Source organism: Ylistrum balloti, unplaced genomic scaffold (assembly GCF_031769215.1).
Source record: "Ylistrum balloti isolate Yb309-2 unplaced genomic scaffold, AGI_CSIRO_Ybal_v1 Utg371524, whole genome shotgun sequence".
NCBI classification, from domain to species: domain Eukaryota; kingdom Metazoa; phylum Mollusca; class Bivalvia; order Pectinida; family Pectinidae; genus Ylistrum; species Ylistrum balloti.
The window spans coordinates 56-72,144 of NW_026782786.1; the positions used below are offsets into that span (position 1 = coordinate 56).

General features: G+C 37.4%; 2 protein-coding genes and 1 pseudogene across 4 annotated transcripts; all 3 read left to right on the top strand.

The window, feature by feature from the left end:
* Positions 1-23,700: 23,700 nt before the first annotated feature.
* LOC132562822 (uncharacterized protein K02A2.6-like) lies at positions 23,701-37,532 on the top strand (annotated as a pseudogene).
* Positions 37,533-38,172: 640 nt separating this feature from the next.
* Positions 38,173-53,212, top strand: LOC132562819 (isatin hydrolase-like). 3 transcript variants are annotated; one of them, XM_060227594.1, is made up of 3 exons: positions 38,173-38,230; positions 40,483-40,753; positions 52,206-53,212. In XM_060227594.1, the coding sequence occupies exons 2-3, from the start codon at positions 40,572-40,574 to the stop codon at positions 52,909-52,911; spliced, it is 888 nt and encodes a 295-aa protein (XP_060083577.1). In that variant the 5' UTR covers positions 38,173-38,230; positions 40,483-40,571; the 3' UTR covers positions 52,912-53,212. The 3 variants fall into 3 exon arrangements, with proteins under 3 accessions (XP_060083577.1, XP_060083575.1, XP_060083576.1); XM_060227592.1 differs by lacking the exon at positions 38,173-38,230 and adding an exon at positions 38,487-38,577; XM_060227593.1 differs by lacking the exon at positions 38,173-38,230 and adding an exon at positions 38,692-38,765.
* Positions 53,213-60,606: 7,394 nt separating this feature from the next.
* Positions 60,607-65,310, top strand: LOC132562820 (zinc finger protein 862-like). Its single transcript, XM_060227595.1, has 8 exons — positions 60,607-60,797; positions 61,317-61,780; positions 62,025-62,143; positions 63,362-63,491; positions 63,710-63,983; positions 64,288-64,387; positions 64,663-64,743; positions 64,994-65,310. Exons 1-4 carry the CDS (start codon positions 60,620-60,622, stop codon positions 63,417-63,419), a joined length of 819 nt encoding a protein of 272 aa, XP_060083578.1. The 5' UTR covers positions 60,607-60,619; the 3' UTR covers positions 63,420-63,491; positions 63,710-63,983; positions 64,288-64,387; positions 64,663-64,743; positions 64,994-65,310.
* Positions 65,311-72,089: the final 6,779 nt, after the last annotated feature.

The window sequence follows — 72,089 nt, forward strand, 5'->3', positions numbered from 1 at the left end:
AGTGGGCTAGGTCTATAGGACAAGTTACTACATCAGTGGGGAAGGCCTACTGGACAAGATACTACATCAGTGGGGTAGGTCTATAGGACAAGTTACTACATCAGTGGGGTAGGTCTATAGGACAAGTTACTACATCAGTGGGGTACGTCTAGAAGACAAGTTACTACATCAGTGGGGTAGGTCTATAGTACAAGTAACTACATCAGTGGGGTAGGTCTATAGGACAAGTTACTACATCAGTGGGGTAGGTCTATAGGACAAGTTACTACATCAGTGGGGTAGGTCTATAGGACAATTTACTACATCAGTTGGCTAGGTCTATTGGACAAGTTACTACATCAGTGGGGTAGGCCTACTGGACAAGTAACTACATCAGTGGGGTAGGTCTATAGGACAAGTTACTTCATCAGTGGGTTAGGTCTAGAGGACAAGTTACTACATCAGTGGGGTAGGTCTATAGGACTTGTCACTACATCAGTGGGTTAGGTCTATTGGACATGTTACTACATCAGTGGGGTAGGTCTATAGGACAAGTTACTGCATCAGTGGGCTAGGTCTATAGGACAAGTTACTACATCAGTGGGGAAGGCCTACTGGACAAGATACTACATCAGTGGGGTAGGTCTATAGGACAAGTTACTACATCAGTGGGGTAGGTCTATAGGACAAGTTACTACATCAGTGGGGTACGTCTAGAAGACAAGTTACTACATCAGTGGGGTAGGTCTATAGTACAAGTAACTACATCAGTGGGGTAGGTCTATAGGACAAGTTACTACATCAGTGGGGTAGGTCTATAGGACAAGTTACTACATCAGTGGGGTAGGTCTATAGGACAAGTTACTACATCAGTGGGGTAGGTCTATAAGACAAGTTACTACATCAGTGGGGTAGGTCTATAGTACAAGTAACTACATCAGTGGGGTAGGTCTATAGGACAAGTTACTACATCAGTGGGGTAGGCCTACTGGACAAGTTACTACATCAGTGGGGTAGGTCTATAGGACAAGTTACTACATCAGTTGGCTAGGTCTATTGGACAAGTTACTACATCAGTGGGGTAGGCCTACTGGACAAGTTACTACATCAGTGGGGTAGGTCTAGAGGACAAGTTACTACATCAGTGGGGTAGGTCTATAGGACTTGTCACTACATCAGTGGGGTAGGTCTATAGGACAAGTTACTACATCAGTGGGTAGGTCTATAGGACAAGTTACTTCATCAGTGGGGTAGGTCTATAGGACAAGTTACTACATCAGTGGGGTAGGTCTATTGGACAAGTTACTACATCAGTGGGGTAGGTCTAGAGGACAAATTACTACATCAGTGGGGTAGGTCTAGAGGACAAGTTACTACATCAGTGGGGTAGGTCTATAGTACAGGTAACTACATCAGTGGGGTAGGTCTAGAGGACAAGTTACTACATCAGTGGGGTAGGTCTATAGGACAAGTTACTGCATCAGTGGGCTAGGTCTATAGGACAAGTTACTACATCAGTGGGGTAGGTCTAGAGGACAAGTTACTACATCAGTGGGGTAGGTCTAGAGGACAAGTTACTACATCAGTGGGGTAGGTCTATAGGACAAGTTACTACATCAGTGGGGGTAGGTTTATAGGACAAGTTACTACATCAGTGGGGTAGGTCTATAGGACAAGTTACTACATCAGTGGGGTAGGTCTATAGGACAAGTTACTACATCAGTGGGGGTAGGTTTATAGGACAAGTTACTACATCAGTGGGTTAGGTCTAGAGGACAAGTTACTACATCAGTGGGGTAGGTCTATAGTACAAGTTACTACATCAGTGGGGTAGGTCTATAGGACAAGTTACTACATCAGTGGGGTAGGTCTATAGGACAAGTTACTACATCAGTGGGGTAGGTCTATAGGACAATTTACTACATCAGTTGGCTAGGTCTATTGGACAAGTTACTACATCAGTGGGGTAGGCCTACTGGACAAGTAACTACATCAGTGGGGTAGGTCTATAGGACAAGTTACTACATCAGTGGGGTAGGTCTATAGGACAAGTTACTACATCAGTGGGGTAGGTCTATAGGACTTGTCACTACATCAGTGGGTTAGGTCTATTGGACATGTTACTACATCAGTGGGGAAGGCCTACTGGACAAGATACTACATCAGTGGGGTAGGTCTATAGGACAAGTTACTACATCAGTGGGGTAGGTCTATAGGACAAGTTACTACATCAGTGGGGTAGGTCTATAGAAGACAAGTTACTACATCAGTGGGGTAGGTCTATAGTACAAGTAACTACATCAGTGGGGTAGGTCTATAGGACAAGTTACTACATCAGTGGGGTAGGCCTACTGGACAAGTTACTACATCAGTGGGGTAGGTCTATAGGACAAGTTACTACATCAGTGGGCTAGGTCTATTGGACAAGTTACTACATCAGTGGGGTAGGCCTACTGGACAAGTTACTACATCAGTGGGGTAGGTCTAGAGGACAAGTTACTACATCAGTGGGGTAGGTCTATAGGACTTGTCACTACATCAGTGGGGTAGGTCTATAGGACAAGTTACTACATCAGTGGGTAGGTCTATAGGACAAGTTACTTCATCAGTGGGGTAGGTCTATAGGACAAGTTACTTCATCAGTGGGGTAGGTCTATAGGACAAGTTACTACATCAGTGGGGTAGGTCTATAGGACAAGTTACTACATCAGTGGGGTAGGTCTAGAGGACAAGTTACTACATCAGTGGGGTAGGTCTATAGGACAAGTTACTGCATCAGTGGGCTAGGTCTATAGGACAAGTTACTACATCAGTGGGGTTACTACATCAGTGGGGTAGGTCTATAGGACAAGTTACTACATCAGTGGGGTAGGTCTATAGGACAAGTTACTACATCAGTGGGGGTAGGTTTATAGGACAAGTTACTACATCAGTGGGGTAGGTCTATAGGACAAGTTACTACATCAGTGGGGTAGGTCTATAGGACAAGTTACTACATCAGTGGGGGTAGGTTTATAGGACAAGTTACTACATCAGTGGGGTAGGTCTAGAGGACAAGTTACTACATCAGTTACTGGACAAGTTACTACATCAGTGGGGTAGGCCTACTGGACAAGTTACTACATCAGTGGGGTAGGTCTATAGGACAAGTTACTACATCAGTGGGGTAGGTCTATAGGACAAGTTACTACATCAGTTGGCTAGGTCTATTGGACAAGTTACTACATTAGTGGGGTAGGCCTACTGGACAAGTAACTACATCAGTGGGTAGGTCTATAGGACAAGTTACTTCATCAGTGGGGTAGGTCTAGAGGACAAGTTACTTCATCAGTGGGGTAGGTCTATAGGACATATCACTACCTCAGTGGGGTAGGTCTATAGGACAAGTTACTACATCAGTGGGGTAGGTCTAGAGGACAAGTTACTACATCAGTTGGGTAGGTCTAGATGACAAGTTACTACATCAGTGGGGTAGGTCTATAGGACAAGTTACTACATCAGTGGGGTAGGTCTATAGGGCAAGTTACTACATCAGTGGGGTAGGTCTATAGGATAAGTTACTACATCAGTGGGGTAGGTCTATAGGACAAGTTACTACATCAGTGGGGGTAGGTTTATAGGACAAGTTACTACATCAGTGGGTTAGGTCTAGAGGACAAGTTACTACATCAGTGGGGTAGGTTTATAGGACATGTTACTACATCAGTGGGGTAGGTCTAGAGGACAAGTTACTACATCAGTGGGGTAGGTCTATAGGACAAGTTACTACATCAGTTAGGAAGGCCTACTGGACAAGATACTACATCAGTGGGGTAGGTCTATAGGACAAGTTACTACATCAGTGGGGTAGGTCTATAGGACAAGTTACTACATCAGTTGGCTAGGTCTATAGGACAAGTTACTACATCAGTGGGGTAGGCCTACTGGACAAGTTACTACATCAGTGGGGTAGGTCTATAGGACAAGTTACTACATCAGTGGGGTAGGTCTATAGGACAAGTTACTACATCAGTGGGGTAGGTCTATAGGACAAGTTACTGCATCGGTGGGGTAGGTCTATAGGACAAGTTACTACATCAGTGGGGTAGGTCTATAGGACAAGTTACTACATCAGTGGGGTAGGTCTATAGGACAAGTTACTGCATCCGTGGGGTAGGTCTATAGGACAAGTTACTACATCAGTGGGGTAGGTCTATAGGACAAGTTACTGCATCGTTGGGGTAGGTCTATAGGACAAGTTACTGCATCGGTGGGGTAGGCCTACTGGACAAGTAACTACATCAATGCAATAGGTCTTGTTATAGGTATTCACAACTGTTATTGTTCGTACTTTGAACCTTTTCCTGTGGTGTTGTATAATTTTGCTGAAAGTATTTGATGATGTTGGATGTATTTTAGAAATGATACTCATTTAGCGATATAGTAGAATGATAAGGAAGGCCATGTTGTATTAGATTTTTGGAACTGAAAGAGAAATCTTGAAAAATTGTCCATAGGGAGTGGTTGATGTATTAAGGTTTGGTTGTTATGTTTACCCAATGGTTAAATGTCCATAACCTTTTACCATTCATGATATATATTGATGTAAATGGGAAAACCTCTAAATATTATTTGGGGAATACTGTTTTAAACTTGGGTCTGAATTATGACATCATGAAGCAAAATGAAATTAAGATAAAAAAGAATTAATTCAGAAAATGTTTTAATAATCTAAAGGTCACTGTTTACAAGGTCAATGTCAAATATTTTAATAATCTAAAGGTCACTGTTTACAAGGTCAATGTCAAATGTTTTAATAATCTAAAGGTTCACTGTTTACAAGGTCAATGTCAAATGTTTTAATAATCTAAAGGTCACTGTTTACAAGGTCAATGTCAAATGTTTTAATAATCTAAAGGTCAGTGTTTACAAGGTCAATGTCAGATGTTCTGTCACTTCACTAATAATCTAAAGGTCATTGTTTACAAGGTCAATGTCAAATGTTCTGTCACTTCACAAATAATCTAAAGGTCATTGTTTACAAGGTCAATGTCAGATGTTCTGTCACTTCACTTATAATCTAAAGGTCACTGTTTACAAGGTCAATGTCAAATGTTCTGTCACTTCACTAATAAAGAGGAAGAACTTGACTAAAAGTCAGAATTATATGTTAAGTCTAGATTTACTGTCAGTGTTGGAAATCTTTTGTTACATTAGGTGACAAACAAATTTTCAGGCCCATCATGTTAGAAATATTAATGATATCTTGACAAGTATGAATGCATTAACTACAAACAGCATACAGTAAGTACACTGTTATCAATTTACTGTTAAAAGTCAAATTAGAGTATATGCATTTATCTCTATAAGAAATAATTGTGTGTTTACAGCGAACAAGTGGAAACATTGCATCTGTGTTTGCACTGTAGATATTGCAGCTCTGAAAACTAGTGTGAATGATATGGCTTATGACTAGTATAATAAACATTCTTTATCCCTTTTTACCATTGAGATTTCACATTCTGTTAGTGTATTAAATTACAGACAAGGGAGACAACCTAAATATCCACTATTTACTTACTTACACAACAGGTACGAGTTTCTTTCATAAAGAATGGCGTAGAAGCTGCATATGCTGTGTTTGACGCACATGCATCAGGGGTCACCGGTTGGATGTCATGTAGCAATAGGCTGCTTTACTCAAGTTTTAGTGACCTCAACAGATACACAACAACCCAATACTGTAGCGTGGCAGGGTAAGAATGTTTTCTTTTTAAATCATAAATACAGTTGTGTCATCAGATATACTTATCTCATAGATACAGACATGTCATCAGATGTACTTATCCCATAAATACATTCGTGTCATCAGATGTACCTATCCCATAGATACAGACGTGTCATCAGATGTACTTATCCCATAGATACAGACATGTCCTCAGATGTACTTATCCCATAGATACAGACATGTCATCAGATGTACTTATCCCATAGATACAGACATGTCATCAGATGTACTTATCCCATAGATACAGACATGTCATCAGATGTACTTATCCCATAGATACAGACATGTCATCAGATGTACTTATCTCATAGATACAGACATGTCATCAGATGTACTTATCTCATAGATACAGACATGTCATCAGATGTACTTATCCCATAGATACAGACATGTCATCAGATGTACTTATCCCATAGATACAGACATGTCATCAGATGTACTTATCCCATAGATACAGACATATCATCAGATGTACTTATCCCATAGATACAGACATATCATCAGATGTACTTATCCCATAGATACAGACATATCATCAGATGTACTTATCCCATAGATACAGACATGTCATCAGATGTACTTATCTCATAGATACAGACATGTCATCAGATGAACTTATCTCATAGATACAGACATGTAGTCTGATGTACTTATCCCATAGATAAAGACATGTCATCATATGTACTTATCCCATAGATACAGACTTGTAGTCTGATGTACTTATCCCATAGATACAGACATGTCATCAGATGTACTTATCCAATAGATACAGACATGCCATCATGTGTACTTATACCATAGATACAGACATGTCATCAGATGTACTTATCTCATAGATACAGTAATGTTAGCACCTGTTAACTGTGATTTCATTTAACAATCTCAAGGTCTGATGTTAGCACCTGCTAAAAGTGATTTCATTTAACAATCTCAAGGTCTGATGTTAGCACCTGCTAAAAGTGATTTCATTTAACAATCTCAAGGTCTGATGTTAGCACCTGCTAAAAGTGATTTCATTTAACAATCTCAAGGTGTGATGTTAGCACCTGCTAAATGTAATTTCATTTAATGATCTAGTTTAAGGCTAGATGTTAGCACCTGCTAACTTTGTTTTTATTATGCACTTTTAAAACTCACAATGGTGATATACATTGATTAAAATTCCTATAACTTCAATCTTTCAATTTAACACTTTTCTGATTTCTGCTTTAAGGTTTTAAACTACAATATTTGTAAGGAGTTGTGACAGATAATGGAGATTTCTGTTACAGAGAAAGCAGCAATAATCGTCGGTTTTTTGCTGAAAAAGAATATGCAGGCTGTAATTCAGATCAGGGTTGGTTTGTGGTTTCTGATACAAATGGTGGTGGTTGTAGCTGGGAATCAGCTTATACCAATCCCTTCGTCCTCTACAGTGACACTGGAGTCTCCAAGACCAACGTCAGTAAGTCAGTTCTTCATCCTGGTCATAACATGAGAGAGTGATGTGGTAAATGATAATTAATTACAACCTCATCAAACAGGATCATTTTAATGGTCAGTTTTTAATTATGTAACTCTTGAATGTAATACAGATAGTTTACCATCCACAAATGTGTCATCATAATGATTTCTCACAGACAACATGGTATGGATTACACAAATATGCAGTAGATACAATATCCCTACAGACAATAAAAGATGTACACATACTTGAAAAATATGCTTACATAATCTAAAATTTGGTATGTTTGTTTGAACAATGGCACAATTTGGTATTTTTCCTTGATCAATGGCACAATCTGGTATGTTTTTTTTATTGATGACACAATTTGGTATGATTGTTTGATCAATGACACAATTTGGTATGTTTGTATGATCAATGGCACAATTTGGTATGAATGTTTGATCAATGACACAATTTGGTATGATTGTTTGATCAATGGCACAATTTGGTATGATTGTTTGATCAATAGCACAATTTGGTATGTTTGTAGATCAATGGCACAATTTGGTATGATTGTTTGATCAATAGCACAATTTGGTATGTTTGTAGATCAATGGCACAATTTGGTATGATTGTTTGATCAATGGCACAATTTGGTATGATTGTTTGATCAATGGCACAATTTGGTATGATTGTTTGATCAATGACACAATTTGGTATGTTTGTTTGATCAATGGCACAATTTGGTATGATTGTTTGATCAATGACACAATTTGGTATGTTTGTTTGATCAATGGCACAATTTGGTATGATTGTTTGATCAATGGCACAATTTGGTATGATTGTTTGATCAATGGCACAATTTGGTATGATTGTTTGATCAATGACACAATTTGGTATGATTGTTTGATCAATGGCACAATTTGGTATGTTTGTATGATCAATGACACAATTTGGTATGATTGTTTGATCAATGACACAATTTGGTATGTTTGTTTGATCAATGACACAATTTGGTATGATTGTTTGATCAATGACACAATTTGGTATGATTGTTTGATCAATGGCACAATTTGGTATGATTGTTTGATCAATGGCACAATTTGGTATGATTGTTTGATCAATGACACAATTTGGTATGATTGTTTGATCAATGACACAATTTGGTATGATTGTTTGATCAATGATACAGAATAAGAAATGAACAATTGGGACACCTGCTATTTAATCAGCGAAGATTGCGAAAAGTTTAGAATATTAGAACTGTTCTATGGTAGTATTTTGATGTTATATCCTATTTAGATTGTAAGTCTTTGATGACTTGATATAAATAAATGCGGCATATACAGTTTCAAATTATGATCATGAAGGAAGTAATCTCTATGACTAATGTGAATGAATGATACTATATGGTTTTATAGGAATTTTTAGCCCACCATTTATTTAAATCTCTTTACATCTGTCCATCCATAAACAGTTTTTGTAATCATTATATCTTGAGAAGGACTGGATGGATCTTTCAAAAATTGCATATTTTGGTTCACCTTGTTCATAGTTGTGCCCATTTTTTTTGGGACTGATAAAAGAAAAGAAAATGGCCAACAGGCAGTGATCTTGGATTTTTTCAATGAAGTTTGTTATCTCTATTTCTTTAAAAATAAGAGATGGATCTCTCTCAAATTCCATATGTAGTTTTCCCTTGGTCTCTTGTTATGCCGATCTTATTCTGGGATTGATCAGAAAAACAAAATGGCCAAAAGGCAGTCATCTTGGATTTTTATTTGGAAATTTTTTTATCCCTATTTTTTGAGAAGTACTGGATGGATCTTTCTTAAATTTCATATATAGGTTCCTCTTGGTCCTTAGTTGTTCCAATTTGATTGTGGGACTGAACAGAAAAACGAAATGGCTGACAGACGGACATCTTAGATTTTGACTTTGAGAGTTTGAAATCGCTATTTCTTGAGAACTACAGCATAGATCTTTCTCAGATAGCATGTGTATGATTTTCTTGATCCCTAGTTATGTCTGTTTCATTTTGATACTGATCACATGCGACCATCTTGGATTTTGATTTTGAAAGTTTGTTAAAACTATTTCTTGAGAACAACTCTAGATTAGATTGGTAGCGATTTACTTTAAAATTGCTGTATTACAGGGTTAGTCAGAACTTTTGCTTCTCGAGAAAAATAAAAACTCATGAATTTTTTTTTCCATTTAAAATAATATCAGTTGAGGAGTGGGTCTGGCTCTTTAAGTTGATCAAAACAACTGGCAAGTCACTTGATTAAAAGAAGTGATTGAAATTTAGATAATATTTGAGATAAGGCAATTTTTAGATTTAAATGAACATTGTTGCTCTGCTTTGATCATGCCGTCTTGTAGGACAAGTGCTGTTTTCAGGGTTGAATTGTCGACTCATTGCTGAGTTGGCACATCTACACCTGAAGTTTTCACTTCATGAAATGGTTAAATCAGACACAGACAGTTACACCTTTCGTTCATCCTTCTTGAAATTGCAGTTACAATATGAAACATTTCTACATTTATAAACTGATGGTTCAAAAGATAATGATAATGTTGCTGCGGCCATGGTTACACAAGATGAAACCTTTGGATGCTGGCTACCGAACAACGCCTCAATATTCTCGGCAGAAGTGCGAGCTATCTACCTCGCCCTTGAATATATTCAAAGAAGCAAAGTAATGAGAGCTGTTATCCATTCAGACTCTCTTTCTGTTCTACAAAGTCTTAGCAATAGAAATATTGAAAACATTTTCATTGGTAATACCTTAATACTATATCATGAACTTGCCTTTAACTCTCGTATTGCTATTTGCTGGGTTGCTGGGCACATCAGAATACTAGGCAACAAAAAAGTAGATCATGCAGCAAAGGAAGCTTTATCGCTACCACCTGTTGTTTTTAAACTTTATTTTACCGATTTTACACCATTTATTAAACAAATTTTAAAAGCTCAGTGGAAGGAGGATTGGAATACCTATACCAATAACAAATTGCACTCCATTAAACCTGTTATCGGTGAATGGTCTCCAGGCTATAGAGACAACCACTGAGATAAAGTTGTCCTTGCCCATCTTCGGATTGGTCATACTTACCTTACACATTCATATATGTTGGAAGGCGAAGATAATCATCTGTACATAGGATGTGGTTAGCCATTCACTGTTAAACATTTTTTATTGGACTGCATCGACCTTCTGTCTACTTGAGAACCATTTTAATATTTTGTGCTAACATACCCATTTAAGATTTTTAGCATTTGTCTTTTACCTTTTGGTTTGTTTTAATGGTATTCCCTTTTCAATCCGTGTTTTACCCGTTGATGGCCCTAATGACCTTTTATATGTTGACCGGCCGTTAAGAATGTCATAATGATAATAACATCAGACATTTATCACAATCTTTTCCTTCTACAAAACCACCAGGAATAGATTTTCCACCAAGCTGCATGACTGATATCACAGTTTCCTGAAAGATGTCGGTGAGAGGCTCATCGGGAAATATTCTATATATTTATGTGACATAAACTGGACCTGTTTGATGTTCATTAGTAGTTTCGTTGCTGTTTACGTTGTCCTCATTTTGGAAATGACACAACTTAATTGGATTGAACAAGATTTACATGACAGGAGTCGTCGATAAACCAGAAGACACTGATATTCCTCTGCAACACTTTGTCTTTTTTTTCATTATAATTTTTCAGTAATTTCCATGTAAATCTTTCTTTTAACTATATTTTGACCTAGTCTCATTGAATTTGTGTTTGAATTATGATCCTGTTAAAATTTCAGCATTTAGGGCTAGGTAGAGTCCTGTGGTTTACGAGCAAGATAGGCTATCTCATGACTGATCCTTACACAACAATCCAAAGAATATCCGTTAAGATAAAAACCTATGTACTTACTTTTTAAAAAATTGAATCCCTCGTCTGATCGTTCAGTTGTTTAGAGTAACAAACAGGAAAATGAGTGAGAGTGAAAATTATTAGAAATGTGCATTTATAGTAAGATATTAGTATTACAATGAAATATCATGCCAAATTATACCCTGCATACAACTATTTTGTCTAAAATCTTGCAAAACTGCATTTGGGTGAGGTAATCCCTTTCAGTTATAATGTTGATTGGCCGGGTTGCACAGTGCAAATCCGGGTTATAGTATGGTGAATCAACTCCTCCTAGAGTTTTTGACGTAGAAACTTGAAACTTTGTAGGATGTTTATTTATATGTTGAAAATGTGCACTTCCTATTATGGATTCATTCTGGACATTTTTCTGGGCTTTGGAACTTAGTCATTTTCCGCTGTTTGGCAGGGAAAAGGGGTACCAGTTTTGTAGAATCAACTCCTCTTAGAGTTTTTAGCATAAAAGCTTGAAACTTTGTAGGATATATATGTTGAAGATGTGCACCTCATATTATGGATTTATTTTGGATATTTTTCAGGATTTTCCGGGCTTTGGAACTTAGTTATTTTCCGCATATAAATCACCTTTCTGTTCCTAGATGTCCATTGTCTCTTTTTTGAACATCTCCGAATAAAAAATGGCTGCTACTTCTTTCTTCAAATGCCTTTCTTCTGCACCAATTCATAAAATACAACCAAACTTTCTCTCTTATAACAAATATTCTATATACTCAACAAATTAAACACCCTTAACTGTCTTATAAATACCATATAACATTGCACTCATCCTGCAACCCAACCAGTTGTGGCTTTGCCCCATTTTGTGTGTGACAGAGTAACATATTGCAACATCACTTCCATTCATTCAGTATTTATCTCAATTATATTCACATAAAGGGTTTAATACATTTAACATCATAAAACAGTTAAATTGTGTCATCTTGACTCAATGTCGACCCTACTTTCATTAACGTAGAGCTGGTTGCCTGAGACTTCACATACCATACCTACCCATCTGTTAATCATTTAGATGATTATGGTTCCCAGAAAATACTTGTTTAAAAATAGCCACACAAAAAACACACTTCCCTAACTTGATAAAATAGACACAAAACTATTTTTTATTATATATAATATCTTAAGTGTTCAGTGGTTAATGAACTGTCATTTAATTGTAAACTTATGTTTAATGTCACTGTCTATATTTTACTTGTTTCTTTCTTTCACTCTAGATCAACAGCTGGCCGACGTGTTTCTTATTTCAGTCAGTAAGTATTCATTATTATCTTACTAATGTTATAATGATATTGTAATTAGTAGGTATTCATCATGTCTGTTGGTCTGTAGTTAATATTTACCAATGTGCTGAACCAATGCAACATCAAACAGATCTTATATATGAATAAAGATAGCATTGTATTGACTTCACTCTATCAATATGACTCAGATCGATATAATAGAGATAGCAGTGTATTGACTTCACTCTATCAATATGACTCGGATCGATATAATAGAGATAGCATTGTATTGACTTCACTCTATCAATATGACTCAGATCGATATAATAGAGATAGCATTGTATTGACTTCACTCTATCAATATGACTCAGATCGATATAATAGAGATAGGATTGTATTGACTTCACTCTATCAATATGACTCGGATCGATATAATAATGACAAAACTTCTAATGAATATTGAAACAGTAAACTGTTAAGTACAGGCTGGAATATTGTTAAATCATCTTGTTACCGTGATCCTATCCACATTTATAAGGAAATTCAAAGGACAGCTTTTTCAGGTATGAAGTTTTCAAATGATTTAGAAAATTTTATTCTAAACATTTCAGCCTTTGATGATTTCTGCAGCTTAGTCACATGTCAAAATGGAGGAACATGCTACAACAGAGGAGTTCGATTTGAATGTATATGTGATGGAGATTACTATAACATCGATTGCAGTGACTGTGAGTGCACCAATGTCATCCACATATGTATTCATGTTTCTCACTACCTCAGATAGATAAATATACAAATTGTATAACATGTAAAATATTTTCAGAAATATATATCAGGTAATTATTTCCATTAAATGAGATGCATATCCATAACGTCACGTCCGGTAAAAGTTTCCAAACAATCTGGTCCTGATTTCCAGACCCAGAACTAGACATTTTGGTGTCTACTTCCTGGTCCTGGTCTCCAGTTTCAGGACCATTACATTACAGTCAGTGCGTCCAGTTTTCACAGTTGTACTTATCCTTAGGATGACGTTTCTAGTTACATCTGGTCATGGGTCTAGACATGATGGTCCTTATTTCCAGGCCCTGGTCTGAGACAATATCGTCCTTTTGTGCAGTTAGAGGATCTATACCATGTTGTCATTCCACTCAGTCGCCGGACCCTGGCAATGCGGTCCTTTTTCTTGGCCCAGAACTCAGACATTATGGTCCTTATATACGATTCCAGGTCCTAGATCATTTGGTCCTTATTTCTATGTCCACGTCCTAGACAATGTGTCATTTTGTACAGGCCCATCCCAGCCAGTTTGGTCCTTTTATATATATGGTGCCAGGTTGAAGACAATGTGGCCATATTTTCAAATCAAGATCCCACAAAATATGGTCCTCTATTGTATGTCAAGGTCCTAATTAATGTTGGCCTTATGTGTGGTCCCTACAAAACATGTCTATCATGTACTGTTCAATATCAGTGGCCTTATGTGTGGTCCCAGGTCCTAGAAAAATGTCTATCATGTACTGTTCAATATCAGTGGCCTTATGTGTGGTCCCAGGTCCTAGAAAAATGTCTATCATGTACTGTTCAATATCAGTGGCCTTATGTGTGGTCCCAGGTCCTAGAAAAATGTCTATCATGTACTGTTCAATATCAGTGGCCTTATGTGTGGTCCCAGGTCCTAGAAAAATGTCTATCATGTACTGTTCAATATCAGTGGCCTTATGTGTGGTCCCTACAAAACATGTCTATCATGTACTGTTCAATATCAGTGGCCTTATGTGTGGTCCCAGGTCCTAGAAAAATGTCTATCATGTACTGTTCAATATCAGTGGCCTTATGTGTGGTCCCAGGTCCTAGAAAAATGTCTATCATGTACTGTTCAATGTCAGTGGCCTTATGTGTGGTCCCAGGTCACAGAAAAATGTCTATCATGTACTGTTCAATATCAGTGGCCTTATGTGTGGTCCCAGGTCCTAGAAAAATGTCTATCATGTACTGTTCAATATCAGTGGCCTTATGTGTGGTCCCAGGTCCTAGAAAAATGTCTATCATGTACTGTTCAATATCAGTGGCCTTATGTGTGGTCACAGGTCCTAGAAAAATGTCTATCATCTACTGTTCAATATCAGTGGCCTTATGGGTTTCAGTCCCCAGCGCCTGAGTGCTGGGGCTCGAAAGGGAAAGTTCTTTTAAGATCCTATTTCTCATGTAGGAATAAGTGGATTTTGGCCAAGTTTGGTCTGATGCATTCTGTAGTGATGGGGAATCATTTTTTTGTATAAATGATGGGTCTAGGCTTCCTTGGGCAGGAGGAGCTAGGAGAAGTAGAGCATATAATTGGATATCCTGCTCTTTCTGTAGGTATGATTGAATTTTGTCCAAATTTAGTCTGAAGCATTGTTAGGTGAAGAGTAATCAATTTTTTTATTTTCATGCTCCCTGAAGAGAGATCATAAAGTCGCCATTTTGTCCGTCCGTCTGTCATAATTTTGTCCGCAGCACAACAAAATCTATAAACGATATCACCACAAAAGTTCATAGGTAGATAGATCGCAACTAGGAGAAGTGCGTAGCACAAAAACCATCACTGTATTGCATAATTTAGGAGTTATTACCCTTTGTTATTTTTTCATACTTAAATTTTGTCCCAATCGCATAACCTGTCTCTGATGGCCCTTGTTTATAAACAGTGAGTCTTGGCCCAGGGGCAGGAGGTTTGAGGCCCACATTGAAAATGGGACAAATTCTATAAAATCTTACTTCTAGTTAGGAATGATGTGATCTGAAGTATGAATGGTTTGGCAGACGTCCTAAGGATAGAGGGATTGGGTCCAATAGGAAAATAGATATGTTTTGTGTTGTGTTCTTGGATAATTAATATACCTTTAGTTTTTATGAAGCAATTTCAGCTGAGCAAAGTCAGGTGAGCGACATAGGCCGTAATGGCCTCTTCTTTCCTAGCTGCCTTCTTTATGTCTCCCAGTTACTGTCTTTCCTTTATTTCAATACTCATTTCCCCATAAGATGTGAATAGTGATTACAGAGAGGGTGGCTATTGATATACATGGACGTTCTATCATCGCAACTTTCATCTGATGTTTTAGTGGATGGAGGTTGGTCAGACTGGGGTTCCTGGTCATCTTGTAGCTCAACATGTCACTTCCAAGGCACATACACCAGGACTCGATCATGTAACAATCCTTCTACGGCCGGATCAGGAATTGACTGCTCTGGATCTGCATCTGAAAGTGCCACTTGTGATCCAGCAGATGAAGCTTGTCCATGTGAGATTTCCAGAAATGTGCTTCTTATTTCTATTTCTGAATTTGATTATATATTTCTACATTAATAAAGCATGCCTTTGAAATCAGTTTAACATTAAAATCATTGATGAAAATAATTTTTATCTGCTCTTTAAAAATGTGATGTCAATCGTATCATTGTTCATGAAGATTGTTCACTCCCCAGTGTACCAAAGTGGCACCTTATCCCACGGCTCTAGTTACACCATGGCATGTCCATCAGGATTCACGATCTACAGTCAGTCAGGGTATTATGGACGTTCAAGCAGCTATTCTGATTGCCATGACTCCAGTTCTCTAACCCGCGTTAAAAACCATTGTGATGGACACGAATCTTGTGTTGTCACCTTCACTGAAAGTCTGTTTACCGGGTATAACAGTATTGACTGTGACGACTGTCATTATTCCACTGGATGTAATACTGGGTACATCAGCGGATATGCTACTTTCAAATGTGGACGTAAGTAAATACATGTATGTCTATTTTATCACTGTATATACTGGAAGTGAACAACATCGTATTTTAATCAAATTCTGTAAAACTTGTCAAATGTTAACTATAGTTTACTATATGTAATCCACATACGGTCGTAGTTTTCCAATAATTTTGATACAGAGTTTGGAAATGCCTCACGACATGATAGATTTTCAATCTAGATATTCCAAGCTAGGAGAAATGTTTGTAAAAGCAGGAACAATTATCATTGATAATGTTTTGAGAGATGTAGATTGAGGAAAATGATGAGGCAGGTCATCATAATGATGTTATAGTTTTCTGTATGAAGTTTAACATGGTTGATTATCATTAGTATACCTGTTGGTTTTTTGTTGTTGTTTACCTCATCAAGGAATGTGATGTTATTTACATGAATTGACCAAATATAGTTTTTGGGCATCATCAATGAAGCAGAGGATGCTTACTCTTCTGGAATGCCTGGTCTTATTCCTTTTGTACTTATTTAAGATTCTCCGTGCAGATCATTCTTGTTATCATATTTTGTCCTAGTTAGCTCACTTGGTCCGTGCCATTTGGCTTGTGGGTTGCTGGGATGAAGCCCAACAAAGGTTGTGCAAAGAGATGATGTTGGCCCATATTCAACTTCTTCTGACTAACCAAAAGGCGAAAAAAACATTGTATTTGGCTGACAAGTTCCTTGGATAGAGCCCAACACAGTCTGCGAAAAAATGACCTTGACCCTTATTCAAGGTCACATGAGTTGAATTTGTTAAAAACATATATAAACGACTTCTTCTGACTAACCAGAAGTTGCAGAAACATGTAATTTGGCTGATAAATTTCTAGGATGACACCTGACAAAGATTTTCAAAAGTCTGGGAAGCAGGACATTTAGTTGAAAGGTGTTAATGCATCAAAACCTGACAAATTTAAAAAAAAAAATAAGAAATGGCATTTACCTATTATCCAGGTCTTAGTTAACTGTCACTATTTTGAGTTGAGTATTGAAAGCTGTTTGTTTTGGTCAGATCCACTCACCATTAGCCCAAATTCCCATCATTTGTACATTGTGTTTTTTTTGGCTTTTGTTTGTTTTTTTTGTTTTTTTAAGTAAAATATTTAAGGGAACTTTCAAGGATTTGATAGTTGGGTTAAGTGTTTGGAGATTGCCTCACTTAACATATTGTAATAAGTTCATATTGATTCACGGTACAGGAGATGGAGGAGTAAGCACATGGACACAATGGTCGATGTGTACAGCGACGTGTGATGGTGGAACCCGCAGTAGAAGTCGCACCTGTGATAACCCTCTACCTATCTCGCCAGGAACTGGGTGTTCAGACACACTGACTGACTCTAAAGATTGTTTTACTGAGGCTTGTCCAGGTACCATATATAAAACTTATACTATTATTTATACAAAAACACTCAAGCATGACTGAAGTTAACGATTTATTGATGATTGTAAACATGTTGTTATATGTACATGGAAAACACAATTTTTTTGGCGCAAACAGGGGCAACTCACTCATAAGCACCTAATAAAATAAGATAACAAGCTTGACTCTGTGACATCAGAGAAGCACAGTGACATCAAAGAGAAGTGACACTCTGTGACTTGCTATGTATAGAAGCTGCCTTCAAAAACAATCTGTGACATCAGAGAAGCACAGTGAAGAAGGCTAGACCATAAGAGAAGTACTTGACTCTGAAGAGACTCGGCTCAAAGAGAAGTGACTTGACTCTGTGACATACTGTGTATACGGAGTAGCTGCCATCAAACACGAGACAAACTTGACTCCTAAGGTAACCAATGAGAAGACCCTTGACTCTGTAATGGTTCAGAGAAGTGACTTGACTCACATAGGGTCCTTGGAGAAGCTTGACTAAACTTCTAAAGATACTAAGTATATGAAGTGATTGGGGGAAAAAATTCCCCAAGAATTTATAAGCCTTATAAGCCAACTAAGCAAAATTTATGACCAAATTCTATATCTTAGATTGTAAAAAAAAAAGAGTGAGTTGCCCATCTAAAACCAAATGAGGAAACACAAATAAAAGTACATTAGACGTATCAGGGAGAGACAGAGAGAGAAAAAAAAAAACAAAAAAACAAACAAATATTACAACAAAATAATTAAACAAGAGGGTCATGGACAAAATACATCGCAAATATATAAACAAAAGCATCAGAAAACACAGGGTGTAGCAGGGGATGGTGGGTGGGTACAACGTAATAAAAAGCAAAAAACATCCTCTTTCTCACCAACCGCTGAAACTGAATGCCTAGCAATACGGACACCCCTCTAGGGCACAATGCTGATTGGTCAAAACAAGTAAGACACACTAATTAGCATACTGACAACATACTCCAAGAACAACACATAACTTCCTTTCCTCATATACACAATACAAGTAAGCTAGCTGATTAGAGAGAATCAGTTTTTGTATAAACAAAAATTTAATTAAAATCAAATTGACATTTGGACAGGATAAGTAAATTCTATGGCTAATTCCAGGTCAACAAAATACTTATATTCAGCATGTTAATTATTTCAATTTCTTGTAAAAACTTATAAAGGCACCAGTACTTGAACCACTATATTTGTATTTAAACAAAAAAAAAAAAATAAAATTAGTGATCTCTACTGTAATATCACATATTTATACTTTGAGGGAAAATATGTCCTTTTTATAAAGCACATGACTTAAAATAAGTTAGATTTTTTTTAACTCCATATTAAGCTTCAGATAACATTATTTATGATGTTTATTTTTTATCTAAATGAACTCTGTCCTGTTTACACCTGACATTGGTGGATCCTTCTCCCATTTTTAGGTCATCTGACCCGAAGGGTCCGATGACCTATAGTCATCATGCTTCGTCCGTCGTCGTGCGCCGTCCGCCGTCCGTAAACTTTTCATTCAAACGACTTCTTCTCAATAATTGGAAGGCCCAGGCAACTAATATTTGGCCTGTAGCTTGCTTTGATGAAGCCCTACCAAGTTTGTAAAAAAGAATGACCTTGACCTTCATTCAAGGTCACAGGGGTCAAATGTCTTAAAATCTTCAAACGACTTCTTCTCAATAACTGGAGGGCCCAGGCAACTAATATTTAGCCTGTAGCTTGCTTTGATGACACCCTACCAAGTTTGTTCAAATGAATGACCTTGACCTTCATTCAAGGTCACAGGGGTCAAATGTCTTTAAATCTTCAAAGGACTTCTTCTCAGTAATCAAAAGGCCCAGGCAACTAAAATAAGGCCTGTAGCATGCTGGGATGAAGGACTACCAAGTTTGTTCAAATGAATGACCTTGACCCACTTTAAAGGTCACAGGGGTCAAATATGTTAAAATCTTTAAACAACTTCTTCTCAATAACCAAAAGGCTCAGATTGCTGATATTGTGCCTGTGGCATGCTGGGATGAAGGGCTATCAAGTTTGTTTAAATGAATGACCTTGAACAACTTTCAAGGTCACAGGGGTCAAATATGTCAAAATCTTTAAATAACTTCTCAAATACTAGAAGGCCTAGGGGGCTAATACTTGGCCCATAGCATGCTGGCATGGAGCGCTACAAAGTTTGTTCAAATGAATGACCTTGGCCCACTTTCAAGGTCACAGGGGTCAAATATGTTAAAATATACAAAGGACTTCATCTCAATAAGCAAAAGTCTATGAGTGCCGATATTGGGTCTGTAGCATGCTGGGAGGAAAGGCTACCAAGTTTATTTAAATGAATGACCTTGAACAACTTTCAAGGTCGCAGGGGTCAAATATGTCAAAATCTTTAAATAACTTCTTCTCAAATACTAGAAGGCCTAGGGGGCTAATACTTGGCCCATAGCATGCTGGCATGGAGCCCTACAAAGTTTGTTCAAATGAATGACCTTGGCCCACTTTCAAGGTCACAGGGGTCAAATATGTTAAAATATACAAAGGACTTCATCTCAATAAGCGGAAGTCTATGAGTGCCGATATTGGGTCTGTAGCATGCTTGGAGGAGAGGCTACCAAGTTTGTTCAAATGAATGACCTCAACCCACTTTCTAGGTTTGGCTTGCTTTTTGTCAGATGACCGTTAAGGCCCATGGGCCTCTTGTTATTTTGTAACAAGTGCGAATAGTTTATGAAAATTTTTTATGTTGACCTGGACTGTTCAAGTACCAATAGAATGTTGTTGTGGGAGGAAACCAGAATACCTAGGGAAAACCCACCTGGTCTCACAAATGGCCCTTGACCTTAAGTATTTTTTTAATCTAATCAGGGAACCAAACCCTGGCTAAAATGGTAAAAGGCAAGTACATCACCACTGATCATTCATGGTCAGATACGCATGTACTTTCCCTATCCTTTACAGATCTACCATACAATTAAACATAATCTTTCCTGTCAATGTCCATGTATTTATATGTTTGTAATTTATCTAATCGTAACAATGGTCGTCTCCAGTTTGTGGTGAGCATGTCTCGGGATTTCTGAGGATGGAACCTTGGAATATGACAGCCTACAATGACTCGGAATCCGGTAAGTTTCTGTCCTAGGGAGGGTCTCACATTGATTTAGACTATGACCAGCATATTTAATAGATAAAGGCCAACTGATACCAAAAATTTGTCAGGTTTATATAAAACTTAAACAATATTTCATCATTTTTTTCAAACAATTTTTCTGATATCTCACACCAAAATGATTAAATTATTCAATGAATTACTCATTCAACAAAAAGTGCATGGTGTATTTGTTGAATATTATTCAATATTGAGTTGAATATCACAATTTTTATCTTGATAATTTTGTTAAAATCTTCAAAATTACACTCAATTTGACTGTAAAAATTTTTTGTTTTCAGGGGTAGCGTATCTCTTAACAAACACACACTATGAAATCATTTGTTGTGAGTCGATAGCAGCGATAGAATTCCACACCACCCACGAGGGTTCAATCACTTTCAGTATGTGGCGCTCATCTGGAGCCTCGTACGAGGTAGTGGCCTCTGTGGCATACACAGTTACAGGTAGGTCATAGGTCAATTGTACGTAAATTTGACAAATATATTAAAGTAAATATAGCTATACATGTTGTATAAATCAACAATATATTGTTTACAAGATATATCAATGATATACACTATTTCAGCCGAAGAAGTAAACACCACAATCAACTATACATTTGCACTTGGACAGCGAATGATAGCCAAAGAAAGAGATATGCTTGGCTGGTAAGTGGAATTTTTATCAGAAGCATTTGTTTCAAATTTGGCAGCCAATTACCTGATAGTTCCCTACCACTATTTCAAGAATTAGTGTGTCGTCCTGGTTGGTTTACCAAATGATGCAGTGATTGTGTATGATATTGATATCTGAATTTTTTTACCCTTTAAGAACCAGTAGAATAATTTAATCCTGATTGTTCCTGTAACTACGTCTATCCCTTCAAATGTTGTAAAATTTTTGTTTTGTTTCTTCAACAATAAAACCAAAAGATCCCCCCACCTCCCATAACATGGCTTAAATCTTTCGTCTGTTGAAATGTGTTACGTATATGTTGTTGCTACTCAAAAGGAATATATACTCTGTACAAGTTCATTATGAAATTGAATATGTAGAAAAACAGGCATCTATATATTGCACGTTTTGAAAATCTTGTGCGGCCCCCAACTCAATATCACAATACATTTTTTCAAGGAGATAGCAGAACCTGTAATTGTATTTCAAAAAGTCATGGAGTACCAAATACATGTTTCTAATGTATCTTAGATATATCAAACTGTGTAGCACATCCATCATCTTTAATTTGTCGCACTGCACTGAGTCCAAGCATAAAACCGTCATTTCTCTCCTCATTAAATAAATTATATTGCTGACTTGAAGGCTTTCTACAATATTTAAACACAGAAAAGATTATTAAAAGTTATTTTTCCCCTTTTTTCTTTTTTTCTTTCACTCAGAATATTACCAGTTTGAGATACAATTTATTATTTGTGAATATTCAGACAAAATATTCCCTTTCTTTTGATCAAGGTACTCTGCGGGTGATAACATGATACCATATATTCTGTGCACTGGAGAGGAAAATTGTCCCAATGCTACTAAGAAGGCTGCCTTTGGGTCTGAACCTATAGCAGCGAGCACCTTTGCCTGGGGCACTGATGGAAGTGTGACCACTTTCCCAGATCGTGCCTACGCCATCAAATTTTACACCAGTCCTAGTAAGTTCCTATAATCATGATTTTTTATAATTCCATATCTCGGTCTTAAATAATACAACAACTTAGATGGTCCATATTTGTGATGGTAGTGATATTAATCTTTGTATATGTTTTTCTCTCAACTATAAATGTTGCTTGCATGTCTTTGATGGAACTTTAAATAGGCAGAAGTAGGGTGATCAGATCCTTCGAACAGATGACAATGCCAAACCACACAGAGACCTAGAATGTGTCAATAAGTTAATCCTCTGTATCACGTGACATGTTTTGGTGATTTGAAGACTCATCTGTTGATAAGAGACAGTTAAAGTCAAACTTTTTTCTCGACTTTGGGAAAACGTTTATTATCATGTGTTTTAAAAACTAATACAGCGCTTTCAGATCTGTAAATTTATTTTCCCATCAGCCGCATATAGTTTTGTTAGATGTCTAATATCATCACATCCTGTTAAGTTGTCCGATCGAAGATACTGATGGTTCCTGAACTATGGCCCACTGTATATATCAAAAAGTTAAAATAATATCATAACAGTAACTCCACATTTTATAATTGAACATTGCCATCTTTCGATTTTTTGACGAGGATTTTCCACTAATTTGGTAACCAGTTCATTTTAGTAAGTTTGTATATAAAGAAATATAGTACATACTTGAATAGTTCGCTGTCAGTATTGAGTATTGCCAAAAAAGGGATAATATGAAAAGTGTCACCACATTAAGTTTCTCACTCATTCGTAATGAGAGCTTTTAACTGCCGAAAAAAACGTTTTGTGTCCTATATGACTGGTGCCATATCGATCATACTACCAGTTGACTAAAAAACCTGTAGCCATGGTGAATGTCTATCAGCTTCAGCGCGTGTCCTCTTGAGTTTGTAAAGACATGGCCATCAATGTAAAAAACAGGTGTAATGTGTGCATAAATAAAACAAAAGCTGGAATCAGAACAGACAGAGTCAGGCCCTCTGCATTTCATCAAAACTCACCCATTGTTCTAAAACTATTAACACTTCTCTATACGAATTTAGTATTACATACAGTTTAAGCTAAACAATGCAACAGAATTTAGTCGCTTGAATTTTTGAACACGAAATACATAATGGCAAACAACATGAGAGATACACTCAGCTGATGATAGTTTTTGCAACGTAATTTGCATACAGTCCTTTACAGAGTTTTATTATATTAAGCAAGTTTCTTCTCCTTGTTTTCATATATATTACTTCATCACTTGTGTGTTATCTGTTCTGTATTTCACATCCTGTAGATACTGCGCCCTACGTTAATCAGACGGAATTTGATACCTTTGTGAAAGATCACGAGCCCCCAGGCACCTGGGCTATTGATTACTCCATATTCACAGATGAGCTTGGCGACCCTCTCACTCACAGTATGTCTCATCCAGAGAACTACTTTGAGTTGAATTCCACGTTCGACCCAGGTAATCAGCAGTTGTGTACCTTAAGCAAGATATCTAAACGACAAACGCTTACTTAACTCAAGTTGTAACATTGTCAGTCGAAAAGGCTGTAAAAAATTTGAATGATCAAAAGTGTATCACGAAGGCAGTATATATTCGACATCATTTCATCTTTGAATACTACTATATGACGTGAAGAAGACTATGTTATCTGCCATGCATGAATGACCATATTTAACGAAGATACTACTATATGTATGATGTGAAGAAGACTATGTTATCTTCCACTCATGAACATGGTAAATCTAACTTAACATTGATAAATCTGGTTAAAATTTTTAAAGAATGACTTACACAGATAACCTTGTACAGTTTAACCGTTGTCTGAGAGAGCTGGAATCTCCTTCTTAATTAACCTTACCTGTCACATGGTACAGCACACTCAGCTGACAAGTCCCCCAGTGGGAACTGGAGAGGACACAAGTTTTATCTTGTGTTGTTTGTCCTCCCTCCTGTCCTTCCACCACACTACTTACCACAGGAATTCTATACTTGGGATATGGGTTCAACTTTTTGAGATAGTGCTTTGTATATCATAAGCAGGCTTCATTTTGTCCTCAGCCTACATTAAAGAAAAAGCTTGGATTGTCCCTATCTGCTACACTTCATCTTACAAGAGAATCATACTTAAAGAGAAGGTCAATGTGACCTACATTTTGACCTTTCATTGAGTATCTTCCATAAAGAAGAATATGCTTACCCTTCTTGAACACAGGGTTTATTTTCATTGTACCTCTTTCAAAGAATTTGTGTCAAATCCATTCATATGTTGCTCTCAAAGCAGAGTTTGGTATATACTGACATTCATGATAGGTCCTATGTGATTCTCTATGTTGTATCTTCTTTTGTTTAATATAAATTATGACCATATGTCACTGACTTTCTATCTGTTACAGTTCAGCTTTCCCTAACTACCTCTATAATGTCACTGACTTTCTATCTGTTACAGTTCAGCTTTCCCTAACTACCTCTATAATGTCACTGATATTCTATCTGTTACAGTCCGGCTTTTCCTAACTACCTCTATAATGTCACTGATATTCTATCTGTTACAGTCCGGCTTTTCCTAACTACCTCTATAATGTCACTGATATTCTATCTGTTACAGTCCGGCTTTTCCTAACTACCTCTATAATGTCACTGACTATCTATCTGTTACAGTCCGGCTTTTCCTAACTACCTCTATAATGTCACTGATATTCTATCTGTTACAGTCCGGCTTTTCCTAACTACCTCTATAATGTCACTGATATTCTATCTGTTACAGTCCGGCTTTTCCTAACTACCTCTATAATGTCACTGACTTTCTATCTGTTACAGTCCGGCTTTTCCTAACTACCTCTATAATGTCACTGACTTTCTATCTGTTACAGTTCAGCTTTCCCTAACTACCTCTATAATGTCACTGATATTCTATCTGTTACAGTCCGGCTTTTCCTAACTACCTCTATAATGTCACTGATATTCTATCTGTTACAGTTCGGCTTTTCCTAACTACCTCTATAATGTCACTGACATTCTATCTGTTACAGTCCGGCTTTTCCTAACTACCTCTATAATGTCACTGACATTCTATCTGTTACAGTCCGGCTTTTCCTAACTACCTCTATAATGTCACTGATATTCTATCTGTTACAGTCCGGCTTTTCCTAACTACCTCTATAATGTCACTGACTTTCTATCTGTTACAGTCCGGCTTTTCCTAACTACCTCTATAATGTCACTGATATTCTATCTGTTACAGTCCGGCTTTTCCTAACTACCTCTATAATGTCACTGATATTCTATCTGTTACAGTCCGGCTTTTCCTAACTACCTCTATAATGTCACTGATATTCTATCTGTTACAGTCCGGCTTTTCCTACAAGTAAAACGGATACTTCCTAAGCAGTATAACGTCTACTCCATAGTGATGACCTCTACTGACACATGTGGTGAATCAGTATCAACCACGTATTCCATCACTACCTACAACGCGGTAAATATTGTGTTTAAGTCACCATTGTATGACATTGTTGTAACCTTTACCAATGTCAGTGTTGTATTATGACTACATGTGCCAATCGGATGAGGTAAATTCAGCTTACCAGGTGGTGTGTTAGGTTTGTTCTATCTGTATACCCTTCGCTTTGAGGGATTGATAGTGAATATGTGCACTGTTTCTGTAAAAAGCTGTCATAACCTTAATTCTCAGCTGTGATGAATGCTGCAAAGATGTAGATTCATGTTCTGAAAAGTGTTTTATATATAATCAAAAGTCTGTTGAAAGTCAGCATCATATTTGAATTTTTGCAACAGCTGTAAAGATATAAATGTACCCAGTTTGTTGATTTAGTGCTCTGAGTTCTTTCATTGTTGACAGCCTCCGGTGTACCTCAACCTACCCACTAGTATGGAGTTGATGGAGGACATGACTGGAGCACAATTATTGTGGCAAATTGATGTTATGGATCCGTCAAACAATGACTCCATTTGTTGTACGCTAGCACAAGTCTCACCAGCTTCTTCCAATTTTGAAATGATATTTACGAATAATTGTAAGTTTACGCTACGCATTTGCTTCACCGAAAAATTTTAATTCTTAAAAGATGTTTCCTTCAAACCCCAATAAAGAAAGACATGCTGTGTAGAGGTAATTATTATAGAATGATAAGTTAAAATATAAATACATTATCACGGTGTTTGCTAAGTTCTATAATTTCAATTTTCCTTTTGTGAATTTTCCATTTCTGGATAGCATTATTCCTGTGTTCCCAATGACTTGTTCACATTATGATGAGTTTTGTACAAGATGTAATGATATTACAGTTTCTTCTTTTGAAAGGAATCAGTAAATCAATGTCAATGTTTTTAAAATTTATTTTTATATGCCCGTCGAAAGACAGACGTATTATGGTATGGCGCTGTCCGTCCGTCCATCCGGCGTTCGTTGTAAACTTTTATTTGTCCAGAGATCTCCTCCTACATTTTTCAGCCGAAATTTATGAAACTTGGTAGGCTTAATCACCATGATTTGAAATTGTGTTTTCCTGAATAAGGTTTTGATTAGATGATTTGAATAAGAGTTGTGCCCCTTTGTGTATTTCACTATAGAAATTTTGTCCGGAGATCTCCTCCTACATTTTTCAGCCGATCTTTATGAAAGTTTGTATGCTTAATCACCACGATATGAAATATAAAAATCTTGTCTGAATATTTCCTTTAACCGATGTTTATGAACCCTTGCAGGTTTAATCTCTATAACATGATTTTATTTTTCTGAATGGAGTAGATGATATATACAGAACCATTCCAAAAGTATTCAATCACTCGATATTTTTACAATAAATTTGAGTGAATATGTGATCATGTGATGAATAGGATCTTATATTCGTTTCTATCTGATGTGAGATTTATGAAATTTGTGTCAAATTTTTCATTTTACCTCGTCAAAGGCTCTGTAAAATAAAAACGTCTTAGGATCGTTTCATAAATTCCTCCTACTTTTTTGATTTTGGTGGTGGACACCAAGATCCATTCATAGTTCTCTATTACCAAATTTTAACCAACATTTTGCTAGTCACATGTACACTTACAATGAGACTCATTAAATGGGCCTCTAATTAGTCCCCCACCACTTCTATCAAAGTACACCAGGTGGAGGACTGTAATTCTTGAATTATCTTCTTTGTTTTGGATATTCACGGGCATATTTTGTTCCGCTTTGCGGTACTCTTGTTGAAGTTGTTGATATGGCTTTTGCTGCATATTCTGTTAGTTTTTTCCACACAACTGTGATACGTGATTTGTGTGTTTTTTGTGTGTTTTTTTTAGTTTCTTTTCTTTCCATATTTTTTCCCTGTAAGAACAAACAATATCAGATTTTGAATTCTATTTCTTTTCCAAAACTAATGATATGATGAGGCTATCTCCTGAAAAGGGAGAGATTTTTTCAATATTTGATCATCACTATGAATATTTTTTTACTTCTATTTGACACTGCAAAAAGAAACATACAACTTTGATGCCAGATCTTAAGGTTTATTATAATATCTAAATAGATTGATAATTATAGATATCATTGTATTAATTAGGTCATTGCTACCTATTTATACCAAATGATATTTCATCCCAATACTTTAACAGTTCACTGATAATGTATTCTTGAGTATTTGAACATTTTGGTGTTTCATGCTATTGTAATATGGCATTTTGGAGAACTTTCGGCAACAGGTGACCAATTTAAAGAGTTTCTATTTTATATCAATTTTTCACAATTCTGTTTCCAAGAATTAACATTATTCACAAATAGTTTGGTAAAGGTGAGACGTTTGTTTCCAGCTTACAACATATATACGACAAGCAGTCTAGTGTTTAATTACAAAGAGATCAGTGACTTTTACAAGCTACGAGTGTGTTGTTCTGACGATACAGGAACCTCGATGAGTTTTATCGACATTGACATCATAGATGTGGTAATTGAGGAAGCCTACATCCCACCAGGTATGTGTATAGGAACTTTTGAATGAGTTAACAAACAAATGATTACAAACTTGTGGTCAATGTATATCTCGTATTGCCCTTACACAATTGTGATTACATCTACCTCAAGAAATATTTCAGACCACAACTCGTGCATTTTCATCAAGTTTTAAACAATTTACTTTTCTAAGTAATGATCATTTCTTATACAACAGGTAGTATTAATTACAGCTGTTCTTTAAACAAAGCAGTTTATAATCCACACTGAATGGTGATTCTTGCACCCGTGGAACTTATAACGCTCAAAACGTAGCTTTTAGTAGTTGTTTTAAAAAAAATTTTGATAATTTATTTTTACTTTATTTCTATCAATTTATTGCTATGAACCTGTCAGTTACCTTTTATGGTTTGTAATAAATTAAAACCTTTCCCTGTATTTCTTAAAAGGTTAGTTTTATGTATTAGACTGTTATCATATGTAATGTTTCACTACTTGCTGCATCATGACAGCCCAATTCATATCGTAAACCAAACACACATAGGTACAAATCAGCTCAATTGACTTGGCTATCTTTCCACAGTTATGAAGAAAACAAGCTAAACTTAAGGCTGGTGATTTTTGTAATATTTGAAAATAACTAACCCTATGACAGGAAATGCCATATACAACAACCGCTTTTCATAGCAAATATAAAGAGATAAATATTTGAAAATTATGAGAAAACTGAGAAAGGAGAAGAAAAAATGTTTTTTATTTCACTTAACCTGGCGAAGCAATAGTTAGATGTTACATTAAAATCTGTGTAAAGAAAAGATTGCATAAGGCTCCTCACATACGAAAAATGACAATGTGATATTAAATTATTTTATTAAAGTCAGTTTTATTCACTTGAGTCATTTTTTGGACAAATCCTCTCATTTATATGGAAGTTTGATATATAGCTCTTCGCTTACATAATCAGCATTATGTTCTCGTCTTTCAGGTTGGTTTTTCAATGCAGTTGTGTGTAGCGTCATTCCCATGGCTATCACACTATTTATCGCGTGTGGGATTCTGTTTGCTACAATGTTCCTGAATCCAGAACTACATTATGTAATTATCTATGATGACTAAGAGGTGGTGATATCAGTAGATAATTACGGTAGGAACCTTGATATTGTCTACACGTTCTAATGTCTAGTTAGGTAAACAAAGCTGAAACAGCACATGCGGAAACCTGAGGACTCCATAATTGATTGTTTACACAATCCACCTGTAAACTTGACTTCGTTAGAATGAAGGCAGCAAATTCATTTTTCAAAATGTTCCACAAGTAATGATATTACCGCAATAAAATGATACCGGGGTTAATTCTGTTAGACATGATTGAGTACAATGTGTTAACGATCAGGTGAAAGTCTTTCTACGTTGGATCATGATAATTTATTCGGAACCACAAACATTGAATTAATTGTTGATAAAAACAAATGTACATGTGTCAAAAGTGTTCTGAGGACTTGTTGCTGTAAACATAACATTGAGAGATGTCATTATCTGACTGATATTCCATGCTTTGCAAAATTTGAAATATGCCAAAATTGCTATGTATGTGTACAACGTCTTGTTTAACTATTTCAATGGAGTGTTGCAATGAAAGGATGTCAATCATAGTACCAACCAATACATTTTTAGTACATGTGATGCATCCCGTTTAAATACTGGTGATTCTACGGCTTGTCTGATAGGAAGTTTATTGGGAAAAAGATTACTTTTTCTGCTATTGGTGTCTCCATAGATACCTATCATCATATTACCTAACCTGTTGGTGTCTCCATAGATACCCATCATCATATTGCCTTACCTGTTGGTGTCTCCATAGATACCCATCATCATATTGCCTTACCTGTTGGTGTCTCCATAGATACCCATCATCATATTGCCTTACCTGTTGGTGTCTCCATAGATACCCATCATCATATTGCCTTACCTGTTGGTGTCTCCATAGATACCCATCATCATATTGCCTTACCTGTTGGTGTCTCCATAGATACCCATCATCATATTACCTTACCTGTTGGTGTCTTCCCTGATACCCATCATCATATTACCTTACCTGTTGGTGTCTCCATAGATACCCATCATCATATTGCCTTACCTGTTGGTGTCTCCATATATACCAATCATCATATTACCTTACCTGTTGGTGTGTCCATAGATTACCATCATAATATTACCTTACCTGTTGGTGTCTCCATAGATACCTGTCATCATATTGCCTTACCTGTTGGTGTCGTTACTGATACCTATCATCATATGACCTTACCTGTTGGTGTCTTCCCTGATACCCATCATCATATTACCTTACCTGTTGGTGTCTCCATAGATACCCACATCATATTACCTTACCTGTTGGTGTCTCTATAGATACCCATCATTATATTACCTAACCAGTTGGTGTCTCCATAGATACCCATCATCATATTACCTAACCAGTTGGTGTCTTCCCTGATACCCATCATCATATTACCTTACCTGTTGGTGTCTCCATAGATACCCATCATTGTATTACCTTACCTGTTGGTGTCTTCATACATACCCATCATCATATAACCTAACCTGTTGATGTCTTCCCTGATACCCGTCCTCATATGATCCTATCTGTTGGTGTCTCCCTAGATACCTGTCCTCAATTTACCCAATCTGTTGGTGTCTCCCTTGTTCTCTGTCCTTATATGGCCCCGGAAGTTGGAGAAATCCATCCTCCTATCACCAACACCTCCAACATACCCTCCTTATATAACCCTGACTGTTGGTATCCCCCCAATATACCCTCCGTATATACCCCTGACTGTAGGTATCCCCCCAATATACCCTCCTTATATAACCCTGACTGTAGGTATCCCCCCAATATACCCTCCTTATATAACCCTGATTGTAGGTATCCCCCAATATACCCTCCTTATATAACCCTGACTGTTGGTATCCCCCCAATATACCCTCCTTATATAACCCTGACTGTTGGTATCCCCCCAATATACCCTCCGTATATAACCCTGACTGTAGGTATCCCCCCAATATACCCTCCTTATATAACCCTGACTGTAGGTATCCCCCCAACATACCCTCCTTATATAACCCTGACTGTTGGTATCCCCCCCCAATATACCCTCCTTATATAACCCTGACTGTAAGTATCCCCCAATATACCCTCCTTATATAACCCTGACTGTTGGTATCCCCCCAACATACCCTCCTTATATAACCCTGACTGTAGGTATCCCCCCAATATACCCTCCTTATATAACTCTGACTGTTGGAGTCCCCCAATATACCCTCCTTATATAACCCTGACTGTAGGTATCCCCCCAATATACCCTCCTTATATAACCCTGACTGTAGGTATCCCCCCAATATACCCTCCTTATATAACCCTGACTGTAGGTATCCCCCAACATACCCTCCTTATATAACCCTGGCTGTTGGTATCCCCCAATATAACCTCCTTATATAACCCTGACTGTTGGTATCCCCCCAATATACCCTCCTTATATAACCCTGACTGTTGGTATCCCGCCAATATACCCTCCTTATATAACCCTGGCTGTTGGTATCCCCCCAATATACCCTCCTTATATAACCCTGACTGTTGGTATCCCCCTAATATACCCTCCTTATATAACCCTGACTGTAAGTATCCCCCCAATATACCCTCCTTATATAATCCTGACTGTTGATATCCCCCCAATATACCCTCCTTATATAACCCTGACTGTTGGTATCCCCCCAATATACCCTTCTTATATAACCTTGACTGTTGGTATCCCCCCCAATATACACTCCTTATATAACCCTGACTGTTGGTATCCCCCCAATATACCCTCCTTATATAACCCTGACTGTTGGTATCCCCCCAATATACCCTCCTTATATAACCCTGACTGTTGGTATCCCCCCAATATATCCTCCTTATATAACCCTGACTGTTGGTATCCCCCCCAATATACCCTCCTTATATAACCCTGACTGTTGGAGTCCCCCAATATACCTCCTTATATAACCCTGACTGTTGGTATCCCCCCAATATACCCTCCTTATATAACCCTGACTGTTGGTATCCCCCCCAATATACACTCCTTATATAACCCTGACTGTTGGTATCCCCCCAATATACCCTCCTTATATAACCCTGACTGTTGGTATCCCCCCAATATATCCTTCTTATATAACCCTGACTGTTGGTATCCCCCCAATATATCCTTCTTATATAACCCTGACTGTTGGTATCCCCCCCAATATACCCTCCTTATATAACCCTGACTGTTGGAGTCCCCCAATATACCTCCTTATATAACCCTGACTGTTGGTATCCCCCCAATATACCCTCCTTATATAACCCTGACTGTTGGTATCCCCCCCAATATACACTCCTTATATAAACCTGGCTGTTGGTATCCCCCCAATATACCCTCCTTATATAACCCTGACTGTTGGTATCCCCCCAATATACCCTCCTTATATAACCCTGACTGTTGGTATACCCCCAATATACCCTCCTTATATAACCCTGACTGTTGGTATCCCCCAATATACCCTCCTTATATAACCCTGGCTGTAGGTATCCCCCCAATATACCCTCCTTATATAACCCTGACTGTTGGAGTCCCCCAATATACCCTCCTTATATAACCCTGGCTGCTGGTATCCCCCCAATATACCCTCCTTATATAACCCTGACTGTTGGTATCCCCCCAATATACCCTCCTTATATAACCCTGGCTGTTGGTATCCCCCCAATATATCCTTCTTATATAACACTGACTGTTGGAGTCCCCCTCCCTATGGTTTGATGTCCATGTTGTTTTCACCTGTTACCTGATATGCCATTTCAACCTTAACGCCATTCTTATTATCCCATATTACATCAAAAGCACGTCGCTGTTATTACCATGTTTTTTACTTCACAAATAAAAGCGGTATTTTCGTTTCTGTTTGGTTTGCAATCAAAGAAACACGTGGAATTATTTCCTCTTTAGTTTATCGGCAAAGCCGCAATCTTTATAGAAATGATTAATATTCATGTCGAAATCCAAATTGTTTTGCTATGTCATTTTTTATGTTTGTAATTTGTTGATTAAAACTTGAATTAATTTTGTGTGTGATTGTTTCATCGTATATTTGAAATTTGTTAACAGTACATAAAGGGTTCACAAAAAATCCCGATTACATTCACACAGCATTCCATGTTTTCACGTCATTGGACCTCTCTATCTGTTCTCTTTTATATCTATTTCGACCAATTAAGATTTTTCTCAGTCGCCACCAAGGTTGCAGACATCAAGCCCATAGTATCACTGACGAGTCTTAGAAGGACGAATCAGCTATATCACACAGTTTAAAGTATCATTTGTGTATCTTACTAAAACATTTTGTGTTTATTTTTTATAGAATTTTCTTAAGTTGACATCCCGAAAACGACGTTTTCTCTCCATAAAATCGCACATTGTATAAAGATATATTGTGGGTTAAGTACCATAGGTTGTATTATTCATATATTTCCACTTTAAAGACAAAACGAGGGCGTTTTAGCCCAAATGAACCATTTGGATTCAACATCAACCGTCTTCAACAAAATCTACTTACGTAATATACTCGGAACAAATCCTCCATACTATAGGTAACCAAACACGACAAATGCCGTAGAAGAAGAGAGTATTTTTCAATTGTGACGATCGTAAAACTTTCCTCTTCGTAAACCTGTGTGTGTATCGGACTATGAAGTGTAAATTTTCTTCGTCGCTATCCGTCATGCAAATTCTGATATTGGGCTAAAGCTCTTGTCGAATCGTGACCAAATTGAAGGAGGCGTTTACATACATAAGATAAGCGTAACTGGGATATAGCTATGACGGCTGTCGTCAATGAAGCAGAAGACGCTAACCCTTGCGGAACAACTTGTCTTTTTACCTGTTGGTTGAAATCTTTCTTTGTTCTTAATTTGCCCTCGCTTGAATTCCTAACCTATAACTTGTCGTTATATCTAGGTGATTTAATGAGACTGTTGGATAGCTTTGGAATCTAATTCCTACAAATAGTTTATCCCTTGGTTTTTACATACCTCTGTCTTTGTCCTTCATTTCAAATTATTTTACAAGGCAACATCATGCGATTTAGCATATATGCAAAAGCCATTAACAAGAACAAGTTTGAAGACGGTGCAAATCCCGATTCCATGTTAGCTCGATTTCATTTAAATTGGCAGACGATTTTTAAGAGAGAAATCGTCAGCAAATAGTCTGACAAAGGTTTGAATGGGAAAAGCTAAGTCATCGATATAAAACAGGAACAAAATTCAACGTCGGTTGTTGTCTGAGAGTGAATTAACATTCAAAAGAGCATTTGACATCGCATATTCGATGGAATTAGCGAAGAAAAAGGTAATAGATCTTCAACAATCTACTAGTTCAAAGGAACAAGTCAACGAGTTGCAGTCTTCGCGAAACTCAAACACAATAAACAGTTCAACAAGGGACATCAAAGTTGTGGAAGTACTGACAGACATGACAAACCATGTTGGCGGTGTGGAGGGAAGCATAAATCTCACACATGCAGGTTAAAGGACTATGAATGTTACAAGTGTGGTCTAAAGGGACACATTAGGGATAAGTGCCCCGACAAGGAGGGGGATAAGTCCGGCAAGCTGAATAAAAGGCAAAGTGGTCAGTACAGCAAACAGCCTTCCAAGGTCCACATGATGGAGGATTCTGAGGACGAGATGTACATGATGTATCACATCAATCATTTTGGGGGATGAAGAAAACCCTACCATGTCAAACTTCAAATACAGGGTAAGAATGTTGACATGGAAATCGATACAGGCGCTGGAATTTCAGTGTTGAGTGAAACAACATTTCGCGAGTTATCTGAGGATACTGGACTCGCACTCAAACCCACCCACAAGTTACGCACATACACAGGGGCAAGTGTGCCTACTTTAGGCTACTGCATACTCACATTGTCTTATCGTAACTTTACGAGAGAAATGTCGATTGTAGTAGCCAAGGGTAACGGTCCGAATATATGGGACGCGACTGGCTCGGGAAAATAAAGTTGAACTGGGATGAGATATTCAAGGTCGGTGAGGATCATGAACTCAGTGCTTGATAAGCATAAGGCAGTCTTTGCAGAAGGACTGGGTAAAGTGAAAAACTTTAAAGCAAAGATCTATGTGGATCAGAACGAGAAACCGCGTTATTTCAAGGCAAGACCATTTTCCTACGGGTTGCGGGAAAAGATTGAAACGGAACTGGATAGACTGGTGCAGGAAGGCACCATTGAGCCTGTTGAAATGTCAGAGTGGGCGACGCCTATCGTACCCATTGTCAAGTCGGATTCTACCATTCGTATCTGTGGTGATTACAAAGTTACGGTCAATCAAGTGAGTAAGTTGGACAACTACCCAATCTCTAAGACTGAGGATTTGTATGCTAGTCTTGGAGGTGGAGCTTTTTACTCGAAACTGGATTTAAGCCAGGCTTCTCAGCAGTTAGAGTTGGACGCTGAGTCGAAACCCTACACAACAATCAATACCCATAAAGGTCTGTTTTGCTGTAATCGTCTACCGTATGGGATTTCGTCAGCTCCCGGAATTTTCCAGAGGACGATGGAAAATATCCTCCAAGGTGTGCAGCAAGTGGAGAATGTTGGTATACACTTGAAAAAGAGTAAATGCTTTTTCATGAAGGAAGAAGTTGAGTATTTGGGATCACTGGATCACTGGAGAGGGCATGCAACCGATTGAGGTCAAGGTTAGAGCCATCAAGGACGCTCCTGCACCCAGGAACGTGAAAGAACTTCAAGCTTTCCTTGGTATGCTTAACTATTATGCGTGCTATTTACCCAACATAAGCACAGTGCCTGCACCACTTCACACATTGTTAGCCAAGGAGACTGACTGGAAGTGGGGAACACGCGAAGAAAATGAGTTCGTCAAGGACAAGAAACTTTTACAGTCTGATACGGTGTTCATGCTGAAGAAGAAGCTAGTGTTGTCGTGTGATGCTTCTCCTTAGGACTATGGCATCTGCGCGTATCCAGAGGTGGGCGCTTCTACTCGCGGCATACGAGTATGACTTAATCTACCGTCCGGGAACATTGAATGCAAACGCCGATGGGCTTAGTCGATTACCTCTGAGTGAAACTGTGGATGAGGTGCCAGTTTAACTCTTAACGCTTAACTCTACGCCCGTAACCGTTGAGCAAGTGCAAACCTGGACAAAAGAGGACCCTACGTTACAGGAAGTTATCGGCTGGGTGTACAGCGGTTGGGGAGAGAAGTGTCCGAATGAACGGATGAAACCCTATCACAACCGGAGACATGAACTGAATCTGTATGAGGATGTTCTACTGTGGAGAAATCGCGTAGTAATCCCTACATTTGGACGAGAATCTTTGCTCGAAGCCCTTCATGAAGGTCCCGCAGGCATCGTCAAGATGAAAAGTTTAGCTCGAGGGTACGTCTGGTGGCCAGGCATTGACGCTGAAATTGAGGAACGAGTGAAGTGTTGTAAGTCGTGTCAACTACAGGCTTCCATTACGGCCATGGTCACGCGTACATGTGGACTACGCAGGTCCATTTCTGGGTCACATGTACCTGGTCGTCATTTACGCATACAGTAAGTGGGTGGAGATTTTGGTTACAAACTCATCCACATCGGCAATCACTATCGAAAGACTGGGGTACGTGTTCGCGCAACATGGATTGCCAGAAATGTTAGTGTCGGACAAAGGTCCGTGCTTCGTGAGTGAGGAATTCAGTGTTTTTATGTCAGAGAATGGCATAAAACATGTAGGGACATCACCACACCACCCGCTTCAAATGGACTGGCAGAACAACAGAACACAGAGGGTAGTCTGGATAAAAAAAAACTTTGTCGTTATCTCCAAGCCTACCGGTCAACCCCTCAAACAACAACTGGATTGTCTCTTGTTCAACCGTAGAGTCAGGACAAAACTTGGGACTTAGTTCGTCCTAAAATTCGCGAGCGTGTACAGCAACAACAGCTGTTGCAGAAGAAACAACATGATCAACACGCGAAGGAACGTCAGTTCGCTGAGGGAGATTCCATATTCGCGAAGAACGTCTATGCTGGACCTAAGTGGAAATCGGGTGAAATCGTGTCGCGAAATGGACCCGTGTCCTATATCATAAAGGGGGGAAATGGAACAGTGGCTAGACGCCATGTAGACCACTTAAGGCAGAGACATTGCCTCCCTGTGAAAGACGTCGACCCTGACATTTTATGACACCATACCTATCTCTGTACCTGTATCTGTACCGGTTACTGAGCCCAACGACTCAGTTGGTAAACCAAAGCCTGCAGGTAACACATCGACACCTGTACCATTTACAAAATCGTCGGTTAGTCCAGGAGAACCTTCAAGGAGACCCCAAAGACCATGTAAACCACCATCGTACTTGAAGGAGTATGTTCGTGATTAGCTAGCATTGAACACATTATTTTGAGTTCCTGATAAGCTTTGAGTAAGAATGAACTGTGTTCTATAAACTTTATAAACTTAAGTGTTAAGTGTTGGTATCGCGCATTATTGACTGTGTTTATTGATGCACTCTATCTGTGCAAGAGTTTTTGGTTCAAGAGTTAATAGTTCACTTCATTTCTAGTTATGGGAAACTTTAATTTCAAGAGAACAGCATCTCACAATCGGTGAATGTCTTCGCTGTAGGTGGAGGGATGTAGTTTTTCTGTAAATTGTATGTACCATCGGCTGTTAACGCTCCGTAGCGGATCGGTTACAGATGCTGACGGACGCTATGTCGGTAATTGGTAGTACGTGATGTTATATTGCACGATGGGTAATAAAACCACATGTTTTGAGTAGCCATCTTGACCTGGTGTTGTGTTAGTTGTGTCTCGGTGAAGAACATAACAGTTAGATTTCCTGATCTTGGCTGGCGCTGACTGGGACCGTCTCCGCGGAGGGTGTGTTTATTAGGATATACAACTAGAGATAGTTATTAATTTTATAATGAATTGATTTGAGATAGTCAAAGAGTTAAGGTTATTTTAATTAATGGGTAGACATGTCATAAAATATATAACGCTACACCAGAGACGTATATAACACACACATATATATATACGTCTCCGGCTGCACTAACACGTGTTTGTGTAGGGTATAAACTTTTCCACGAGCAGCATAGTGTATGAAATCTGGCCAAGTCGGTACGAGTTACCTATCGGTCCCTGTCAGGACAGGTCTCAGTCAGGGGCAGTGCTGCTGTCTGATGCGAGAGGATCCGTCTCCGAATGTACTACCGTTGTTGCCGGTAATATGTCAACGTTCACGTCACCTTTGTGACCTAATTTTTTTCTGTGTACATGTGTGTGGCTATATATATACACAAGATTTATGCTGTAGCAAGATGTTAGCTGAGTGTAAAACATTTTTTTAAACAATAGGATGGTATAGTGGTGCCTGTCGTCATCGAGGGTTTGCTGTGTTGATTCAGATAAGGTTTGTCATTATTGTAACCTTCTTTCAAAACTCTTTACGAAGTCGGTACTTGTATGAAGATGTTCCATCGTTTGTCTCGCGTTCGTACAGATATAAGCATCTAATAAACACGGTTGGTCAATATGTCCGTACACGTTCCCATTTCTATAAAGAGAGAGAGTTGTCAACACAGCGAGGAATTTACAACGCTTGTAAATATCACACACGTGACACTCGCGTGACGTGGTCTGTTTTGTTTTCCTTACATCGTTAATCGTACCTACACATTGGCCTTCGACTAGAACAAGTTATGTATTGAGAAAATTGTGAAATGCGCCGCTTTACCATAATGGTAAAGTGATTCTCCCTGCCCCTACCCTGCATGTTCTTATCCCAGACATATTTTTGATTGTTTATGTGTTTAAAAGAATTAATTAAGATGATTTGGCGGAAAGTGACGCCTCTGTCCCACCTTGTATTTCCCCACTCAGACATAGTTTTGGTTTTAAATGCGTTAAGGTAGCAGGAAACAGTTGATTTGCATTTTTTCTGGAATGATTTGTCATGTTTGAGATATACAGGTATAGCAGATTGGTTATGAAAAATACATCATTACATGTATATATATTTATAAACTACATAACAATTACATTAACAGTAGAGAGATGAAATTTGTGTAAAAAAAAATTCCTCTGCTTTCTGACATTTGATTGTCAAGGTTACCTACTGAAAAAATGCTAAAAATGCAAAAATACCGCTAATTCCAACCTAACACTACAACTTTCTAAAAGAAATTTAATTCTAAACACCTGTCTTACAATCAACAACACTGTCATGGTAACAAAGTACTTACATTTTAGCAAATTCCAACTCGGAAATTCTTCATAACATGACCACATGTGAACACTTCCTGTAAAGCTAGTTTTTGGTGCGTAGACACAGATTGGAGACTGCCCAAATAAAATATCATCCTGAAAAAAAACAACAACTCCACATTGTCCACTTAAACATGACAGGACCAATTTTAGCAAGGATTTTTATTTAATTAAAACCTTTATAATGGGGTAATCTAATGAGCAAAAACATCACCCATGGCCACACCGAGAAACTGTGTACTGCTACCTAAAAGGGTTTGATACAAACAATCTTAAAGAATTTGATGGGAAAAAAGTAATTAATAGATAATGCCCCATCCTAAATTTCCCCGTTACTGACAAATATGATATATATTTGTGTTTGAGTAAGAAAACGTTGTAGGCGTCACTTGTACTGTTATGTAATCGTGTACATATGTTCTGAATGGTTTGGAACTCTTCAATTTGGAAGTAAGAAAGAGAATAACATCCTTCACCAAGGAGGCCCCCTGCTCCATCGTGTCATTTCCCGACCCTTGGTGTTTTTATTGTTATTATTATTTTCATGAATAAAGTAATTAAGCGAAGAAACACCAGTTGAAAATTAAGTGTAAAGCGGGTCACTTAATCATACTATACTGAGTGATTCTAATTTGTGGTTTGTTCAGGTCGTCTGGAGCTTTATCATTAATCGATGTATTATTGTATTTATTTAGAAACGTTAAGATTTTAAGACATTACAATTGCTTATAGGATTTCATGTGATTGGTGATACATTATAATCTTCAAATCATGGAAGTCTTTAGTTATTGAATACAAACAGCACACTTGTGTCGTGGTCACGGCTGAAACGTTTTAAATATTACCCAAGCTTTTTGTTACAGGTGAGTGGCGCCACATACGATCAGCGGTACATGAGCTGCCTGGGTAATTTTTTTTGCACACGGCGGAACAAGATCAGTTTTTGCCAAACATGGCATCCATGATCACGCCGACAATGCTCGTCGTTATTTTACTGCTTTGTGGTCTTGACTACGCTTCCATGTTCCAAGTGTTGGACTTGACTCACGATCTGAGTGCTAAAACGTTGTACTGGCCTGGAAATCCGTCATACAACTTCACGGAACTAGCGAGAGGACAAATGGACAATTTCTGGTACGTCATGTACGACAGTAACGACAATAGTCAGTTGTAGTATATCTGTTTACTGCGTTTTTGGCCTTGTGGTATAAACAACTATTGAATTGATGAAAAACTGTATCATGAATTGGTGATACAGGAAATATTTACCAGTTAAAACTTTTTTAATATTGACTAATTAGTATATTTGTCCACTGGTTGAAATTCCGGGCGATGTTTATGCCCTGTGACAAATAAAACCAAGGTTAAATAAACGTTTTCTTCAAATCTTGATCAATTAGCTGTGTCACGGACTTCGAGTAGTTCACTGAGCCAGTAGATATGAATGAGAGAGTTTTCAAATGTACGTCCGTGATATAGCTAACAGTTAATATATATAGTCAGTCTCTCATTTACAAATGTACGTCCGTGGTATAGCTAACAGTTAATATATCTAGTCAATCTCAGTTTTTTGTCGCTGCGTATAACTGGGATTTTATGCGACACACAGTACTCGAAATTAATATTTAAGATAAAGTTCAGTAAGGTATTTTGATTTGATTTGGTTGAGTATGATTTGAATGGGTTAAATAAGGATGTGGGGCATTTAGTGTGTATAATGTCGGTCCTGTATATGAATGCAATGACTTCATTAAACAGAGATGCTTATATATCTTGTGTAAGGACCTCATGATTCGTTGATATTTTTTTCTGAAAATTATGAATACGGAAATATTTTATATAAGTCCGTGATATAAATCAGTGTTTCATATTTAAGTACTGTAAATAAAATCAAATATTTTGATTGTCGACCTCACATAAGTAAAACACACGAATGTTAATTTGTCATTGTGATATAAAACACATTGTCATTGATAAAAAAAGAGTAGTGTTATGTATCACGAGAAAACACCACCTACTTGTTTAATTTAATCCCAGAACACGAGAAAACACCCACCGTACTTGTCTTATTTAATCCCAAATAAAGTATCTTATATTTATAGTCATTTTACAGGAAACGAAAAATATTTTACTTTCAATTAATTGTATAACTCGGTAATATAGATATTCATTTTTAAATTCCTCATTACAATTATGGAACGCTTTACCTGAAGACGTCTTTCGTGAAAAACCCGTCTGTCAGTAAATTCAAAAGGTTTTTTTTTAACAAAATGATAAGGTAATGGCCCTCAGTACTTAAACATTGGTAGCAGACTCCTTCAAATATTACATGATTACGACTTCAATGTAGTAATTTAAAAGAGCAGTTTTATATAAGAAATCTAGAGAAGATCACTATGTAAATGTGGTTTGGATGGAAGTAGTGTCCCTTTCTTATTATCATGTAGTGATTATACCACAATGAGACAAAATACAAAACTACAACCCGACATAAACCTTTCTGAAGGAAATCTTCTATGGGGAAATGAAAGTTACTCTAGACAAAAAAAAAAAAAAAAACGAATTCACTATTAAAAGTAAATATGTAAGTTAATTAAATTACTCAAAATTGTGTTCAGTTAAGACATATGTCATATATTTTAGTGTAGTAATGAATTGCTTTTTCCTTTTTACCCGTACAACCATTGAAGCTACGTCATATATACATACGCGATTTCTTATTATCGTAACATTTTTTTCTAATACATAATGGCAGATAGATTACGATTTAAAATCCGACATATATCTAACTGAACACAATTTTCAATAATCTGATTAACTTACAAATTAACTTTTAATAGTACAACATTTAAAAAAAATCATATCAATTAAGTAAGCGTTTTGATTAACATAGTCTTATAGTTTTTAATGGGTATTTGTGTGGAATCTATTGTAAAACCAGCCATTTTTTATAGATGTTACATGATGCCATCGCAGACTGTAGCTTGTCCTTTACCACAACTATCAATTACGGCATCATATACATTGTATATGAGCCCAAGTAACCTTGCAGTGTTTTTAGACGATATGACATGTACCCGTTTTTTGCATATGTACTCTGCACGTATATGATGACGTTATCGCGTGACGTATTGTGTACAGGACTGTAGGTTGAACTCAGTCATCGACCTCGGCGCAACTCAGCACTTTTATACTCGCATTGAATGCTTATTTCGTTCCCATACCTGTTTACGGCTGTATCCCTGAACGCATACATTTTAAAAACATGTCTTGGGTGATATGTTTACACAGTGATTATAGTCTGTTTCCTTGTGTAGGTAGTTATATTTACCTGTACAAGTTACCTGTATTTACCTGTGAGTGTACAGGCATCCTGATTTTAGGGTGGGAAATTACAGATGAGGACATATAGTGTATAATAGACTTATTTAAAGTGAAAAAAAAGAAGAAATTACAATTGTATGGATTATATATATAAACTTTAAACAAATTATTTAAGAAATGTTCAATTTACAAGATGAAGGATATAAATTGTGTACAATTTTGTGTTAATATTTTTTAATTTATGCACAATTATGCATGCATTCAATTTCATTTATTCAAATCACAATAACTGCTTGATATGATTATTTTGATTATTTTCTTTAAAAAGTGTTTGTATAGTAAATTTTATATTCAAATGATGTTTGCTAAATAAATTAATTGATCTAAAACTGTTCACCTCTCAAAGATCAATTAAAAAACTGATGAACTCAGTTAATAGGACCAAAGCTACAGATGACATGACACTTTGAGGTGAGTATCCAAGCTATTCATGCAGTTTATCTATATAAGCTCCCACATTTTTCACATTGGTATAATTTACTTTGCTATCATTCAACAAATCTTCTAGTGTTTCAATTCCCAATCATGGCTAACGCTCAGTTAAATTTTAAGTTCACTAGAAATAGACTTGGGGGTAACAACTTATCATATAATGGTTACTTGTACAGAATTAGATCATCTCGAGGAGAAAGGTAAATACTGATGTAAAAGTTGTTTTGTAAAAAGAAATATTTTGTTAATTCTATCCTTGAAACAAAAACTCATAAATTGTATCAATGGACTTTTTTGCTCTTATGTATGCAATAAGGAAGAAATAATTAGAGATAAAAAGTAAATTGATGAATAAATAAATAAATGAAAATAATAAATCATATTTTTTATACATCATACTCTTGAAGTCACAGTAAGTGTTGCTTTGAAACACTGATAGATTTTTTTTTTCTACATATAAATCTCAAGTGTTGCAAACTATACATTTATGTGAACCAGACATTAATATCTTCTTTTTCTCTTTCAGAACTTACTGGAGATGCACCATTACCAACTGCCTTGCTACAATCAACACCCGCAACAACATCATAGTAGGAGTTGGACGGCAACCACACAATCACCCGGGAGACCATGCAAGCATCGTAGCCAAGGAGATCATGAACTGCATCACTGACCGCTGCCAGAAAGAAATCAGACCAATCCCTACCATCTACAGTGAGGAACTCTGCAAACTGCGTGACAACGAATGGGATGAAGAGACAAGAACCGTTGTAGAGAAGATACCCACCTTCAACTCCAAGAAGTCACAGCTGTACAGAGCCAGACGCAAGCTTACACCAAAGCTACCAACCACTACCCAGGACATTGATCTCGAGGGAAGATGGACGGAAACCAACACTGGAGAGCGCTTCCTACACATTGACGATGATGACCAGAACAGAATCCTTGTCTTCGCCACATCAGAGGACTTGGCTGAGCTCGCCACCGCCGACCGCATCTACTGTGATGGTACTGTGATGGTACTTTCTACACGTGTCCCAACATCTTTCATCAGATCTACACGATACACATTGAGATAGATGGATCCATGTACCCAGTTTTCTACTCTCTTCTACCCGGGAAAAGTCAGCACATCTACACAAGATTCTTCACTACTCAAGACATTCATGGCAGACAACCACCTACCCATGTCGCCCGACACAGTATTCGTTGACTTTGAGACAGCTGTCCACAACGCAATCCGCACCGTCTTCCCAGGGACCGATATCAAGGGCTGCTTCTTCCACTACACCAATGCGTCTGGAGAAAGGCACTGATGACTGGACTACAGCTTCCATACCGGGACAACGAAGACATCAGGAGACTGGTTCGCCGTGCAGCAGTCCTACCTCTGGTACCTGAGCAGCAAGTTGAGGATGTCTGGTTTCACGCACTACAGGACATTGAGTACGCCGACCTACCAGCTGACGTGACACCATTCACGGACTATGTTGTTGACCAATGGGTGGATGGAGACCGACCAGTTTGGAACCACTACGACAACGATGGACCACGTACCACCAACCACCTAGAAGCCTGGCACGGGAAGCTGAAGAAGATTGTGCAACACGCCCATCCAAACATCTTCGAGATCATCCAGACATTCAAAGACATTCAGGCTACCAACGAAATTGCAAGACTCCAACGACGCGCCGGTGGAACCAGACGACCCCAACCCAAGAGGTACAGAAACATTGACACCCGCCTTGCCCTGCTGAAACAGAGACTGGAGAGCAACACCATAGACATCATTGCGTACGCTGATGCAGCATCTGAGCTTCTTCACTTGGGTTGAAATGTCTTGCCTAGACTTGCTCTGAGCAAAACGAATGACTTTGTACGTTGTGTCATTGTTGCAGATATTTATGTCAGTGCTATATATTCATCATTGAATTAGTGTTATCACTTATCAGTCTTTAGTGTCTCGTATATGCCGTTAGTGCTGTAACATCAATCAGTTTCTAATAGTGTGACATATAAGTGCAGTGTATTTATTAGTATTCATAGTCATGTTGCATATATTTGTCATTTCCTGGTGCTGTATATTTATAAGTTTTTGTAGTAGTGCTGCATATATTTATCATTTCCTAGTGCTGTATATATGTCTTTAGTTATGTGCTGATATGTTGTACATTGATCTTTCTTTATATCAAAATATTGTACCTTATAGATTTGATTTGAATTTAAAGTTAATTGAAATATTATGATAGAATATATTCATACATGTTGAACTTGATATTTTAGTTGAAGTTACATGTTATTTAAAGGTAATTGTGCTATTATGATAGAATATATTCATAAATATTGGCCTCTTTGTGTTCTTTCTTTATATTAAATGTATTTTAAATTTAATCAATTGTAATTATATCATAAGAAAAGTTAATAAATATTGAACTTCATATTGATATCTTAGTTTTCTTTCTGCAAGTTATCACAGGTTAATACAGGTAACACAGGTAGATCCACAGGTAAAATATCTCAGGTAAATATAATACATGTATGATATAGACTATAATTACCCTCCCTTTGATGTTTCTACCTATTGTTCTAGACATGTATGCGTTCAGGGAACACACCCTGTTTACGTCATCCAGTGGCGTAGGAGCCGGGGGCGGGGATGTGGGGAGAGGGAGGGGGACATTGGCCCCTCACTATTTGACAACTGTCACTTCTCCTCTGGCTCCCAATCTCTCTCTCTCTCGATTTGCTCACTCTCTTGCTGGGCATCAGCTCGAGCTGTTCGGCGCTCTTTGCTGTTTAGGTTTTGCTAGATACCATAGTAATTGTATATTCTATGATATATCCAATTCATTAAATGTATAGATTATGTCGAATTGTTAAATTTAATTGTTATTCTCAATCAGATGTGCGCCAGGTGTTCGAAGACCCGAAGTTTCATTCACTGTTGCATTTACTTGGGAAAGGAATTGATATAAGTTGTAGCCTGTTTTCTTATCCAAAAATACAAAATATGTGCGTTTACTTTGTTGTTATATTAAATAAATATATTTTTAAAACTAAAAACAGCAGACTCAAACATTGAAGTTATTTTGAAATTACTGATGTATTTCTGTGTTTTTGGACTTAATAGTAACTCGGAATAAAGAAATTCGGTCACGAAATACGCACAGCAAATTGCTCATCAGTGCTCAGAAACTGTTTACGTCCCTACCAGGCTTCGTTACCCTTGAGTGGTCAGTTTGGTTTCTAGAAACTCCTAAGTAAACATCATCAGACGTGTGTAGGTCTTTGGTATGTCTAGTAACAGATATAAATAGTAACAATTATTGTAGATATACAAGGTGTGGATACCTCCATGATAAGTAGTAGTAAACACAGCAGGGTTCAACTCGCCCAGTATCCCGGTTTGTGGTACCGGGTACCCTGTCACCACCCGCCCTGGGGGTTACAACTGACCTCTATCCCCACCAACCCTGGGGGTTACAACTGACCCCTATCACCACCCGCCCTGGGGGTTACCACTGACCCATATCCCCATCCGCCCTGAGTGTACCACTGACCCCTATCCCCACCCGTCCTGGGGGTTACAACTGACCCCTATCCCTACCCGCCCTGGGGGGTACCACTGACCTCTATCCCCACCCGCCCTGGGGTTACAACTGACCCCTATCCCCACCCACCCTGGGGGGGGGTACAACTGACCCCTATCCCCACCCACCCTGGGTGTACAACTGACCCCTATCCCCATCCGCCCTGGGGGTTACAACTGACCCCTATCCCCACCCACCCCGATAATTTGGGTGTTTATATGATCTCGATGTAACATGTCAACACAGATATTATGTAATCGATGGAAGGCTGCAGGGGACATACAGTTATCTGATCTAATTCTGAACTTTACGCTAGAATACACCTCTAAACATGAGGTCAGATACACCTGAATGACTTGCATGGGAAGTTCACTGTTGACACCTTGACACTGACCACCGCGCGGTCCAATACGCATCGACCTAATACACCTCGGGTTAAAGTGGACAGTCTCTTCAGGTATCTATAATGATACCGGTAAACGTGTACCTATGGTTGGTACCGACATACCGGTGGGGGGTTAACGGAACCTGGTACCACATACCGGGGTGGATGGGGATAACGGAACCTGATACCACATACCGGTGGTGGGATAGCGGAACCTGGTATCACACACCGGGAGGGATGGGGATAACGGAACCTGGTATCACATACCGGGATGGATGGGGATAACGGAACCTGGTACCACATACCGGGACGGGTAGGGAAAGGGGTGCTTGATACCACATACCGGGGCGGTTGGGGATAGAGGTCAGCTGTACCCCCAGGGCGGGTGGGGATAGAGGTCAGGTGTACCCCAGGGCGGGTGGAGACAGGGGTACCCGGTACCACAAACCGGGATACCGAGCGAGTTGAACCCTTAATTTACTACTACTACTACTAATACGATAGTAATAATTTCCAATGGTGCCTCATCCCTTGTTCTAAAGTTGACAATACATATAATTAAATCGATCACTCCGGGCAAATTTCGTCTGACTGTTTCATGTCTACATAGTATTATCGTCAGAATTATCACATTCGTTAAAACTATTTGACATTAATTTTCTACCTAACGTCGCATAACATAGCTGTTCTCGAACTTAACTTTTCATTATATGGCGACTGCTACCAGTCGTTGAACTTATGACGTCACAGTCGATAGAGTTCCTTTCGGCGCGAGTCACCCTTTGGCTGTGGTAGCAATGGGGATTAACAGTTCTCGGTAATATTTATACAGAACTGTTTATTCAACACTGACTGTAGGGTCAAAGAGCAAACACAACACCAATACCTGCAATCTCGAAGTTTAGGATCTCAAGGAAACCTGTCAACCAACCACCCTTGTGCTTGATTAGTAGTGGCAGGACAGGTGACAATCGTACACTGCTTGTAATGTGTACCTATATATAATATACATTGCATTAATACCGTAAACAGGTAAAAAAGCCGAGACACCGTCTAAAAATAATATTGCCAGTGACGCTATTGCGCAGTTGGTATTTTTAAGAAATAAGATATACATTGCTGAGGAATTTTTATGACTATACAGTATTGAAACCTGTGATAACAATCACCGTCATACATGTTTTGATGTACACACCTGTATTTCCTGTGTGATATGAAGTACACACCTGTATTTCCTGTGTGATATGAAGTACACACCTGTATTTCCTGTGTGATATGAAGTACACACCTGTATTTCCTGTGTGATTTGATGTACACACCTGTATTTCCTGTGTGATATGAAGTACACACCTGTATTTCCTGTGTGATATGAATGCACGTCTCGTGTTGTAGTTTAAAACAACCTCTTTATCACATGTTTGCTTTGGTTACTTCTGTTAACGTAACTTTTACACTTACAGTATAAACCCGTTGTGGATTACGACTAGAGTTCCCCAAAATTACCATGGCATAATTTTGCACTTATGCAAATTAAATTCTTATGTCAGGTCTTTTCATTTTATTTTTTACCCATAATTATTTAAGATAACTAAAAATCACAGGATATACACAGCTTTTCTTGCCTTTGTGAAATTTATCTTTCCACTAACGAGGCTATACCGGATCAATCCGTCATTGGTTGTAAAAATAATGTTTTTTTTTTTAAATAGGGCCAACAGCGGAGCACGATCATTAGATAGTTAACTGTACTATGCGGATCGTCGCATCGCACCGCTAGCCAACACTGTACTATGCGGATCGTCGCATCGCACCGCTAGCCCACCAATGTAGTGCTATCTGGGGAGACGTTAAGTATTCGGAACCGCTAGCCCACCAATGTAGTGCTATCTGGGGAGACGTTAAGTATTGGGCACCGCTAGCCCAACAATGTAGTGCTATCTGGGGAGATGTTAAGTACTGGGCACCGCTAGCCCAACAATGTAGTGCTATCTGGGGAGATGTTAAGTACTGGGCACCGCTAGCCCAACTATGTAGTGCTATCTGGGGAGATGTTAAGTATTCGGCACCGCTAGCTCAACAATGTAGTGCTATCTGGGGAGATGTTAAGTATTCGGACATGTTTTTGGGCTTTATTATTGTTCTGTGTACAGTCTGGTGGAAAATATCGTGACCAGATTGTAAACAGGTGGGAACACTGCATTGTAATCGGCATTGCGACATTTTGTCTAACACTAGGTATTGAATAGATTACATGTGCAGTAGTACTGCTCGCTGTGTCATATGCGTAGGCAGATGGCCTCCTTGTCCAACCAGCTGAAAAAAACTATTGTCACTGTCGTTCCCAGTCAGTGATAAATACATAATTGCTGTTACAAATTTATTGAAATATGAAATAGATCCCACTGATAATGCACATTACAATTCGATATAGACATTACCAACCAGATCAATCATGATATAAATGGACGTCACCTTTAGTCTCGGCAATAAATTATTTCAAAAAATTATACTACAAGCAACGTAATTTCATGAACATTCCTTAATTACCCGTATTCAGGTATGGCACGGAGCACACCACACGCCGATATTTGAGGGTGTGAAACTATACACTGAAGAAACCTTGTAGTACAATACTGTATGTTTTATTGTGAGTGCCACATCTCGCAGTACAAAAAGTGATATCCACTTTATGTCGGCTTATGAGACACTGTTGTAAAATTACAACATATCAATATAGTAATATAAACGTATTAGGTAGGTGAAAGCGAAGGCCGCCGGTATCGGGGCGTAAACCTTTTTCATCAAACCGCACAAAAGGGGCGATACTAGGGGCGATACTATAATGCAGTTGCACGCTAGATAATGTCTCGCGCGTGTGTGGATTATTTCTGCACAAAGTGCTCGATGTGGTGTATGGTGCGTTAACACAATTGTATATATGCTGTTTGAACAAGATATATTCTGAATTTTTATTGAGCAATGAGTTAAACTTCAGTGCACAAGTTAGTGAACTAAGTGCACAATTTTGTTAACTCCAGTGAACAAGCTAGCGCAAAGGAGTTCGCTTTTCTGGTGTACAACAGTACACTCGACTACCAACGTAGCTCCTTGGTCTACGACCATGATCCACACTTGATTAGATTTTGGTGGTCAATGGTCACCACGTTGGAAATAAAAAAAACATAGTGTAAAATATATAGAACATTCTTACCACTGACCAATTACTACCTGATCCAGGGTATTTGAGACCCTGCTAATTTTGTTTATCTTTTGATAACTTAATACAAACTTAAGGCCCTTAGAATCATTGACGAGTCCTGGAAGGAAGAAAGATATTTGAACTCATTATTTTGTAAACCTGGTAAAACCCTGGTAAATACCGCTAGACTAGAGAGAACTTCTCTTTATCTCTGTAACCCTGGTAAATACCGCTAGACTAGAGAGAACTTCTCTTTATCTCTGTAACCCTGGTAAATACCGCTAGACTAGAGAGAACTTCTCTTTATCTCTGTAACCCTGGTAGATATCGCTAGACTAGAGAGAACTTCTCTTTATCTCTGTAACCCTGGTAAATACTACTAGACTAGAGAGAACTTCTCTTTATCTCTGTAACCCTGGTAAATACCGCTAGACTAGAGAGAACCTCTCTTTATCTCTGTAATCCTGGTAAATACCGCTAGACTAGAGAGAACCTCTCTTTATCTCTGTAACCCTGGTAAATACCGCTAGACTAGAGAGAACTTCTCTTTATCTCTGTAACCCTGGTAGATATCGCTAGACTAGAGAGAACTTCTCTTTATCTCTGTAACCCTGGTAAATACCGCTAGACTAGAGAGAACTTCTCTTTATCTCTGTAACCCTGGTAAATACCGCTAGACTAGAGAGCACCTCTCTTTATCTCTGTAACCCTGGTAAATACCGCTAGACTAGAGAGAACCTCTCTTTATCTCTGTAATCCTGGTAAATACCGCTAGACTAGAGAGAACTTCTCTTTATCTCTGTAACCCTGGTAAATACCGCTAGACTAGAGAGCACCTCTCTTTATCTCTGTAACCCTGGTAAATACCGCTAGACTAGAGAGAACTTCTCTTTATCTCTGTAACCCTGGTAAATACCGCTAGACTAGAGAGCACCTCTCTTTATCTCTGTAACCCTGGTAAATACCGCTAGACTAGAGAGAACCTCTCTTTATCTCTGTAATCCTGGTAAATACCGCTAGACTAGAGAGAACTTCTTTTTATCTCTGTAACCCTGGTAAGTACCAGCCGCAATATACTGCTCGGCTAGAGAGAACCTCTCATTAGCTCGATCGGTTGAGCGTCAGACTAGTAAGTCAGACGAATCCTAGTATTGAAATACAAAATGACCTCTGGTACATTGGCGCCCATGTAGGGACTCGGTATTAATGCTTAGTCAAACCCCACCAGCATTGCTGTAACTACTCGCCACCTAGGTCCGAATCCCAGTAGTGGCATTGAAATAAAAATGGCCTCCGTTACTTCACTTTTTTGTGCAATCTCCCAAATACAGTTTTTGAAAAGTTATGCTCGCTGAAAAGTCATCGAAAGGACAATTTGTTTTTATTCTTCACGCCTTTTATCCGACTGGGTGTCAATGGTGTCTTCAACTGAGCTGTAAAATCCATGGTAGTGGTATCATTGATCGAGATGTAGGAAATCCCTCTTTAACCGAGTTGGCGGGAAACATCCAGAATTTAACCAAAACGAAAACAATACATCCACACAACCATGTCTTTTTATTGTTACTCAAACCACTTACATAATTATTCTTACAGGTATGAGTCTAACTTCATTGCCACGGCTGAACATGGCGGTACACATGTCGACTCGCCTGCGCACTTTTACGAGGGAGGATGGCGAACACAACAGATACCCATGGAAAGGCTGACAGGACCGGGTGTTGTCATCGATGTGAAGGACAAAGCTCGTGATAATCCGGATTACCGAGTGCTACTAAATGACATAACAGAATGGGAATCTGTAAACGGACGGATTCCGGACAATGCTGCAGTCATTATGAATTCCGGTTGGGGAGCGAAATATCCGAACAAAACAGCCGTGTTTGGGACAGAAACTCCGAGTGTACCCAGTACATTTCATTTTCCCGCTTGGCACCAAGATACAGTCACGTGGCTGATCAACCAGCGACATGTGTACATGATTGGGGTAGACACACCCTCCACAGATTTTGGCCAATCATCAACCTTTCCAACACATGTAGTGCTGTCTAAGCACAATGTGGTTGGTTTAGAAAATGTTGCAAATCTAGATACAATTCCGGTTTCGGGAACTCGCATATTTGCCGCTGTTACCAAAATAAAGGATGGGAGTGGCGGTCCGGCCAGAATTTTTGCAACAATTTCGACAGAGGACGAAAAATGCACTAATTCTGGACCGCTCCGACTTCCGCTTTCAGTTTTAAGTTTGATCTGCGTTGGTGTGGCTACCATCATGTTCATGTATCATGATGAACAGATCTAGACATCAGAGGAGTTTCCAATTAACAAGAAAGTGTATACATTATCATGGATTTGATATAAAGTCAAACATCTACACTTGATGTTAATTTTAATGTTGCAACAACTTTACCTCTGCCACTGACTGACTAAATTTTCTAACTCTAACGTTTACATTTCAAGACAACCGTGACCTATATCTCTTTTTAAGGACAAATACGTATGTATGTATATATTCTCAATCGGATTTATTATTAACACTTTTTTCATACATGTAAATCTTAAATGTAAACATTTTAATAAAGTATATTTTTTATTTGCAACAATTTTAGTTTTGTCTGGTACGATAATAATTTTATATAATGGACAGCTTTCAAGCACGCTGTATGTTAAGAGTGATGCTTTCAATTTCCCCATTGTGATTTTTTCCATTTCTGGTGGCAACATGCCTGAATCCCTATCGCCTATGATGTTTAAATGTCGCAGTTGATTTTATTTACAACTTCCTGCTCCTAATATCACGATTTTGCTGCATGACATCGTCAACTAGTGGACTCACTCATCATATAACCCAAACACAGGATTTCAAAACTAGTAAATATGGGGACGCTTTACGGTTGTCATAGTGATCTCAATGAAAATATACTACATACATTTCTTTCTGTGAGTAAGGATCTGCATCAAGACTACCGTCTTATTGAGAAGCTGGTGAATCAATGGTATGTGGAATTTAAAGAATTCCAACAGATTGAAAAATTACGTCATAATCACAGAAGAAATATAAGGGTGAAATCACGGAGATGATAGAATTTCTAGTGGACGAGTTAGGTGGCAAGATCGCCCATCATATGATTATTGTCGTACCGACGAGAGCGACCTGTGTCACTCTGTCGTTGTTACTATGCATAGACCCTATGTTTATGAGTTCAGTTCCAGAACACAACATTAACATAGATTTAGGCGAACGTTTGAAACCGCGAATTGTGTTTTCCGTCGAGAGGACCCCCAAGGCACTGAAATTACATCACAAAGTGTAGATTTTACGTCACTTTTCCACAATAAATACCAAAATTATCCCACATATCCAAGGTTGTTATAAACATTACAAATAACTAGGTTCCTTTAAAGCAGAGTAAATCTCGTAAAACTTCTGCAATACCGTGGTGGGCGGTGGAATTGAGAATGTACACGTGCAGAACACGTGAAAAGCGCTGAGTATGCATCAAAGCAATGCGAAGTTTACAACTTTTATGTTTTGCAGGACACGGGAGAAAGAACTCTCCAAATCCATCATCAATACGACCGAAGGTAACCATTGAGAATAATTTGCAATTACAAACGAAGATACATATATGTTCATGATCTGGAAAATAGTTAAAATACGAAAAAAAAAACTAATATAACCATCAACCATCAATGTAATATATTTGTAGTATCTTTCTTTTCTGTCGGTAGCATTATTAACTATAAACTCGAATTTATCAGAAATTAGGACACTTTGATAAGATACGTTCAGACTTTATCAAAGTAACAGAGCGCGGTGTGTGTTTGTGTGGGAGGCGGGGTGGGGTGGGGGGTGTTTGTGTGGGAGGTGGTTGGTTGGGGGGACTAATTTCTTTATTTTGTTGCAATGCTTTATGTCCATTGTGAAATAGTAAAGGGATATTTATACCGTGGTCATTGAGCTCTCTTTGTTTGATAAAGTCTTACAATATATACAGGTAAAACCTGTGTTAGCGACATGTACAATGTTCGTTATTCTGAGACCAGCCACTCTGTTCCGGGTCATTTCCGATAAGAAATATTCAAAACAAGACTTCATAAGCCTTCCTTTATTTCAACGTTTGTTTGTCATTGAAACGCTTGGAAGCAATTGGATTGGTACAGTGGGATTTTGAACACATTTTTCATACTGAATGGTTTTAAAAAGACGCCCAGATAGCAGACCAATGTTGACCTAAAGGCTGGTTGTTGGTCGTTTGTTTGGCCCTACGTTGGCCTTAGCGTAATGACGTTGACCCAACGTTTGCTTATTGTTGTATCCCCAGTCAACGTTGGTTGACTGAAATAAAACTTACAATCGGTTCTAATATGTTGGCCCGACATTAGCTTTATGTAGTAAAACTAACAGTTGGCATCATGTCATTTTCTCGGTTCAAAATTTCTGCTTAAATGACAATTTGGATTCGGCTAGCATTAGTAATAACTAAGTTATAAAAGTTTTTCTATCGGCAATGGACTAGTCGTTTGTGCACACGCTGGCTAGTAACACACAACAGGAAGGTTGAACATTCGTTTAATTCAGATTGAGAAAATGCACACGGGATTCATATTATAATGTAAGGTATAAACATATCATACTAAGACGTGTCGTTAGCATATCTATTATGTTTTTTATTTGTCTCTCAACAAAGGTAGATTCTTATTTACCAACTTGAGCTGTCCTGCATGTGAATGACAAGTTGACCTTCAAATATATATATATATACACACAACATTCAGTCAATAGTTGTGTCTTATTGCGGAGTGTAACAGGTATTGCATGAGTCTGCAAAATAATGTATGGTATCCTATATGTACACTACACACATTACGAAATCCATGATACATATCATGATGTGTGTGTGTGTGTGTGTGTGTGTGTGTGCGTGTGTGTATGTGTGTATGTGTGGTGTGTGTGTGTATGTGAGTGTCTATGTGGTATGCTTGTGTGTGTCTGTGTGTGTATGTGGTATGCTTGTGTATGTGTATGTGTGTATGTGAGGGTGTGTCTGTGTGTGTATGTGGTATGCTTGTGTATGTGTGATTGTGTATGTGTATGTGTGTATGTGTGGTGTGTGTATGTGTGTATGTGAGGTTGTGTCTGTGTGTGTATGTGGTATGCTTGTGTATGTGTGTTTGTGTATGTGTGTGTGTATGTGTGGTGTGTGTGTCTGTGTGTGTATGTGTGTGTGTGTGTTTGTGTGTGTGAGTGTCTGTGTGTGTGTGTATGTGTGTGCGTATGTGTGTATGTGTGTGTGCGTCTGTGTTAAATTTTGCTCTAAATATCACACCACAACTTCCTATATAAACAATGTCACCCATGAAAAGATTTCTCTTATGAGTAAATGATTTCTGTATCTTGATATACATTGGCAATCTTGATTATCTTAATCCTCAAATGCCGATTAAATTCGAACTTAAATTTGCAAATACCCTGGTAGTTATCATTATCAAAACATTTAAGGGGTTGTATGGAAAAATCTGGATGAGATGCTCAAGCGACCGAGAACTTGTCAACTAACAAAGAAAATAAAATGGATTAATGTGATTTAAACAGTCTTTGGTTTTTTTTAATTATCAGGCGTCAACTTTTTACTTTCTACTTTTTGACACAGTACAAACCATATTTGTGTGTTGGCTGTAAAGACCACATTTTATCAATGCTTATTGGACATTCAAAATGATATTTACTGTAACGTTGGTTATTTTCTCTCTTTGACTTAATGACACAGTTTTGGAAGTGAATCAACAGCCGAGGTTAAATCCGATGATCTTTATTTGGCCGTAGTCAGGGTGTAGAGTGACCCTGGCCCACGTGTCACATATATGTAACTTCTCTGTCCGCTTCTCCACCCAGGGGTCCGAATAGGGAAATTTTAATAGAGAAAATAATAATAATTTACAAAATCCCTATTTGGTGCCTCTTAGCCCTGTAGATAATCACCGCGCATGTTGAGCGTACCTGACATCTACAACGTACCTGTCCAACCTGGTTCACCTGTAAACAAGCGCAGTGTCAACACTCTCTGGCCCCATTGTGTGACCCTTCCAACTAATTGCCCTATTGTTATTTTTCATCTATTTAAGGCTTTCCATATGTTTGTATGTTTTTATATTTAAAAGAGTTATTGCCTTTGACATCAAAGAATAGCCGAATTTGTATGGACCTGAGATTAGTGAGAATTTGTGTAACTCTTTGTTATTGACTTTACTCTGACCCTAATTTAGCCTTAACATGTGTCTCCTATCAAAATTATTTAACTTAGTTACAAACTAGCAAAACATAGCAAAATAAAACATACTCTTCAATTTATATAAACTACACAATTGTCAAGAAAAATGAAGAAAATTAATAATGAAACAGTTTCTGGCACAATAAAACGTTGTCCGATGTTAGCCCAACATAGTTTTTGCAAAAGGATGTTGGCCCAACGTCATTTTCCATCGTTGGCCCACCCAAAAGGGCGAGGCACTGGCCCAGCATTGGGCCAACGTTAATCTGCTGTCTAGGCGGTATTCACAGGTGTATACTTGAAATTTGTCGTGTATTCTGGAGTATTGTTGTTCCAATTAAATACCTTACCATATCAGATATCTTATGTTCATTATTTGCCTCTATATTCATATTTGATATTGCAAAAATTGAAAACTATAAAAAGAAGTGACACAAATATGAAAACATGCCATATGTTTCATATAGCAAAACAATTTTCAACCGAAAGCGAAATGATGTTCTTAGATCGTCCCGAGTTAGAAGTCCCAGAGACTTGAATTGCAGGGATAGAGCCAAGACAAACTTTTCTCTGATGTAGGTCAAAGTATTAAATATAGGTCGGATTGGCCTACTTTTGATACACAACTCCTCGGTAATTCAAGCTCGCCATCAGAACTTTAAGTGACTTGTAGTAGAAGACAAAGGACCAGGACTAACACTCTTTGAAGAAGATTACAGGTAAAAGTAAAGGCAGGGTGATTAAGTCTTGATTAATGACTTTTTTTAATAATTTCAATTATGTTTTTTTCCCTTTTGAGTAGACAAACGATGTCTGAACACACAGGCGGGTGGCATCTACGTTAATCTCCGTTTTCACAATTCGTGAATTTAGCGACTACAATAATTATACTTTTTATAATTCAATTGATAGAAATTATGACGAATCCTGAATTGATCGAATACAAAGCAACAACAATAATAGTGAAAATAAAACAAACCGCTGTCCACTTAACCACGGGCTTTATCCTACTACACAGGAAACAATGTGAATAAGTGTGTAGTATTTGTGACAGCCGTTGTTGAATAGTCGCATTGACTAGAGGAACTTTATACTTGACTCAATCCAGCGATTTTAGGAAGTTAACACATGTTAAATGTACTGAGCAAAATTTGGGAATTTTGCAGGGAAAGAACTGTCCGTTCAAGTCCCACACAGATAAGTAATACATCAATGGACCATTTAATCAGACTTTCATTCATTGATGTTTTTCAATATACGTAAAAATCACTATAAAAAAACAAACTTTATCTTATTTTTCCCGTAATATATGTAACAAAACAAATACTTTCCTTTAATTAAAGAAAATAAAACTGACTGTTTTCAATTTAAATAAAAATTGAAAAAATCGGAAAATAAACAATGTGGGACCCAAAATAATTCATACATTACCGCTCGTAGCGATGACATTGCGCATGCGCATATTCCGCGTGTAAACATGGCAGACACAGTACAGACGTCCACCAGTCGCTTCCTTTCTTTCCAATCATACATCAGGCCAGCTCTGAATTCTTACGTTATAATTGTGCGTCGTATCGTTTCTAAACTAATTACTCCTTCTAATAATTTCCCAAAAAACTGAATGTTTATCTCAGGAATACCTCAAGTTTACGTCAAGACTTCGCAAACAATGTTTGTAAACAAAAACTTACCGTAGACATATCTGCATGTGCTTCCTCTGTAAGTAGAAACCTCAACTCTCGCGAGATCAGGCCATGAACTTTCCGACGTGTTCGACAACAATCGTAATTTCGATGGCGGCGTGTTTAAAATGGAGGTGTGTTTACAAATTGCGAGTTTCAACTGCTCACATATCAATACTTTATGCACAAAGTCATGGTAACTATTGTTTGAATAACTTAATTTTAACTACAGCTTAAAGAATATCTCAATAATTATGTATAATTCTACGTATATTGGGGCTTTAAATTTGTCCTTATACATTTCCACTTTGTTATGACTGAGGATATCATTGTTGAATGGAAAATCAAAAGAATCGTAACCAATCCAGTTATTTACTTCAAGTCCAGGTTACCCCCATTCCGATCCCCCAGAGTTAACTTTCCTGGATTTCGTTTCCACTTTGTCAGCACAATTTGGGATTTCTACTTCCGTGATCACTTATATTCTCTGTCACAATTTCGACAACCTACTAAACAATATACTTTCTACACTTGTAGATATAAAGTGTTATCGGTTGCATATGCTTTTCCCAGCTCACCTTTGAAGAAAAAAAATCTCGGCAAATCAGTTTTGATAATATATTTCTAGACATCCACATCAGGTTTGGCGGACTTTTTTGTGTTGCTAATTCTGATTGGTCAGTGCGAAAGGGGCACTGTGCATGTAATCCAGAAAACCCCGATGATGGTACTAGCGATAAGCTTAACAGCTGATTGGGAATGTGAATGTGTTACACTCTAACCTTCCAGCTGACATCCCTTTGATCTCATAGCTTGACACAGCTATAAAGGTGTATATTGGGTCTCTTGCCGTGACAGCATTTTCGAGAAAATGAAGTTAATTTGTCATTATGACATATACATAATATGTACACATTTTACCATTGACAGCCATGAGACACCTACATTGAAGTTCTTTCGATAATACTGATACCTTTTTCGTATTTTGTATTTAAACATATTTTATTGCACATAAGTAGCTATAGGATTGGGCACAAGTTTTACGAGGAAAGGGAGAGAGAGAGAATGGGGCGGGGGCGGGGGGGGGGGGGGGGGGAGAGAGGGAGGGGGGGGGGAGGTGTATAACACGTACTTTGTATGTTTAGAATATTTTGTACAAAATATGTTGGTCATGCACAAGCAAAACAGGTGACCACACTGCCCACATGCTTAAACTCACAACTTGTCAATGTATTTTTGGACCGAAGTAGTATCGCGGTATATAACTTTGACACTAACAGTCCTTCCGAAGGACGCCGGTCCGTCGGCGATCGCCGGTAAAATCTTTTCAGGACCGGAGAAAATTTTGCAAAAACCGGACCGAAGGTCCGGAAACGACTCGTCATTTATATTGTGCTCAAAACATCCGGTCGCCATTTTTATGTTAGTATACAGTGTTAGCAATGCTGCGATACTACGAGGGTGCAACCCCTGGTAAATCAAAGCGCAAGACGCCTCCACCAAAAGCGGCTGAATATGAAGCAAAACGGAGACGGGTATTCATACCAAGCTGGAAGGACAGCAGACCGTGGTTGAATTTTAACGGAGAACAAAATTTGATGACCTGTACCATATGCATTAAATATTGCACAGCCGCAGGCTCACAGACACAGTCATCGAGTTTCGTATCGGGCAGCAGCAATTTAAAAAAATCTGCCATTATTGATCATGAATGCAGCAAGGCCCATATTAAAGCTCTTGAGCTGGAAGATGCGGATAAAAGGTCAGCAATAGATAAGCTTAATTTTACCAGAGCAGGTCAAGCCATACAATCGCTCCGAGAAGCAGAAAAGGGCCGTTTGAATATCCTCTTCAGAAACGCCCATGCTTTGATGAAACAGAACAGACCTCTAAGTGATTTTGCTTGGCTTGCTATGTTAGACAGACAAAAAGGCCTAGACACAGGAAATACCTACTTAAACAATAATGCAGCATTGGACTTCATTCGCAGCATTGCATCAAGTGAAAGGGCACGAACCCATGATATGCTGAAAACTGTACATTTTTTTTCTCATTCATGATTGACGGGACCACCGACATAAGTGGTGACGAACAGGAGGCTGTCTACCTAAGGTTTTATCACGAAGGTGCTATATATGAAAGATTTTTGGCAATGGGTACACCAGAATCTACATGCTCAAACCATGTATATGAATTTGTGGTTGGCACCCTGAAGTCCAATAACATTGACACAGGTAGGTGAATTTTGCAGGTTACATGTATATTGCATGTCTACACATTTTCAGCCATTACAGGCATGATTGTTATCAGTTTTATAACTGATTTAATTTTTTTTTTAATTCAATCAGAAATGCCAGAAAAATGTACTAATTGTAAATGTGTGCATGTATATAAATCAATTACAAATGTAGTTTGATCGCTGACCACAATCATGTTTGTGACTAGCAATTGGTGTCAATAATAAATTCGGTGATATTATTATGAATTTAATTAGGCAATAGCTGTAAATTTTGCATGAAATGGTGTAATTTTATGTGTTTATAGATAGATATGTTTCCAAAATATTAAAAAATTATCCAAAATGAATGGGAAAAATATGCAATGTAGTTGTACTTACTACCTAGTACTAGTAGTAGTGACATTTCACGACATAGAAACATTTAACAAATAAAGCTGCTGCATTATTGTCTATTGATCTGAGTCAGAGTGGTCTATTTCTGTATTTATATAGTCATTCACATATTATTTTTCAGAAAAGTTGATTGGTATGGCCAGTGACGGTGCCTCAAATATGGTTGGAAAGAAAGGGGGACTTGCAGCTCTGCTACGCAGTAATGTCAATGCTGAGCTTTTGAATATGCATTGCTTCGCTCACCGTCTAGAATTGTCATTTCGAGACGTATTCAAGAAGAACAATCTCTATGAAAAACTGATGACGCTGTTAATCGGCCTATATTATTTCTACCATAAACAGTACAAGAACAAGAGTGGCCTCATCAAAAGTATGGATGCAGTGGACATCAAAGGGGTGTTACCAACTAAAGTCACTGGGACAAGATGGTTACCTCATCTTTCAAGAGGAATCAAGAATTTATTGAGATCTTATAAAGCTTTCGAGGCTCACCTAGCTACCATAAGCTATAGCAATCCCAAAGGTGAAGGGTTATACAAGATCATGACAAGCAAAGATGTTGTTTGCTTCGTGTTGTTTCTGATGGTAAGTAAACGCATCATGTTATTTCAACTGAATTTAAATATTTGAGCTTTACTTAACATATAGTCTTACAGTTTGTGTAGTAAGTACATGTAATACAAAAATTTTCAGTGTTGACACAGACAGTTGTGATATATCGTAACATGTAATTGTACAATGAGTGCAGTCACTGCCAGTGCATCTATGTGCATTAACATATTAATAATTAGATATGATTTTTAATTCATTTCCTTTGTTTTCATTTTAGGAGCTGCTTGATCCACTGATGAGGGTGTCACTTAAACTCCAACGTCCAGAATCTTCTGTGGCAGAATGCTATACATGGATTTCTTCTACAATTGATTTGTTAGATGATTATAAATCCAGGTAATTATTGCATAAGCTTGAATCTTCCCTGGTCCATTTGAACACAGTTTATAAACATACATGTATAATGACACATTTCATCAAAACTTAATATAATAATAAGTAATTAACTCTGCTTACTCAAGTGGGGTACAAGTACACTCTGTAAATTAGTTGTGGCTAGTCTACAAACTATTAACAGGCGAGTCGTGTTGGTGCACATTTTGATATGGATATCTGCATTGATGATCTCATTTCATAAAACTTATATAGCACTGAATTGCACATATACTAATTCATTTATTCTAACAGAGATTGTGAAGCAGTAAATGATGTATTAGCGACAGGATCATATGAGGGTATTGCTCTCAGGGGCAATACTCCTTCATTTGCTTACAAAGACACAGTAATTGATGGACTTATTGAAGCATTGAAAGAGAGATTTGACCTGGATGACGAAAGTGTGAATGTTTACAAAGCTACCAATCTGTTGCATCCAATGAACTGGCCTAAAATGGGCAGTGATAAGCAGAAAGGTTTTATAGGAATTAGCATTATAAATTGATTTACTTTTCTGTATCTAACAATTTACAGTTTACTTTTTGGTATCTAACCATCTTTATTTTCATTAAAATGTGGCACATCAACATTTACTATGTAGTCAAAACTGAGCATTATTGATCGCAAGTGTGATGACTGGTTAAGGCTACCTGGAACTTGTACAATTTATGTGCATATGGCCACATACAAAATGCTTGGATGTGTTCCATGATTTTATTTTATTTAGTTTCAAGTTTCATTACTTCTTTGTTTTGTGACATTATTTATTATTGTTCATTTGCATTGGTTTTTTTTCAGTAATTGAACCATTAATTATGTTAATTGACTTTCATTTTTATTTCAGTTTTAGATTAAATTCATTTCCTAATACACTACATATTTGCAATTGGAATTTGATATTTATGAACAGATCAGTGTAGTAATACAGTTTGCAGACAGACAAATATTTGTAATTTGAGATTGTGCTAATGCTGTTCATCAGTTACAATTTGGCCATATGGATATGACATTAATTAATATCAAGATGTAAATGTTTCTTACAGGCTTATTTTGAAAATATCTAATATAAACATTATATTTATCTACCATTATACCAAGAAATGAGTATATATTTCAACTATGACCAAATCATTTGAAAAATGCAAGATATAAATGTAGATTTGTATTTTCTTTTGTTAGATTTTGGAGAGGCCGAGATACATGCAGTATGCAAGCATTTTCAGCAGACACTAGCTAAGGCACGACTTGATTTTAGCACTGAGAATACCATTTCAGAGTTCCGTCTCCTCAAGAAGATTCTATATAAAGAGTAAGTACACAAGTGTAGTATACATTATATTTATTTATGTTGAAATTCATAGTAAAATATTAGTATAGATATCATCAGACATGGAGGTACATGTATCTACAGAACATTATACATAGTCACATGAGTATATTATAACTAGAGTTATGAGTAGAGTGATTTTAATTAAATGTATTGAGAATCATATGATGATTAGGAACTTTGAACATTTCTATTTACAGATTTGGACAAGATATGCAGAAGCAATTGTGTTCTGACTTGAGCACCAGCCAACATTTAAGGGACTTTCCAGACTTGAACCTAATAATTGAACTCCTAAGCTGCTTGCCACCCACAAGCGTTTCTTGCGAAACTACTTTTTCGCAATTAAAGCTCATAAAGACTAGTAGGAGAACTAGTCTCACAACACAAACCCTGAATGATATAATTTAAGTGAAACTGGAAAGTCCAACCATACAGGAGTTTGACCCGAAGAACTCAATCGACCAGTGGCTGGTAAGCCTTAACATATACAATGTAAAACAAAACAATACTTAGAACATAATTTGTTTGCCACAGAAGTGAATTGAAAACACAAGTTAATTGAACGGTTTATTCAATTTTTTTTTTATTAAAAAAATGCTTATAGATTATGGTAAGTTTTGTAATTACAATTAAGTTTCAGTTGCTCAATAGCTTTACTAGCCTGAATATGATTCTGATTCCAGGCCAGATTAGAACTATTATATGCTCTATGTTAATACCACTGTCTCGGTATATTATAAGTACTTCAAAATGAATTGTGTGCTTGCTTCCATAGGTTTCTGCAAAAAAACCAAGACTAACGTCTTACCAGCGTAGTAAGCAGTCAAAGACCTCAGAAAGTGGCAAAGTCTTGAAAGACAACATTCAAACTGTTGGTAAGCTTTTCTTTTTTAATATTTGGTTATTCAGATAGTTGGTGATGGTAACATTTGCCATCATTTATTGACTTCATTGTATAATTAATCTGAAATAAATGTACTTCTACTTACATGATCATGCAAAATGAAGTGATCAGAAATAGTATTAATGTTACCTATGCATTGCAATATTGAATAGCTTGATAAAATCAAATGAATAAAATGCTATGACATCACAGATCTCATGTTTTAAAACCGTTTTAGTGAGTGATATTTAATTCTATCAAATACAGATTTAACTTGTGAGCTTGAGGATTCCCATGCCACTGTGAGTGTCATTGACAGACCAGATCCAGAAGAGCCTGAAACTGCAGGTTTGTTTTAACTAATAAATGTATCAATATTTATCATAAAAGTAGCTGAAAAATTATCATCATATGTATAATGATCATAGAACATGCTCAGTCACCAACAAGGATATCCATACCCATGAGTAGGCAAGAAATATTTATTGATTTTATCAGAATAAATCTGAAATTCATTTTGTGAGTAAAGCATGGTAGTTAAAAAAACCACAAGAAACACTTCATATCTATATCACATGTTGCATTTATTTCATTTTAGAACCTTTGGTCATGGTGACTCAAACTGATGATGGTAGTGGTGACATGAACAGTGATGCCGATATTGTGGACAATGTATTACAGCATATGTGTATGACAATGGATGAGGATGAAGAAACAGAATTTGATTTATAATTATTAGATAAACAATAAAAACATTAAAACAAGACATGCACAGAGATATATTGTTGTTATCAGTTATTTTGATGAATGTATATGTTCGGCAACTTCGGACTGGTAAAACTTCATTCGGTCCTGTAAAACTTTTAAGTCTACAGGACCGAATGTCCTGCAACAATTTGTACACCTTCGGAAGGACTGCACTAAACAAGTGAGACAATCCTCATCAGTGTTCAGAAACTATGCAATGCTACTAGGCTTTGTTATCCTTGAGTACTAGTTCATCACCGTAATGTTTCGTGGTCTTTGGGTAATCCTTGTAATTTGTTTCATTGTTGTTGTTAGTTTTTCTTACTTTAGACTTTTTAACCGTCGTTTGTATAAACTTTTGTTTCAGTTTTACTGCTTTATGCCCGTTTTACAACGTCGAAGCCTACGATCATTTAGTTTTTGCAACGTAGTTGTGTTTTACTTATAGTTAGAAACTGTGGTTGATTCTCCGCCAATCCATGCCCAGAGAAAATATGTCATCGATGGTGTTGCCATGCTGACAGTCTTTATATATACTGTTTTAGTTTTTTGTGAAACAGAGGTTTCCCACAGAAAGTCATTAATATGCGTTTGCTTTAATCTTCAGTAGAGCATATTTCATGAGTGACGTGACCTAGTCGAAAATAGACTTATATCTAGTTCACTGAAAACGTCGGTATGCATTGAAACAGAAATTTGATACGTTTACAGGTAACCTAGAAAGAAAAGTTCATTGCAATCAGGGCAAAGCGTTGAATTACACTCGAAATGAGTTCCAACATTTACACACCTACGTCATATACACATGCATAGGTAAATACAAATTAAAGTTCTTGTTAACTTCTTAAAGTTCAACTGAATACGACATGCATTCTAACTAAAATGACAAGGTTAGAGATATTTTCTCATAATATCTTTAAGACACGTTGATGTGTTTATTTAGATAAGCCGTCACGATACCCCCAAATTCTATCATGTAACTTCGTTTTCTTTACGTGAAATCGAGTTGATTTAATAGGTATATGTCTGAACAATTTAATGAAATAGAAAAATCCAGTGAACTTGACCAGAATTTATTCTGGCATTTATACAAAGGTAAATCTTGTAAAAGCAAAACACTTCAGACTGAAATGAAATACAACAATGTAATTTTACGAGACCCCAAAAATATCGTCGAAGCGTGGGCGACACATTTCGAAAATTTGTTCCATGATAAACCGAATGAAGAATTGGACAACACGTTCCAAAGAGAAATCATAAACCGCGTGAACGAAATTGAAAAGAAAGTTCATAATGAGGTAGACATATACCTGAACGAATGCATTACACAAAGAATCCAACGAGTTTTAAATTCCCGTGTATTTCCAAATAGACAACAGTCTGCCTATCAAAAAGATTTGTGTAGTCTATGCACATCATTCAGTCTTCAAGAATGTATAAGTCACAATATTGAATATGGTTCCAACGTCCATGTTGCTTTCTTAGATAGTAACAAAGCGTTCGACACTGTGTGGCACGCTGGACTATTGTACAAAATTTATGAATTAGGATTAAATGCGAAGACGTGGATTTTACTAAAATGTATGTATACAAATGTTGAAAGTTGTGTTTTATTCAATGGGTTAAAATCCTCCATGCTCAAAATGGAACGTGGAATATTACAGGGAGGGGCATTGTCTGCCAAAATGTACCTAGTATATATTAACGATTTACTAAATGAAATAGAGAATTCTGGCCTAGGAGCAGTAATTGTTGATTTAAATGTTAATGTTCCTACTCAAGCAGACGACATCTGTTTGGTCAGTACGAGTCTTAGAAGTCTTCAGAAAATGATATCAATAAGTGAAAATTATAGTAAAAGATGGCGTTTTTCATTCTCTGCTGTAAAAAGCAAAATTGTTACCTTCACAAACCCAAATAGTAGAACTTGCACTGTGTATAATGAGCTTTATCTGTACAATTGTATTATACCACAGACTGATGGCATTACACATGTTGGTATCTTATTAAACTGTAAACAGAACTCATTCGAGAGAACAGCACGTGCATGTAATAAGTTAAGATCGGGTACGATGTCCCTTGTTCGTTCTGGTGCACATCCTTGTGCTCTAAACCCTTTAACAGTGGCGAAGCTTATCAAAATTAAAGTTTATCCATCAGCCTTATACGGATGTGAGCTTTGGCAATTGACAAAAACCGAAATAATAATGCTAGAAAGGGCGCAACATTTTATTGTTAAATCTATTCAAGGGTTTGAGAAGAGAACCAGAACAGATATGTGTACATCTTTACTTGGTTGGACCTCTATCGAAGCATATATAGACATTAGAAAGTTGTTATTTTTTGGAAGATTGTGTAGATTGAAAACAATGTCTTTTGTTTATAAAGTTTTCATTACCAGACTATTTTTGTTCCGACTAGGTAGACCATACCAGATCGGTTTCATCCCAGACATAGTCAAAATATTAAAAAAGTATTCACTGCTTCAAAATCTAGATACTTTTGTAGAAACTGGAATTTTTCGAAAGAAAAGCCATTGGAAAACAACAGTATATAATGCTGTAATGAAATATGAAGAGTACAATCTAAAGGAACGTATGAAGTTTGATGATGATTTTACAAGGTTTAGAGAAATACATAACCAACCAAAACCTAGTATTTTATGGAAGTTACACTTCGATTTCCTCAATAGAGAAAATATATACATTACATAATGAAAATAGTGGTAACCATTCGTAGCTTGACTACCATGGAATTATGTCACAAATGTGGGTTTCTATATCAAGACCCTATGACACATCTAGTGCTACAGTGTATTTATACTTCCGAGTTGAGGGACCAACTGTGGTGCTGTATAATTAATACCACAGATATACTGTTTAGTGTTTATTTACACTCCCTCCCAGACCTTCAGTTATTACATATATTGATTGGAGGAAATGTAAACTATCAAATTAGTGCAGAAGAGCTGATTGAATTCAGGACAAAATCCTGTATTTGTGTGTTCAAGATGTGTAAACTATATTATAATTAATATATATAATGATAAGGATAACAAATAGTCCATGTACATTTTGTAGGAGTCATGTGACTTAACAATTCATGATAATTTACCTGATTTGTGTCAGAAAATTGTATTTTGAAACTCTTTGGGTATACCTTAAAATACCCCCTTTCGCTTAATTTGCACTTGATATGCCTACTCCTAAAGCATAAAGTGTGTATCTATGTTATTCATATTCTGAAATCATTTATATATGTATCGTACGCTTTGTATATATGTTCAACATTCTTCTGTAATCTTCATCTCTGGAGGCAATAAAGAGAATAATATAATTTAAAAGAGGCAATTGTACAAATGATAGATTCTATTTGCATCAAATTTCTTTCTTTGCAATAAGGTTACAATGTTACTCTTTTTAAGGAAAGACTGAATCTCCGTTTTTGCTGTAGGTTTCGAATAACTGTAACACATATCTTAAATCAGTAGGTTTTGTGATAAATCGACGCTTTCTCGGTCATGTTTATAACATTTTTCGCGTCAGCATACTACAACGATCTACACTAGGACGTTACCTAGAGGTCAGATTTGAAGCCAAACACAAGTGTTTCTGACACTTTCCCAACGTGTGCCACCCATCCCTAATTACAATTATCATACCTTACATTATCATAATGGTTGTACAAAAGACACTCAAGTGAACGACACCTTTCAATACAAATTTATGATAATGCATTGAACTTCATCCTACAAGGTCCTGTCAGTGATGGTAATGGCCGAAATTTTAAAACCTTCACATTAGTCAACTGCGGAAGATCCAAATTGGTCGAAATAAATGCCGAAAGGTATATGGAAAGGTGCACAAATCCTTAAATTTGATTTTCATAATTTTCAATATTGAACGATATTTTAAAAGAATGTCTAGTACATGTGTATATATATATAATGGTATGCTTTACCATAGTTTTCATTCCCTAATACAATAATTATTGTCACTTAATGTGGTCTTACCTTCAGCATTACCCAATGAAGAAATGAAAGCTGAAGTCGCCGCCGGAGAGTTCAGCAGTGGAAGTGCACCAGCACAAGTACTATCGGCGTCCACGAAGAAAGCGTATCCACTGTGTTCTTGGAATGTATCGCTGTATGGCGCTAACACAGGAAAATAGAATATCACATTTGAAATCAAATTGGCTATGAAAAGCAGGTTTTACTTTTCCGTTTTATATTTTAGTATTCAATATGAATTATACAACATATGAAGTCTTCTGCTAATAGTGTTAAATTGATATAAATAAATCCGGATAATGAATGAGCTAATATCTAAACATGTATTATATAATTTATCCCGCCGTTTGTTTGCGGTAGCGATAACAATAATACGGCTATATAGGTGGCTACCACCGAAACTCCAAATTCGAGTTTGAATTTCTGGTTGCATGGCAAAAATAACCCTGGATGAAAATGTCCGGTTGCCGTCGTCCACAGAATGAAAATGGGTGACGGAGTTAACGCGAGACCAGACAGATATCGGTGTTTTTCGACCTTTATAAATGTAAAAACTTTATCAGAAAAATTTCTGTCTCGTTGTCACAATGTAATTGTGTTATTACATCATGTTTTTCTATCAGTAGAACGTAACAATAAATTATCTAAATGATACATTGAACAATATTTAGTAATATAATTCGTAAAATATCTCTGATTTACTTTCTAGTAATTAGACTGTAGTTATATTGATAGCAGAAATGCTTTAAACCTTTTCATTTGTAATGACATTCGTCACCATAATACGATATTGTACATGTTTGACGTAAAGTTGAATACAATGACCGCACATACTGTTACTGGCACTTACTCGTGGTTATGGTACACGCGAATGTCACTTCTTCCCAGTATCCATTGGCCTTGCACGTGCGGTTTGAGACCCCGAAGGGTGTGAACCCCACATTACATGAGTAATGGATAACCGCTCCTACAGATCGATCGGGTACCCAGACGGGTAAGGCATTAAGCACTGGGTCTGGCTCGGGACATTCTATCATAGAGATAAAAAAAATATGTCAACCTCCACCTATACACAAGTAGATGGACAGATAAAGCTGCATGAAGTGCGCTCACTATTCGACATACAAATTCACAATTTGAACGTAGCGGTCCATGACATACAACAGTAAGCAATTGAAAGTTGAGAAGCACTCCATACATGTCGTGGAGCACGAATTTCATTTCCTGAATGTGGAGTGTCATATCGTAGAGCATGAAATTTATGAATGTTGTATGCTGTATTTCATGGAGTGCAATATTCAATTTCTAAACTTTGAATATCCTATATCCGGTTGCGGAACATTCAGATTCTGAGTATTAGATGATGCATATTGTGCTGCAAAATTATCTACGCTTTCCGGGTGTAAAATATGTTAAAATTATAGCCTAATTTTTGAGAACATGTTGGTTGTTGAAAAGTGAATGTACAACATGTAAATACAACTGTTAGTGATTGTTTACCCACCATTGTTCTTCTGCAATATCATCCATAACGTTTGTGTGTATATAAAGTTATGTAAGAATTTTCCACATGAACAAACATTTATTTTCGAAATACCTATACAAATAACGTAACAGAGAGATAATACAGTACATTCTTACTTGACATAGGTCGTTTTTCAAGAATCTTGTAATGGTGTGAGCCGTTTAAATAGGAAAATTGATTCCAAGATTAGAGATAATCATTGCAAATGGAATGATAAATCATGATATGAACTAACCTGTTATCACACAATGAACGCTACCGGAGGATAGGGCGACACACGTAGTTCCGTTTGGACAGTTGTTCCCGTCACACGGACCAGCAAGGCTCTGTAACCACAGACATATACAAAAGGCCCATGGGGGCTGTTTCGCTCACATGGATATTTAAGTTTTAACTTCAAAATATTACAATTATTATTATCACTTTTCTCTTTTTCTCTTTTGCTTAATATTCACAATTTACTTTTATGAATTAAAGATATATCAGTTTGAAATTGGATTATGGAAAGCTAAATATCGACCCATCTAAAGTTCATTTCGTATTTGACCTTTTCTGTTGCCGTAAAAAGTATCCGTAACTCGAAATTGATACAAAAACGACGCAAATGTAGTTATCATTGAAGAAGTCGGTGTCGTATCTTTATTTTTCGAACAAGTAAATAAACACAGCTAAGACGGCATTGAACTTCAGTGAATTATATCCTTTGGTATTTACGTATCATCACTGTTCGTAATTGCCAAATTTAATTTCGCTGAAAGAATTTGTTTTTGTTTTATCAATATACCTCTACGGCTTTTGAATCCGCCGGCGGTTGCTTTCTCCTTACTCATTACAATTGAACACAACACTGAATATCATTGTTTTATTTCAAAACTACAGTTGAAATATAATAACTAAATAATTTTACACTGAAAAAAAAAAAAAAAAAAAAAAGATAATTAGGTAACACGTTACACCTACGGTAAATGTTACAGGTAAGACTATGTAATCGTGCTCAGATTAGGTCATGTATCTTTAACCTAAAACTACGTGATGGTTTGGTTTTACTAAAATTGCAATGTCGTTTAGCCACAAATCTGGGGGGATATATTTTTCTCATTATAATATTCTAAACCTTTGTGATGATTTTTTGTTCCTTTTTTTCATTTGTCGTCAGGATTCTATCAGTCTGATCCCAATTAAAACATTGATTTGTCAATCTGCATTATATAAGATGTAGATAACTGCTTAGCGCATAGTCAGTAAAAATGATTGGTGGTGTGACAAGCTACATTGCCAAGGCAATAAGGCATTCGGTAGTGGTCTCATCATCCATAAACAGTGTCTTGGTTTGATCAAAACTATTGCGAGAACTTAAAGCTATGAAAAAGAACTCACAAAAATACTTACGGTAACAAATGATGGTGTAATACC

What these genes read in the sequence shown, in the direction of transcription:
- LOC132562819 (XM_060227594.1), top strand. Translation starts at nt 40,572, where the DNA reads ATGGCATCCATGATCACGCCGACAATGCTCGTCGTTATTTTACTGCTT. An exon ending in GGACAAATGGACAATTTCTG is followed by an intron (nt 40,754 to 52,205) that starts GTACGTCATGTA and finishes TTATTCTTACAG; the next exon opens with GTATGAGTCTAACTTCATTG.
- LOC132562820 (XM_060227595.1), top strand. Translation starts at nt 60,620, where the DNA reads ATGATTGACGGGACCACCGACATAAGTGGTGACGAACAGGAGGCTGTC. An exon ending in GTCCAATAACATTGACACAG is followed by an intron (nt 60,798 to 61,316) that starts GTAGGTGAATTT and finishes ATTATTTTTCAG; the next exon opens with AAAAGTTGATTGGTATGGCC. An exon ending in TTAGATGATTATAAATCCAG is followed by an intron (nt 62,144 to 63,361) that starts GTAATTATTGCA and finishes TTCTTTTGTTAG; the next exon opens with ATTTTGGAGAGGCCGAGATA.